We start from the raw sequence: 72089 nt of genomic DNA, 5'->3' as shown, positions 1-72089 counted from the left end.
CTCTTTAAATCCAGCAGGGAAAGAAGTCACCAAAGAATTGCATCCAATCATATTTCACTCACAATGTTGAGAGTGGTACCATTCCTCATCTAAAAGAAACATAAATGTTGGAGAACATTTTTTACGCCAAGTAGTGGATTTCACGTAAATGCATAGACACTTGCTGGCAGACACTGCAGAAAAATGATCTTATGCATCCATGCAGAATTTCTGAGTGCATACAATATATCCCTCCCCACCACCCTGACTATATATTTGGTTCAGCTAAGTTAAACAAGTTAAGACTATTACGCCAAACCGCAGTTCAGAATCTCTGGTGCAGTTGTGCTCTTTTGCAGAAGTTGATTTGCATGTGTCCCTCCGGCCATGGCTTTGCTAATGCTGCTGTGCATAAGGTTTAAAGCTAAAATGTGTGGTGTGGTGTGGTGTGGTGTGGTGTGTGTGTGTGTGTGTGTGTGTGTGTAGATAAAGATAGATAGATGATAGATGATAGATAGATAGATAGATAGATGATAGATAGATATAGATAGATGATAGATAGACGATAGATACAATTCTATTACACAGACTTTCTCATTCCTTTAATTGAAGTGTGCAGTTCTACTTCCACAAACAAATTTCATCTCTTCCGGATAGGGTAGCTCTCTAGAACTTGGAGACTCTAGGCAAACCAGGGCCAGCGTCAGGCTTTGGTGGGCCTTTGGCAGGGAGCTGCCAATGTTCTCCCAATGGTGACCTGGTCTCTGGTCCCCACCAGGGCTCCACTGCTTCTACCACTATCAAGGCTCCTGCTGCTATCCACTGCTATTGCCACTTGGATCCCTGAAAGCAGTGAAGGTGCCAGTCTCTCATCCTCTCCCTGAGACATGCTCAACCAGCAGTCGTGGTACTTTTGGAAGGGATATGAGTGGCCATTTGGCTCCATTCAGTGCCAGCATCTTGGTTGGCAGCCATCTGTCTCGGGAGACAATGGGAGAGTGCACCTTTGAAGGTGAAGTCAAACAAATGGAGAGTTACAGTGCCTGCTGTGGCTGTAGAGACATGTTTTGTTGCAACTGGGGCAGATGAAGGCCTCCAATTGTGCTGCTGCAGATGCACCGTGACATTTCTTCTCTCTGCAGTCCTTCCTGCAGTCATTCCTCCTCTGACCAGCATCTTATATTTCCACCAGCCAATGCTGGCCAGACCAACTGTGTCGCTAGTTGCAATAGTGGATCCAGGTTTCCAGATCTTATTCAACAAACATGCACATCTTTTTTTTTTTTAAGAAGTCTGTAGAAAAATAGAAGAAATTTGTAATTGGTAACAACAACAAATACAAAAATGGGTAGCAATGCTCACTATCTGCCTGGAAAACGAATCTATGGATTTTTCAGCCACTCTACTTTTTTGACTATCTTGGGGTACTGAAGTTTGCCAAGAGAATTATAAGCAGTACCTGTCAAAGAGGACTGCTTCCCTATTGTTCATACAAACATTTATTCACACTTGGATGAAACAGAGGTGGCTCAAAAACCCCTAATTTACTAGAGGTGATCAGGTGCCATTTCAGCTCACTTCAGCTTCTCATCTCATCTCAGAATATGTGAGTACATCAATGGTTGAGCTGACTTAACCAGTTCAGCCACTTTACATTGTGGAGAAAATTCTAGAAAGTCTGGAGAACATGCATAGCCACCATGGCTGACTTAAAGGTTCCCTGTATTCTCTCTCTCTCCCCTTCTGTTAAAGCTCTGGAGAGAGCCAAAGAAATGATCAATAGGAAAGTTATTAGCCATGAGATCCTAGTACGCTACCCATAACTTTCCTTTTAGTGTTGTGTTCAGAGCAGCATTGCAAGAGGGTCTTCAGTATATGCTGAAATCATTAAACTTGAATCCCTATGGAGCATATTTGAAATTGTTGTACTCAGATAATGGCTTTATTAATGTGGTCTCAGTAGACTTGAAAAGCAATTGTTTGACCGTGGCCTTCTTAGTCTAGCAGTAAAATAATTTACTGCTATAATATGGCTTCCATTAACTTGAACTAACATCATTTCCCCATGGTAACAGGGTCCCTGTGGAATTTAACTACAACTGTTTTGCCCTCTGCATGGCATGATGGGTAAATTTCTTTCAAACGACTCAGAGTATACTTGTTGTGCTTCTCTTCATATGCAACATTTGACGTATAATATTTGGAAACACAGGCTATGCAACTAGTTTGTCCAGGTTAAACTCCCCCACCCCAACCTGAAATGAAGACTGAAATCATTCTTTTAAAATAAATATTATCCAGTGTTTCAGCACAGCAGTTCCAACAGCACGTGCATGAATAATACTTGGAGATTTGAGTGTACTGGTGTTTTTCTGAAATTGGATTTTTAAGAGGTCACACTAATTCAGTAACCATATCCACCAAGCCATACAGCACCCATTATGCACCTGTGGTAATCCCTAAGGACAGATGGAGTGAATTGTGCAGTCAGAGCTAATAGCACACACTGTACAATATAGCAACTCCCTTCACCTCATCCTGTTTTTCTACGTTTCTGCTTGAGCTTTAAGGAAGCACATCAGAGGTACAGGAAGTTCTCAGGAGACCATTGCCCAAGCTATACCCTGTCTGACACTACAGTGGTACCTTGGGTTAAGAACTTAATTCATTCTGGAGGTCTGTTCTTAACCTGAAACTGTTCTTAACCTGAGGTACCACTTTAGCTAATGGGGCCTCCCACTGCCACTGCGCCACCAGAGCACAATTTCTGTTCTCATCCTGAAGCAAAGTTCTTAACCCAAGGTACTATTTCTGGGTTAGCAGAGTCTGTAACCTGAAGCGTATGTAACCTGAAGTGTCTGTAGGCCGAGGTACCACTGTATACTGAAATGTAGATACAAGTGTGTGTGTGATGGAATTCTGGTCAACAATTCTAATTCCATCATTTCCCAACTCTGAACTGAAAATTCCGGCAGCTGTTTTGAAGATCTGCTGTGTTTTCCATCAGTACAGCTATGAATGGGCTGAATGACCGTTTTCTGCCAATCACCTATGTTGTAATGGCATTTAAACTTTTTTTTTTTGGCATAAGGGGGTATACTAAATCACCTTCATTCTCAGGAACACAGATGAAATGATGTCTGCTATTCCACTTAAAAATGATAAATTCCATGATGCAACAACAAGCTAAACATGCAACAGTGAAAACATTCCCACAGTACCAGCTGATTTTATCTCTACATCCCCCTTTTTTTCCTATGAAGAAGGAATGATGTAGCTTTTCAACAGTTCAAAACATTTGTGGGAAACCTGAACCAACGAAGCATCATATTCTTGTGTAACTTGAACAATCTGATTCATCTATTTCTTTTCACTTGCATAAATCTCACACAGAAGAATGAGGAGGAAGGCTGTGGTTAGAAGCTGATGGCCTAAGGGGTGAAATCTTCTTTACTGCTAAGAAGATTTATGTAAATCTCCACGAAGGGAGTGAATTTCAGATCTCTGGAGAAACTTTCATGATTATAATGTGACGGGTACTTGTTTTCCACTTCATTTGAAGTGTTTCCTTGTTCAAAAAAGAGCAGAAAAATGTGTCCTCTTAGAACAGAATGTAAGAGCATTTAGCAGTTGACTGCTGTGGAATTTCAGACAGGTTGTATGTGACATTACATTAATGAGTATTTATTTTACCATGGAGGTTTTTCTCACCAACCTTAGTTGCTTGGAGATGCCTGCTAAAGCACCACTCATGCTTTTAATTTACAGGCTAAGCCTCTCTTCCTCTGCATTTCTGCAAGTATACTGCACATTTTTAAATATAAGATACGTGTCACCCTCAATGAAGTTTTCCATAGTTATTTGCTGGAGCTCCTCTCTGAACTTGGCAGTGGTTGTAAGTTTGTGGACTTGCAGTGCTAAATTCAGATGAGCCTCCTTCAGCTTTTTCCTCATTCACGGTGACTGAGGAAGGATTCAGGGAAAGGGCACAGCAGAGGCAGCTTGATGAAGTGCTGAGGATAACTGAGGGCAGGGAGATTAAAGCAGAGGGATGATTTGTCCAGGTTTTAAGGGCAGAGCACATTAACTTGCTTAATGTGGCCATCTAAGGACACAGAGCATGCCCACCATGTGGCGTTGGCTTTTTAAGGGATCAGAACACGCTTTTGTACACAGCTCCTTATGCCACATAATCTCTAAAGAGGCCATTTTATGCCATCTGGCTTCTCTTGTTATTCTCAGTCAGCATTTCACTCTTGAAATATGTTTCCCTTTCATTTGGGATAGATCTTCTCAATACTTATTACCCACACTGAATATATCAAATCAGAACCGGAAATGGAGGTATTCTTTTACAGTCACTTTACCTATGACTGACGGCAGGCCCCATCTCAAAATGCTTTATTCCCTTCACCATAGCTGTCCAGCTACTTACACCTTAATCTCGGCTGAATCCCCTCCCTGGCTTTTGCCAGGCTAGTGGGCAGGTTGAGGGTGCAAAGATGCTATGACCATAATAGGACAAATCACATGCTATTTTTCTAGAAACAGAGGTGTCAGAGCTCACCACGAATGTCTCCCTTGTTCTCTTATAAAGCCAACGGTGCCCATCTGAGAGGTTCCACAACTCAGTTATGACAAGTTCCAGCTTTGAAAAAAATCCCTAGGACCAATATTTTCAAAACAAGGGGTTGTATTCAATGTAAAATGAACTTCTGCATCCTGCCCCTAAGGAATTGAGTTGTGACTCACTGAGGTTTTCCCATTCACTTTTATTGAGATTTTCTCACACCAATGGCAACAGAATGCACTGCCACTAATATATTCATTTTTCATACACACTTTCCCCTAATGTATGCATTATTTGACTGGAGAACTTGATTTCAAAATTCAGAGAAGTCTGCATTTTGTAGGGTAGGTGTATTTCAGTTCCAGTATTTTCCCCCAGCAGATGCAGATCATGTAATTTCACACTAAAATGCAAACGGAACCTAATTTCTCCCCCATTCCTAACCTTGAGAGCCTAACTAACCGAGGACCAGTGTGGTGCAGTGGTTAGAATGTCAGACTAGGACCTGGGAGACCAGGGTTCAAATTTGGTTCAAATTTCCACTCAGCCATTAGCGAAGCTCCCTGGGTGACCTTGGGTCAGTGACTGCCTCTCAGGCTAACCTACCATACAGGGATGTTGTGGGAATTAAGTGAGGAGGAGGAGAACCATGTTTGCCACCTTGAGCTCCTTGAGCCAGCATGGTGTAGTGGTTAAGAGCGGTGGACTCGTAATCTGGTGAACCGGGTTTGCGTCCCCGCTCCTCCACATGCAGCTGCTGAGTGACCTTGGGCCAGTCACACTTCTCTGAAGACTCTCAGCCTCACTCACCTCACAGAGTGTTTGTTGTGAGGGAGGAAGGGAAAGGAGATTGTTAGCTGCTTTGAGGCTCCTGAAGGGGAGTGAAAGGCGGGATATCAAGTCCAAAGCCGCCTTCTTCTTCTTGAAGAAAAAGGTGGGATGCAAATGAAATAAAGAAAAGAAAAGGGGGGGGAAACACCCCTACATGTTACATTGATGAACGGATTGGCAATCATACTCCATTTTAAAAAATAATCAATCAATAAATAAATAAATACTCAGCATTGCAAATCACACACACACAACTCTCACACATGCAGCAAATCACATTATTAATGAAACTGTAGTCTTTAGTCTGACTCAGCAAGACTCTTCCTATGTTTTTATCCCTCCTTCCAAATCCAGGGAAAAGCTGGCTTGTGTATGTATTTGCATGGGTGAGAATCAAATCTAAAAATCCTTTGCTTTCAGGAGGCAAAGGATCCCATTAGGACTGACTCAAAAGTGGCAGGCTTTGGTAATCTAATGCAAATTTCCGTGACATAGCAAAATTTACCTAGTAACTTGAGAGCCTGGCTTCTGACATGGACTTCCAGAGTCTCCTTCTAATCTGTGTTGCCTCTTGAAGTGAAAAGGTCAGTCTGAATCTCTTTACTTGACCATAGGGGCAAAAGCCTGCTGAGAAGCTCTACCTGCCTTTGGTGAAGAGACGACTAAAATACAAGTCAGATGATCAGCCTAAGGTCAAAGCTTCTCTCTAAAGATCTTCTGTTTGTTCCAATACTATGCCGGCCACATTGATATCCCTAACTAAGAGGTGATACTGTACACTATCATGGATCAAGTGCACTAAGAATTAAATCATTAAATGATTTTAGAAGAGATGCAATGAGATCTGTCTAAATCAATTTGGATTTCTAAGTGCCATTAACCTTTGGAATGTAGGTCGAAGCCTTTGTACGTGTCTATATGCCTGACCCAGGTTATGCTGGCTCTTTCTATATTGTGTCAGGGAAGGAAGGAGAAAAATATTTCCCACACTTCCCACTTCACCTCTCCAAAGGGAATTGAACAATACTGTAACGAGACTTTTGCCATGTAAAAAAAGTCAAACCCCAGGCCACATTTTCAGAGAGAGATCTGGCACATGTGGGGGGGGGGGAGAACAGAAACCGGACCTTTTCTTTCTTGTTTGTCTCCCCGCAAATGTTTCTCCCCCCCCCCCCAATATGTCTGATTTCCAACCCGGAGATCAATCCACCCCCTGCTTTTCCTCGTTCTACTTTTGTGCTGGTATTGTCTGAATCCCAGAGTGAACAGCAATACATCATCCTGCTTCAACATCTGCTAGAGCCCTCTCTCCTCCTAATCTGCCCAGATCCCAAAAGCCTTCCCCACCTGCTATAGCACCAAATGCTCATTATAGCACACAGCGACGCCCTTCGCTGTCCTTTCTCCCAGACTTTCAAGGTTAACGTTGGAACAATGGCTATTATTAAACTGGGGTGGGGGTGGCCTTTGAGAAAGGAAAGGCAGCCTGGGTTTGAGGGAAGGGGGTGGGGAGCGCTGTGATGCCAGCAGTGCTTGTAGCTCAGATCTGCTGGAGGGCTGTGGCCGGCTTGCCAGTTGAAACGTGAGTCACCGAGCAAAGAATAGCTTCCCTGTTCTGTGGCTGATGCAGGGAGGAACCACGCCCAGCTGTGGTCTCTGTGTCAGGGCACTGTGGGCACCGAACGCAGCAGTGTGGTGGAAACCAGGGAATCAAACTGGCCATTTTAAAGGAACTGGCTGCCCCCGGGGAAGGGGAATCATTACTTAGCGCTCTGCAGTTTTTAAGTAATTGTAAGCATCCCCCCCCCACTTGTACACTTTTAAGCATATTGGTAACTTCTGTGCTACAGATTAGCTCATGCTGTGGACCTCATCAAGCTGCTGTCAATGGAAAATGAAAGGCAGATCAAGCTGGGCTGCAGGAGAAATCAGGAATGAGCCAGAAAAAGAAAGAAGGAGACAGTTTAGGGCACTGGTCATTGCAGTCTAAGCAACTTTTCATCTCAAAAAAACCATCTACTTGAATGTGATCAAGGAGTTGATCAGCTGCGTCATAACCTGACCTAAGCCCATTTTCAGGTGTTACAGGTTAAATAAACTCATCAGGGACGTCGCCATAGCCGCTCCTGTCACCCATAAATTATCCTCATAGTCAAACGAAAAGGCATGGCAGATACTGATCTGCTCCTTTTACCAAATGACGCCTACATGTTAAATGTAGATTTATCCACGGATTTGATTGAGAAATTGGAGGTTCGGATATTTCTTATGTGTATATCATATTTGTGCATTATAACATTTTCTGTCGTGTCATTTTTCTAGCAGTTAAAATTGGTGAACCCAACAAATCCAGCCCTTCTAATTTGATGAATACCTGAAGCCCTTTCACATCTTAAGTTGGGGAGCAAGGATCGGGTTCTCTTCCTATTTGGGGGCTATTTAAGAGCTAACTGGTCCAATACAAGCTGCATCAAGATTGACATATGGGAAGGATCCTGATGTTCTTTTGTTACATTACTATTTTTACAGTATTGTAAAAATATGTAATCGAATATTACTTATAAGCCAGGTTGAGTAGGATTTATATTGTGGGGTTTAAATAATTGCAATAAATAAATTAAATGAATAAAAAAGAGAGATTAATTATCCACCATTTTTATTTAGGTGAATAAATTCAGGTGTAGTTCTGAGGATACAAACAGAATTCTTAACAAGACTAAAAAACTCTCCAGCTTAACACTCATCTGGCCATCATTTTGTGCCACATTTTTAGCTCTTTTTCTGACTTGCCAAATGGCTGTTTTTTTCAGTAAAGCCAGTGCTTTTCTTCTGGGGGGGGGAGCATATGGGTACGCATACACCTAAACATTATGTGAATTTATTCTAGCACAGTGAATCGGCAATTCTATTGCTACCCCTGATGGCGGCCTCATTTCCTGTCATGAAGTTTCCTGAGTCTCAGACGGAAGCGAGCGTTTAATGTGTGAAGCAGTGTGGAATGTGGATGTGTGATATTTGCATGTTCAGACCCAGAAACCTCTCCCCTAAATAAATTCACACATGACTCAAATTTTGGTTTGGTTTTTGGCAAAATTTAGGCCACAACTTTATTGATTACAGAAAGTGACTGGTTGCATAGGCTCTGGTTCAACTAGCTCCCTGCCATGCAGGTGGCACTGACCCAGGGTTCCAGCATAGGTCAGCCAAGGGTGAACACCTGGATAAGCAGAAAGCCGGGAATGGGCTAACTCTGCCACCCAAACGTCCCCCTGGACTCAGGCACGGGCACAACCCCCTCTCAGGGGTTGACCAAACCATCAAGTCCCTGGATTCCTTTAATGGAATACCCTTCACATAGGGATGGCGAGAGCGTTCTCCCATCCCTATCACCTGAACCAGAGCCTATCCGCAACCTTACAAGTTGTGACAATTTGTTACGTGGCAGGTGAAACCCAAATGGCACCAGCCAATCAGCCAAGTGGGGGAAATTCCTGCCGTGCCCCTGTCCCAACGACAGATGACACACAGCAGCATAGCAAGTGCAAGACCGAAAAGTAGGGAGAGGTGGGCGGGTGTTCTGATGCACGTACGGAAAGAAGAAGTTCTGCAGAAGTATTTCTTGGGAAATGCCATGTAGTTCAAGAAGAATGCTTTATACTTCCACTTTTGCTCAAAACTGGCTCTTGCTATCTTGCTTGAATGCTGATTAAGCATTATTATTATTACCCCACCTTTTAATGCATGCATTCAGCATAGCATCTGTATGGGGCTAATGGCTTTTAGTTGGTTCAGATGCTCAGCTGTTAGTACTTATCAAATGGAAAGTAATCCAGAGAATCAAAATCAACTGATGTGCCTCCATGTTTGAACTGGCACTTATGTAGGGAAATACTTTGATGATGACCGGTACTTTGTAAATCTGAACTATTAAATGTTAACATCAAATATAGCAAGGCGGGCCACTCATGATTCATTCTCTTGAGCATGTGGTACCTGCAGGAAAGAATTTGTAGAAGACAAAGCAGGCTATCATGAGACCGCAGTCAGTTGCTACCAAGGAAAATAGGAAAACTACAGCTTTGGTACTTTAATTTTGCCCAGCAGTTGACCATTGCTTACAGTTCCAAATGAACTGCTCTGCTAAGTCACCATTTCCAGGGCAAAGAACCACACAGCACGCCCCACCCAGGGAGCCTCGCCCTGTAACCAGCCCATCAAAGGGTCTCAAAATAACTTCTGAAATAAATTCAGTGCTGCATAAACTGTGTATCTGCTCTTGAAGCATTCCATTAAAACAAGAGGAAATTATTATGTAAAACATACTCTGCACGCAGTACTTTAAAAACTCTCATCCTTTTTTTTTAAAAAAAGTGTTTTGATGATAAATAGCTGTTATTCTAGCAGGACTATGATAGCAGCTGCTCTAGCTAATGTCACCCAAATGCAAGGTGCTTTTAAGAGCCTTACCTGGTGAATTATGGCTCTTTTTACATTCATAAGGTTGGGAGAAGGGAGGAGGTAGGGAAACTTCAGAAAATGCTTGGAAAATGAGTCTAACTTTTGCTCGTGTTGGACGTCTGTATAGCACAGCAGAACAGCTGCAGCAATCTACCCGTGTCTTGTCAAAGCTGGCATGGATGCCATTGACTGCATTTTATGTCTTTCTTACCTGTAAATCATTGTTATGTCATATGAGACAGCCTCAGATTGTGGCGTGCCTTATTCTGAAGCAAGAAAAGATGGTCTGAATTAAATTTTTAGAAATAGTTTCTTTCATTTATTATTGGTGTGTGTGGTTAGGGACCACACTTCTGTCAACTGGACTCTCTAGCATTTCATAGTATGCACTTCTGGCCACGTTCCACAGGCAATTTCAAGATGAAAAGGCTTTGCATATGAAGGAATGGCCGCATCTTTCTAGGAGCCCATTCGTAGGGTTCACAAGCGTCTTGGCTGTGTTCCCAAACCCATAAAGACCCACACAGACTTGAAACCTAGGTGTAAGCCCCAGGAAAATGCAAAGAAATGATCTAAGCAGATGAAGATTTTATCCCTACAACTTCAGTATCACACAAATACTTAAACTGAATGTCAGAATCTTTCATGGTTGCCTAACTTCCCCAGCCTGTGTAGAGAGTTTGAATATCAAATTGCATCAGGATTGGAAATGTTCCTAGTTAAAGCATGCTAGGAATCCTAGGAAAAGATGGACTGGTCTTGTAAATATTACAAAATGCAGATCCTGTTTCAGTTCCTGGCATCCCAAAACAACAGTCACAAGAGGGCTAGCTATCTCCCTATGTCTGCAAACTACACAATTCACCTCCCGTTTGTACAGAGCGATCTTTTTGTGCAATTTCAGTTCCCAGTGCTATAGCTTTGTAAAGGCATTTGGTACAGATGAGCCCCCAAAAAGCACGTTCCTTATTGATTACAGTACTCATCTTAGTCATGAAAACATATCTGTGCAGAGAGAGAGAGAGAGCTTACCCACCCAGTCTCTTCACTGTCCCCATGAAACCCTTTTGTGGTAGGACTGGAGGAAATCCCCCCTCTAGGTTCACCCAAAAGTTCCTCCCCTGATCAAATGGGGGCCAATCTTCTGTTGCTTTCTTTGAAGCTGGCAGTTGAGGACTGCAGTTTGCGGAGATGAGTCAGGGTGCCTTGCACTGCTCTGACCAGCACAGGGATTTTTAAAGTTACAGATAGGTAGCCGTGTTGGTCTGCCATAGTCAAAATAAAAAAATTCCTTCCAGTAGCACCTTAAAGAACGAAAGCTCATACCAAGAACTAACTTAGTTGGTCTTTAAGGTGCTACTGGAAGGAATTTTTTTATAGGGATTTTTTAAAAAAGTTATAAAGCAAGCAGCTGGAGGGAACCTCTTGGTCACCTCATAAAGTTAAGTAGAGTAAGCAGCAACCCTCTCCCCATTTATTTATTTTTTGAGAAACACCCCTACCTGGTTTTTCAAGAGACTTTCACTTTGCCCAAGCCCACCCAATGAATTACTTGAAATTTCCGACATGTATCTACTATGTGGTAATACTAGTATAAGCATAGAAACAATGGAAAGGGCTGAGTGAACAAGGAATGAAATCCTGTGTGATGTAGCAATAAGACTGTGGAACTTGGGCCTGGGAGACCAGGGTTCAAAGCCCTACCTGGCCATGAAGCTCACTGTGAGATCTTGCACCAGTTACTGCCTCTCAGCCTAGCCTACCTCTCATGGTTGCTTTGAAGATAAAATATGGAAGAGGATAACTATATACGCCTTCTGGAGCTCCTGGAAGGAAAGGTGGGATAGAAATGCAAGAAAATGAGTAACAAATAAGTTGCCAATCAAATGGGCTAGTTTGCTTGACTCCTAATAAATTTATTGATCTATGTGCATGGCAGCAACTGAGGTAGTTTAATCAACCTGCTGTGTTCCTTCTCCTGCAGACACATTTGTTTTGTCTCCTTTTTAAACAATGTATGGGGAACAATTGTTTATTTAGCATTTCTGAAGAATTATTAAATGGGATGTTAAGAATTTAAGTACTGAAGTTTGGCTTATGGGAGGGGAAAGTCTTGTGTGGCTGTCCTTCAGGAATTCCTCTTCTCCAACTTTCTCAAACATCCTGGATGAAGCAGCTCAACCAGTGGCTTTCTGGGAGCTGGCTACTTCCATTCTGCTGACATTTTAAAGGTAATTTAAGAATGGAGTGCAACTGAAATAATTCATACTCCATGTACCATTAAAACTGAGAGAAAGAAAGAGAGAGAGAGAGAGAGAGAGAGAGAGAGAGCTTCATTCATTTCAGCTGGCATCCTTTTTATCAGGTACACTATATAAGCAAACATGGTGTTGAGCTGTTGAGTCTGAGGTCATGGCTGTCCTGGAGCTGGAGCAGTGGTATATTTTAGTATGCGTTCATTACAAGGTACAGTGTACAGTTAAGAATCATGCCTGTGGCGCCAGCGTGTGATTATGGTAAGACAGACTGACCACTGGGAAATTGCTGAGCTAACAGGGAGGGAGCCGGGCAAAACTCTCCTGGAGCCAAGTTTACAGATGGTTACCACACCAGCACACCTTCTAATGACATATGTGAAGCGCTCTGTCCTCGGGATATTTGCTGCACTGAGATCTTGGGTGGGTTCCCTCCTCCTCTTTTTTTCTAAAGGTGGCATGCCATTTATGAAATTCTCCTTCTAATTTGTAAAAAATTCACTAGTGTGTTTACATTGTCTCTTAAATTGTCAGCAGGGGGTCATGTTCCATATCCTCCAGATACACTGCTGTTTTCCAGAAGACCTTCTTCATAAGCCTTCAGCTTAGGAGGAGGTAAATTTCTTTCCAGCTTTTGTGGAAGTATGATCCTTTAATAGAGCTGCAATCACTGTTTCACACAACCACCGCTATAATAGGATAATTGTACTTTTCAAATGACAAACACAATCACGTGAATTGCTTCGAATTGTTCTGAGGCAGGTAGAATGTGAAAAGATTGGATAATTAAACGATACCCATTGAACATTTGTCATATCAAGCATATCTATCTCTTTATTAGTGGTCCAAAATATTGCACCAGACTTTTTTTTTGTCTGTTCCAGAAATGGGGGGCAAGTAGGCAAAAATGGCACTCAAAGATGGGTGAATTTTGTTACTCAGGGCAGTGAAGGTAGATTGACATTAAAAAGAAGCAGGCAGGGGCTTCTCTTTCCTTTCACACAGAGACAAAAAGCTTTGCTGCCTCTTCAAAGGGCAGTAGGGCTACCTGAGTAGTCTGCCTTAATTTCGTGCAGAGTAGCCCAATTAGAAAGATTCTTCATCATGATGTAGCATCATCCCCATTGGAGCATTCAGTTTGCAACAAGGGTGGAACGCTGCTTATATTAACTATGTGGTATGTAAGAAGTATTTCTGTTTGTCTGCCCTGAGCCTCGCAACATTCAGTATTACAGTATTATTATTGTTGCAATTTATAACCCACCCTTCAACCTACAACAATTAAAACACAGCACTAATGCTAAAACACAATATTAAAAACAGTTCAAAGCAATGTAAAATTCCTTTTTAGGGAAGGGGTGAAGTTTGTGGAAGTTGGTAAAATGTACTCCTGGCCAGTAGCGTAACTTGGCTTCCCCAAAGTAGCCCCGGATGTGGGATGGCACTTTGGCTGTGCCTGTGAAAATACAAAAGGAAATGAGCACCCCTCATCCCTCAAGGTAGAGAGGCCACAGACTCAACGCCAAGAATGCGGATTTGCATCACCAGCCAAGGAGACACACATTTCCATGCAGTGACTTTATGTACAGATGCAAATTTAGGAATAATTAGAATAATTTAAATAGAAATGCAGGAAACTCCAGCTCTCAGAATGAGGTGCAGATTGCCCCAAGTTAGGCTAAATCCATAGAAAAGAAAGGGAGGAAATCCCACAGTTGCACACAGTATACATTTGGTATTTTAGAGGAAGGTCTTAAATGTTGATGCAACCTGAGCACAATCTTGAAACAGCAGCAACTGGGACAAAATAAGACTCCTGCCTGGTCAGTGCATTTTGTCTATTGGTTTATCCATTCTATCAGGCTATAGGAGAGGGAAATAGGAAACTTCAGGGACTCTCCGTTAGCTCTGCTGAAACACCAGCAACTTTTGACTCCTCCTCTATAAATGCTTCCATCCCAGCTGGTCACTACAAGAACTCAGTAACCAAGAAGCAGTGCCAAAATTTGCCCTTTCTCAGTCCCTTTTCCTCTTCTGTAATGCTTGTGAGCCCAAGTACAGAGACTGCCATGTCAATTATATTTGTAAATCTTCTTGGGATTTTGTTTTGTTTTTGCCAAGAAAGAGCAAGATAAAAATGCTTTTAATCATCATCTTAATTGTCATTGGCTTACCCCTAAACAACAAGTACTAGTTAGGAACTGAGGTAGTTGCCTCTCAATCTGTTTTGGAGGGGGGAAAATAATAGATGTGAAAACCATCAGAATTCCATACTCCAAAAATCACAAACAGGGAAATGTTGCATCATACATTAGACAGACAAAGTGGGACACGGAGTGGGGTGGGAAGTGAGAAGAAACCATGAATAGAAGTGAAACGGACATTAAGGACATTGTACGTAGCATGTTATATCTAATTTTTGTCCATCTGAAACATCTGTCAGGGCTTTTGCAATGTTTCATGTAGTGCCAAACATCTCCATTATTATTTCCTTAAGCTGAAACCAATCTTATTAATCCGGGTGCAGAAAGAAAGCTTTAGAATGTAAAGTCAGATATAATAGTACCTAATAAAGAGGCCAGAACCTGGAAGCACGTTTGCCTCATCAGGACTAAATAACACACTGGCAACTGAAACCAAAGAGTGCTCTAATGTCAGTTCCTGGGTTACTCGTCGGTTGTCTAGCGTATGATACATCTAATGAGCTGTGGGGGCTTGCACTTTAGTTTTTGCCTTTGTAATGGAGCCAGATGATACTGATCTACTGTAAACCAATGCTATTGATCCAAAGGCACTGTGATACCCATGAGCAGCCATGGAACTGACAGTAAGAGATTAAGCCACACTTCCCATGCAGAAGCATTAATGGTTTGGTATGTTTTAGAGGCGCATACTTCCTGGAAAATCAACAAAGTGTTTTGTAACACCTGGAAGCCTAACACATGTCATTATGGCATCAGCTTTTGTGGACTGGAATCAACTTCAGCAGATGCATGAAGAAGACTAATTCTCACTTGCAGGTGGTAAGTGGAGGTGGCAATGAGGTCAGAGGGAAAGGAGGGCACAGTGATCCTTTACAACAGCAGTGATTGGTGTGAAAACCATCAACCTGACAAGGCACCTGCCATTCAACCCCCCTATTTAGTGAGCTACTTAGTTATGAAAATGTTTAAATCTCTTCATGGTGGTGGTGATGTTTTCCTGTCCACCTCATCAGATAGAGAAGCACTGGTGTAAACATGCAGTGGGGGGTGGGGATAAACTTGCTAACTGTTCTTCTGTCAATATTCCAATTACCCTCTGCATTTTGGAGGGTCTCCTTTACTAATGGAAGCTGCCAGCTTTCTAAAGCACACAGAGTGCCTCCAGAGGTGCAGGAGGCCCCCATTTCAGAAGATCACCCTCCATGAGTCCCAAAATGACAGGCATGGAGACAGGAGCTAGGCTAGCATGCTAATCTTTGTAGCCATTTCCCTCCCGTATTTACTTTACATATTGTCAGGTGGCTGCAAGCATGGAACACAGCCTCTTGGATAATGACGTCGTCCCGAGTGACTCTCTATCCCGCCTTTCTCCCACTTCCTCATTCAACATTGTCATCACCTCCTCTACGTGTGCCGCTTAGGGCCCTCTGTCTCTGAGCTCTTTGCTCTCCTATTTTCAAGGCTTGCCGGGTTCTGGAAGAGGGGTGGGGATCTGGAATGCTTTCTAAAGACACTGTGTCCATCAGCTGTCACCCCCTGGCGATTCCTCTTCCTCCTCCTCCTTTCCCATTATTTCCCAGCTTTACCCCTCATCTGCCTCTGAGCTGTGACCTCCCTCAAACTCCTGTTCTAATTCTGAACTGTCTTCCTCTTCTCTGGAAGGGTCAGGCTGGGGAGGCGGTCTCCACCATTCCTCCTCTGCCCAGTCCCTGAAACATATACACTTGATCTGAATGCCAGAAGAAGGCAACAAATGCACACAGATATATATTTCAAAATGACCTCTGGATTACAGTCAGTTATCAACTTTCACTAGAAACTGATCTAACTGTGGTAGTTTACATAACCTGTCAATGAGCCATGTTGAATGCATTCAGATGTAACAAGAAACAATGGCTTATCATGATGTGAATGACTGTGGTTCATCAGCTGCCCCTCTCTCTTCTACCTCCAATAAAACTGCAACGAGTCTGGAAGCCTTTGCTTCCATTTTTAACAAACCATGGTTTAGCATTATTATCTAAACCCAGGAAGACTGCAGCAAGCCTTAATTGTACTGTACTAAAAGAAGCCAACTTCAAACCTTGGTCTATGCAGCTGACTTATTTCAATAAACCATAGCTGAACAAAAGAACACAGGAAGCTGCCTTATACTGAGACACACTATTGGTCCAGCTAGCTCTGCACTGATAGGAAGTGACTCCGCAGGGTGCAAGGCAGGAATCCTCCCAGCGCTAACTGGAGGTGCCAGGTATTGCACCTGGAGCTTTTTGCTTTACTACTGAGCTACAGCCCTTCTGCTAACCTACTGAGGTTAGTTTAAGATGGAAGGAAAATCCATTTTTCATCTCCAAGTGGCCACATGAGAGGAGGGGAAGGGACTGTATTACATTCATTCAATATTTATCCAAATACAGTCATTGTGTCCCAATACAGTGGTACCTCGGGTTACATATGCTTCTGGTTACAGACTCCGCTAACCCAGAAATAGTGCTTCAGGTTAAGAACTTTGCTTCAGGGTGAGAACAGAAATCGTGCTCCGGCAGCACGGCGGCAGCGGGAGGCCCCATTAGCTAAAGTGGTGCTTCAGGTTAAGAACAGTTTCAGGTTAAGAACGGACTTCCGGAACGAATTAAGTTCTTAACCCGAGGTACCACTGTACTTCCTTTTCATATTCTTAAAAATAACTATGTCGAATCCGGTCATAGTTAAATTCCAGTTCTTTGAATTGTTTCCTTGTATCTATAACCTATCTTCATCCTCTGCTACTCTACCTTTTATTTGATACATTTAAATATATATTTTCCGATGCAAAGATTCTCTCCATTTTAGGAGTCAGGTAACACGTGATGTAGTTTTACATTAAAAAGGTTTCCTTGAGCAAAAAAAAAAAGCACTTTATAGTTCATGATATGGATCCAGGGTGCAAGGAGTAAAGGAGGAGGGGATTCAAAACCCTGAATCTATTTTGCAATTTGATTTGTTGGAATTCAGATCCAAATTTTGTTCTGGTCTAATTTTGGTCTTACCTGCAGCTTCACATGCAACCTTATCCTCCAGATAAATTAATTTTGCCAGCTGTATCTAGCTGAGCTTGTCACTCCTATCCCTGCCTGCTGTCAATTTTATTGCTTTTCCCATGACTGATATTCTGTTTTCTTTCAATAACAAGCTTTTTTAAAAAGAGAGAGAGAGAGAGAAAGAGAGGGAGGGAGGGAGAAACTTAGTAATTTAAATTGGAAGTTATAATCTTTTTGTTTTTCACAACAGATGCTCTGTGAATTTTTTGAACGTATGCACGTCAAAGCTTCTCAGAAGTATTCAGATGCACTGCTGCAACCTGTAAAGTTTAGCAGGATAAAAGAGAAAATTATTCCTGACATCTATTTGCACTAAACTATATGCATCCGAGAAATGCTAAGCGCCGTCTTTGCACTTGCTAGAAAAGATCTAGGGTTTCAGTGGCATGGCACACACAAAACATAAGTGCTATATAAAGCATGTGACCTAAAGGGCTGGATCTTAACAACTGATCCTATAAAAAAAAGACAAAGTGAGAGAAAGAGAGAGAGAGAGAATGGGGGAAGGAAACCCACCATATGTGATTCAATAATTTCAGTGCATTTTTTGGGGAGAAGTTTGCTTTAATCTTTGCTATTTTTTAAACTCACAGTCTGGAAAAGGATAGTCACTGATCACTTGAGGTATTGGGTCAAACGTTGTTTTCTCGTGGAGCTATTGGGGCGTGGGGAGTTGCCATTTAATTTTCAGCCCATCTAGTCCATCACCCTGCTGTCACAGTGGCCACCCAGTTGCCTGTGGAAAACTCACAAGTAGGATTTGAGCACAAGAGCATTCTCTCTTCCTGCGGTTTCCAGCCAGGGGTACTCAGAAATATTACTCCCTCCAGCTGTGGAAGCAGAACAACAACCATAATGGCTAGTAGCCATTGATAGCCCTCTCCTCCATGAATAGCAAGAAATTATTAGAAACTAGGCCTGTACTTAACTAGTGAACAAAATACGCAGCAGACAGCTTTGTGACTTGTTTTTTTCCTGAACTCATTATAGGGGTGACATGTAGTGGGGCTTGGTGTATTAGGACAAATGGGGCACTGCCTCTTGCCTGAGTAGTCCCAATGGACACCATCCATTGGGTGGTGCCCATAAATCGAAATGAAATGATGATGATACCAATGCAACTTAAAAGTGTGTAAAACCACCCTCCTGAATTTTTCATTCAAATTCAGGATATGCAACATGAGATATGGCAGAGATTACTTACATAGACTGCCTCCATTTTCCTCTGCTATGAAACCAGTGGCTTGTTTGGGACAGCACAAGGACTTTATAAATAATGGTGCTTCCAAAACTGGTGTCCATATGCATTGCAGTGACTTACATTTGTTATCACGGCTCATTCTATCATTCTCTTTTAGATAAAGGTAAAAGATCCCTGGATGGTTAAGTCCAGACAAAGGCGACTGTGGGATGTGGCGCTCATCTTGCTTTCAGGCCAAGGGAGCTGGCGTTTGTCCATAGACAGCTTTCTGGGTCATGTGGCCAGCATGACTAAACTGCTTCTGGTGCAACGGAACACCATGATGAGTGCCAGAGTGCACAGAAATGCTGTTTACCTTCCCGTCGCAGTAGTACCTATATATCTACCTGCATTGGTGTGCTTTCAAACTGCTAGGTTGGCAGAGGCTGGGACAGAGCAATGAGAGCTCACCCCGTTGCGCAGATTTGAACTACCAACCTTCCAATTGGCAAGCCCAAGAGACTCAGTGGTTTAGACCACAGCACTACCCATATCTCTTCTATTCTCTTTTACACAAGCACTACACAACATTAGTTTCTCCTTTCAAAGTTGTTTTTGAGTTTCTTCATCAACTTTTTATACACAGATGCAGATGGTAGAACACATTACTCAAAAGAAAGGTTTTCACTTCTTGTGTTCTCCCAGCATTCCTTGCAGTGACTGCCTTTACTTTAACAGAAAGTGCCACAGAGAATTCTTAGTACGAAAGAAATAATCTTCTCAGTGATAAAGTGGAGAAAGAGGCATTCTCAGAAGCAGCTGAGACAGCCCTGCTCCTGTCACATTCTGAGGAACTTCCTCTTTCTCCCTACTTTCAATAATAATGCATTGAGCAAAGCAGAAGAGAAATGTAGGGTGCCTCAAGACCACCAGTATTTTGCAGAAAGCCTTTAAGGGCATACCAGAACCCCAGGTTTGTGCATCTGAAGTGGAATAACACACTCTTACCCTAGCACAGCAAATCCACACACACACACACACACACACACACACACATATATATATATATATATATATATGCAGGTTTTGGTGTCTTCGGGTGTCTTCCCGTGTAAGAGTCGGGGTGTCTGGGCGACGTTTCGACGAGGTCTCACTCGTCATCTTCAGGCTGGTGCTTTCGGCTTCTTGTTACTGGAACAGCTCTGTTCCAGTAACAAGAAGCCGAAAGCACCAGCCTGAAGATGACGAGTGAGACCTCGTCGAAACGTCGCCCAGACACCCCGACTCTTACACGGGAAGACACCCGAAGACACCAAAACCTGCATTCCTGTACCCGTGAAAATCTACGAAAGCATATATATATATATATATATATATTTAAAAAAGAAGAAGAGCAGACTTCATGTGGTTTGGAAAATGCTGAGGAAATGAATGAAAAATGTGGAGTGAACAGGAAGACGTGCAAACACCTTGCAAGTGGATCTGGATGAATGCTTGTTGCAGTGCAACCACCCCACAAACAAATCAGAATGCATGTTCAAGAAAGACTGAACCAGACATTGTCTAACCACCGCATCGTCTAACCATAAGCTTTGTGCAAGCAAATCAGAATGAACGTGGAATAAACAGTTCATCTGGGGGATCCTTTATATAAGCGTTTAAAGTCTGGTTCTTAAAAATACAGTTTAGCTTGTGAATGCAGTAAGCAAGATGAGCGAACTATGTCTTGATGTTATCTGCAGTAAGTTAGACAACAAGAAAGGACACAGCTGCCGCCGCCACCACGGACACAGCTGTTATGGTGACAAATACCACAGCTACCGAGGCTCCTGTTACCTTAAACCTTAGAAGGGGACCATCTGAACAAATGCTCGAGTTTGACTGTCAGATTCTTAGATGTGTCACATTTTTTTCTGTAGAGCTTTGGGCTGTTGTAACAGCTGTTTGTAAACACCGCAAATCCAACATTAGCTCAGGAAAGGAGGAAGGTATCTGTGTCCCTCACCCCTTATTCTTCTCAACGTCTTTCTTCCTGCTCTGTGATTTTAAAATATTGCAGATATGCTGACACTTCTGCTGTTGATTTAAATAGCAACTAGTCTAATCTTCCCACTGAGCGACCAATTGGCAGGCTCTATCCTTGACTCCTTCTGTGTCAGGTGACTCATCAGCATGTCTGAGAATGTCTATTAGACTGCCAACCCCGGTCAGACAAACACAACAGTCAATTAGAAAAGTATTTGGGAGATGTCGGAATTCTGGCTCTGTCCATTCTGGTGATGAACAAATATATTCATAAAGGTGTTAGCATGTGCTGAGTGCCAATGAGGTGTACAGGGTGATAGTGCTGAATGCCCCTGGCATTACTTTTCCATAACACTAGGCTGAAACAGTGAGGAGAAGGAAAGCATTTCAAAATAGACACACTCATACCTCCATCTTTGTAATGAGCTGACAGTCAGATGCAAGTCTGAGACAGGAATTTGACAATGAGCACTCACACTTTACATTGTGGGTGCCCTTTGCGGGATCGCGCACGGTGCTACAGTTCCCAGGGAGCTTAATGGCAAACAGGGGCTGGCCTGCCTCTCAGTGTTATTATTTGGAGGTTCATGCCCAGCCTCAGTAGTCAAGTTTCATTGCTGGGAGGTGGGGCCAGCCCCATTATATATAGGGGGTGGAGTTGACAGTAGCCAGGCAGTCGGCTCTGGAGATTCACGCACCCTCCCCTCCCTTAGCTTAATGTTTTCTTGTTTGCAGGTTAACTTTTTCTTCCTGTTTAGCGGGCTCTGCTATGGTCTTTGACTGGTTGCTGTTGAAGGACTGGGAAGAAATTTTTCTGTATTGGCAGGTTTTGCCTTGGGTGGAATCCTTTAGTCTTTTCTTCCCTATAATGGGGGGTGGGGCATGAAGTGGTGACTCACTCCCCTGTGGTGGTGATTCCAGGGTCCCCTCTTAAAAGTGGTTATTTAATGGGTGTCAATGGCCATGCACTGAAAGTTGTCAGTGAACTACCCTGTGGGGGGTATGGGCTGGGCTGCCTGCGTACACATACATCTCGCAGTGTACCCCATATCCCATTTACCGTGATGTGCCCCAGTTCCCCTGGCTGGGGGGCTGGGAGGGATACATGCCCAAGTCTTAAGCCAAGGTCTTCCTACATTCGGAAGTTTAATAAAGTTGTGGCCTAATTTTAATTCCATAACATGTTTTCAGAGTCTTTATTCCTTTCTTATGATCCCTGGGGGCTGGGGCTGTCACGGCCTGGTCACGCAAAGCACCCTGAGTCGTTGGCTACATGCACACTAACCCATTTGTAGTACAAAAATGTGTGTTTTTTCCTCATTCAAGAATCGTTCATGCTCATCCTCAACATGCTGATTTCAATGTAGATTGATTCTAGATCCTGCCATCCCTAAGGATGCATTTGGTTACTTAAGACACATTTGAAAACTTTCCTCTTTATTAGGTTATCCATGCCTTTTGCTTCCTGTAAATGCCCACGTGAATGACAAAGGAAATGTAGATTGTGATGTTAATATACATCCATACACAGTGTCAATTGTCAGGTGTGTTGTTCACGTCTTTAACTTCATAACAGAGAATCTGTATCTGGGCAGCTGTGGATACACACACACCCTCATTGCCAAGGCTGTCTACATCTGTTTTCATCTGTTTTCAAATAGACACACTGTGGCACATTCTAGAATTATTCCACAATGAGCTTTTATTTTCAGAATAATATCAGTTTTTCAAGAAGCTCTTTTCAGGGGCATAAAAATATACAACAAATAAAGATTGTGTGCGGACGACATAGAAAAAAGTACTCAGTTTCCATTGATTTGAGAATAACATGTTGTCTGTCCATTGCCTTAAAATGGCACTTGAACTTTAGGAATACTAGGTATAGTAGGGCAGAACTGTTCATTTCAATATATTCTAAATCTCCTAGCATTTTAGAAAAATTGGAAAATTCTCGATCTTGGCAGCTCTCTTCAGGCACTGCAGCAAACACCTGAGAGGTTAAACTGAGGAGGTGCATTCAGAGGTGAGAAAAGGGCTTTATAGTCATCTATTTTCTCAGGTGCCCATTGTCAGTTCCTCAGACCTTGAAGCGGAGGGAACAGGAGGTATGGGAAACTTGGAGGTGGAGGAATGTTGTTCTTAATTTATTTAAATATTAATCATTTGCTTTCTTGTTTCTGTATTTACATTTATTCCCTTACATTTATATCCTGTCTTGCAACATGGAACCCAAGGTGGTGTGCATGAGGTTCTTAGGCACATGTCTAGGCATTGACAAGACCGAGACTTGCTTAGTTAGCAAAGTGGTCGCTTCATGTGCCTTCATGCTATTCCCTCATGTTAAGCCCAGAGTGTGATAGGCAGTTGCTATTCCAGAAAAGACTCATTGAATTGTAGAGTTGAAAGGGACCCCTTGCAATGCAGAAATCTCAGCTAAAGCATCTATGACAGATGGCCATCCAACCTCTGCTTAGAAACCTCCAATGAAATGAATAGCACATATGGGGGCCACCAGGGGGCGCATTGGAAGATGGCCGACAATAACATCTCTCTGACCCACACGAGGTAATTAAGAGGCTGATATGGGAGTAAGCTGCCTCCCTTGCCCCCCCCCCCCAGGAATGGGGGGGACTGCCTTGCCAGCTGTGTCCATAATTCACCCCTGGCTTCGAAAGAAGGGGGTGTGGACACTTGGCATGAAGCCCTCGAATGAGGTCGGCTCTCCCTGACGCTGTCTCTAATCGTGCACTGGTTGCATTAGCTCGAAATATATAATTGGAAACATATAATTGGAAAGAAGCTAATGCACATACATCAAGTGAAGATTGGGAGTAAAGACTGCTGAATAATGGGATCTCTGTGAGCGGAGCGACGGGCTGGACAATAAATCAAGTGAAGAATCATTATTAAAAGATCAGTATGTTGGACTGAACCGGAAAGGGGGGGGGAGGAAAAAACTTTTCTTTTTTGCCTTATGTGAGTATTTAATAACCCTCCCCTCCAGAGAGAAGAATCTTTGCAAATTACTAATCACAAGCAGGAGAATAAGAACTGTGTGGAAATGAATTTTTGATTAAAGAGAGGAGTGGTGGAAACATTGGGGAATGGAAAGAAATTTTTATGACGCAGTTACTAATGGAGCTTCGTTAAGACAGGCTTGCTCACAGGAGGACGAGGGGGAAGAGGACCAGGGTCATCGGAATGTGAATGTATGGTGATCAGAATGTGATCTTGACCTGGCAGAGCCCCCTGAGATATAGTTTGGCAAGCCTGTGGAAATTAACGGACAGACTGTGGGAATATTCTTTACGGAGGTGTGGAAATGGCGTCTGTCCTTTATGTGATAGGACTCTTGAAGAGTGTAAAACCCACTCAGGACATGTTTGTTTTCAACCCGCTTGTGGAGATTATCAGAGATCACAAAGAAAGGAACATATGATAACAACAACAAGATGAGGAAAATAACAAAGAGACTATCTGGACAGAACTGGATAGAAGTGTTTAATTAAAGCAGCAGCAAGAGTGCTGTTTGGATCCCTTTCGGAGCTTGAAATATGGGTACCCCCAACAAAATTTTTAAAATTTGGCTGTATAATTTGGAACTAATGTGATTTGGAATTGATGTGATTTGATTGGCCTGTTGATAAAAATTATATTTTGAAATGAATAGCACATATAAAAAAGTGTGTGCTATTGAAAATAATATGCACCAATGCATTGTTATTTGGGGGGGGGATTGCTTGGGGGAAATGCATACACAAGGCAAAATGACAAACAAAAAACATACAGAAATTTTCATGTGGATTTTTTTAAAAAAGAAGTGTATGCAGAAATGAGATGAACCAAAATTAGTCAAACAGACAGAAACTGAAACAGACAAATTCATCCATTCCTAATTACAAAGTGAATTACAAATTCAGTTGTTTCACTGACTGAATCAGATATTAAATGGAAGCATAGCACCAGAACACAAAGGCAGGCAGAGACACACACAGAGTTTTTCACAGCTGGAGCTAAAGTGAGGAAGAAGCTAGGTGAGGGATAGGATTTTGAGATGGCAGTTTTGGAACCGGAGGTCGGAGACTACACCCAAATTAATCCCAATCATAAACTAATCAAGAGATGTTGCCCCATCTTTAAAAAACAAAACAAAATGAAAACAGCTTTACATATGAGTATAGTCGTTCACTGACAGCCTGATCAACATAGTTTCCTGTGCTTAATTCCCATGCTTAATGAATTCAGATGCCACCAGCTGGTCTTAAAAAATCCCATTGTTTAAATAAATAAGAGCAAAAGAGAGAGCTATGAGCTGGTAAGAAATAATAAATACAAATCATATTGGGTCAGCAAACACAATTATCAGTCAATGGTTCAATTCAGATATCATGCCAAATCATGGTTTGTGAAGACAAACCATTGTTTCATCTTTCAGCAAGCAAATCATGAATTGCAGCTGCTTGTCCGCTTCCATTTTCCCTCTGCTTAGCACTCAAGTGTTTAGGTACTGTGGCCTCAAGAGGCGGAGCAACAACCATAATGATTCATCATGTCAGAGATCAAAGGAAATGAAAGAACTACATTTCCAAAGCATGTTTTCGACTCTGATCTACCAGCCTTTTGCTGACCAAAGATTTTTTACTTCATGCATCATTCGAACCCAGATGTTGTTATGTTCCAACTCCCATCGGCCCTGTCAACATGACCAGTGGTTAGCAGTGAGGTCTTGTCCATCTTTGGAGGGTCACAGGTTTCCTAACCCACCTGCAAATGATAGCTAAGCTTTCTTATCCAGAAAATGGAGTGAGGTTTGAATTGAGCTAAATCCTCCTTTGATTACACATATGTAAATTGATTACTTTGATTACTCCAGTATTTGCTGTACTTGTAGTGACTGATTCCTTGCGCCCTTTTCTAAAGCAATTGCAGGAGCATCTGATAACGTTTATTACATACCGAACGATAGGCAGTATAATGACTCATGCACCACACACCATCTTAGTCCCAATGATTCTTTCTGTGTATTATCTGAGGGTTTTTTTGTTTTTGTTTTTTTTACTACATTCCCCTTTTCAACATGAATCACAAGTATTATTCTTTTAAACATACAATCTGTCCTCTTTAACTCCTTGCAACCCCCACAGGGAAAGTGTTTGGAAAACCACACAAATCTCAAAATAACAATATAAAATTAGAACTCAAAATGCTGTGACCCTCTACATTTTCCTTCAACATATTGGAGCCCACCTACAGTAGCTATTTTGGTTCAGCAGAAACTGAACTGCAGCCATGCTGCCAAGACTACAGTGAGTAGGATAATTACGAAAAGTGTAGGGGTTGTTGATTTTTATTGTGTCTGAACAGCATTCGAAACCAAATGGCTCAGCACAATCATTATCTTGGTGGGTGACAGCCCACTCCACAATCCATTTAAACCAAAGGTCTTGGATTTAGAAGCTGAATAAGAATCACTGGAGTCAATGGGACTTCAGCTAATCTAATGAAGGCCACGAGACTTCAATGGAACTGAACACAGAAGTCAGCTGAATCATTTCCCTCCAACATCAGCCATGATTTCTCATGCTGCTGCTGAACCCGCAGTCGGAAGGCATGCTATTTGTGTTCATAATTCAGAAAGCTAGTTTGTCAGGTGTATGAGATAATCCTTGATAAAATGAAACCACACGGGTGGGTGGGGAAGATCAACACCCATGGGGGGGGGGTTCTTTTAGCAGGAAAAAATAAGATTAATAAAATGGAAATGGTCCTAATTTTTTAACATTTAACAATTGCTGGTGTTTTGAGAGCTGCTGCTTTACTGTGAGTTCACATTCGGTGCATATCATGAATGCCTCTATTTATTCCAAGATTAAATCTTTCACCAATTAACCATTCAATTTAAAGCTTGCAAGCCTAATAAAACTAGGGACGTGGGTGGCGCTGTGGGTAAAACCACAGCGCCTAGGACTTGCCGATTGTATGGTCAGCAGTTCGAATCCCCGCAGCGGGGTGAGCTCCCGTCTTTCGGTCCCAGCTCCTGCCCACCTAACAGTTCGAAAGCACCCTTAAAGTGCAAGTAGATAAATAGGTACCGCTTTATAGTGGGAAGGTAAACGGCGTTCCGTGTGCTGCGCTGGTGCAGGCTCACCAGAGCAGCGATGTCACACTGGCCACGTGACCCGGAAGTGTCTTCGGACAGCGCCGGCTCCCGGCCTCTAGAGTGAGATGAGCGCACAACCCTAGAGTCTGACAAGACTGGCCCGTATGGGCAGGGGTACCTTTACCTTTACCTTACATTTACTTACCAAGTTGACCTCAGAAGACCAGATTATGGGGCATAAAGATCTATAAACTAGGCATAAGGGAGAGGGTGATAGCTCAGTGGTAGAGCATCTGTTTTGCATGCAAAAAAATTCAGGTTCAATCCCAGACATTTCCAGGTACGGCTGGGAAGCCTGTCTGAAACCCCAGAGAGCCACCGTTAGTCAGTGTTGATAATAGTGAGCTTGATAGACTTTTGGTCTGACATGTGCTGTATACACACAACACATTTAAAGCACATGACTTCCCCTAAGGAATCCTGGGAACCATGGGTATTGGCAAAAATAAAATTAAAAAGTGGGGGCAAGGTCTATGCCTTTTAACTACAGGCTGCTGACGTAACTACTTGCAGTCTTTACACAGTAATGGTCCAGCATTGTGTTAGTTGGTAAAATTTTAACACATCTGAGAGAAGATTTGCTTATGGTATATATTTCCCTATATCCAGCGCTTCCTGTCATTCAGGTTGTACAGCCCTGATAGCTGCCTCCATCATCTCAGTTGGGACATTCTCATCCCCTCCCGCTGGGTCATATTATATATGTGCTCAGTGCTCCGTAGCTGTCTTCTGCTTTTTGAAGTAATTGCATATATCCTTAGCTAAACAAATGGAAATGGATCTGCATCTTTGTCTTGTTTCTTTAGCAAGCTTGTGCCTTCTTTTCGACCTTCAACCAAACAACTAGCACTAAGTTTCTGCTTGCCAAGAAAATGATTTCTGCAACTCATTTCCTGAGAGCCTTGTCAGCAATTTTGGTTTCTGTTCCACCGGGTTACTTTTGGTTTCTATTCTTGGCCTCTGCCCCTCAAAAAGCAGGGTTGTATCCAGCAGCAAGTACCTCACTATTCACAAAAATCTACCACCACACCTTGGCTTATATTATCATTGTATTTCTAGGGTTTCCCAAACTTGTAACATTTTCAGAAGCAGCACCCTTAGATCGGTACAGGCAGCATTTACCTGAGCCGCCTTCTGACCCAGGAAGATTTTCCTCCAGAAAAGTCCAGGTTTGGTAGCCCCTCAGTAGAAGAAGTCTCAGAAATCACTCTAAAGGTCTTGTTGACTAGCTGACACCTAGGCTGGGAATTGCAGATTATCCCTCACCAGAGATGCAATTCCTAGCACCCTTAGCAAACTACAGTTCCCAGGATTCTTTGCGGCAAGTCATGTGCTTTTAATGTGCTTCAGAAGGTATGGTGTGTACACAGCCTCAGTATATGGCAGCTTCCTACGAGCTACATTTTTGGACAACCCATGGAACCATGCCCTCTAGCAAAGTCTGATATGGAAGCTTCCATATTCTTTTAGGAGCACGGAAGAGCTTCTCACAGCTGCAACTCCAAATAAGTATTATTGTTCTTTCACCAATTTAAATCCAGTAAAGGCACTTATATACACACACAGAGAGAGACAAGCCCAAATGAATCCATACAGGCATGGATATGAACACAGTGGGTGGGCAATTCTCTTGCAGACGACATGGCAAATGTCAATTAGGAAGACTATGAGCCAATAATAGCCATATACCCTTCCAACAGCAGGCCTCTCTGTCAGTTAAACTTCGTAATCTCCCAGAATACACCACAACACCCCCACACACTTTCCTTTCTGAAATTCTCCAGATAGTTGTCCATCTGCCAAGAAAGCCTGGTCCAAATAAATAAAGGCCACGCTGGATATCTGCAGAATGCAGATGCAGTTCTTTAACTTCAGTCAAATCTAGAGACATCCTGGTGAACTTGAAAGAATGAATATGCAAGAACCCATTATCAGTGATAAATGTGACAGCAGTCCCCCCCCCCACTACAAACACACATAAACATTGTAGCTATTCTGACCATTCTGTTTTTGTTTTGTTTTTCACCGGAAGATGATGGATGAAATATTAAAAGGTGCACTTAAGGTACATTCTTCAGATGTAGGTTGAACTGTCAGATAAGCAAACCAAGAAATCAAACACTGACTCAAGCTGGTGTTTTCACCCCAAAGCAATTGAGCCTTCAAAAGAAATGCTTAAGGGACCCAACTGCCTTTTCTGCCTGCTGCCCTTTTCCAAGGGGGGGGGAAAACATATTGGGGAGTGTGATCTCCCTCAATGATGGAAGAGGTTTGCTTGGCACTCCTCTTTTCAAGATCACAGGAATTGGTAAAACATGGTCAGTGTAGAGATAATGACGGGGCTTTTTGGTTGCTGGCAGCAAAGATGGTGACTAATGCCTGCCTCACAGGAAGATGAACAAGAATGATTGCACAGTCAAACCCTCGGCTTCAGATTATCTCCTCATCTCATCCCTCTCAATTGTCCTGCCCTTCCCATTCTCAAGCCCTAGCAGCACTTTGATAATTTCCCCCAGTCAAAGAAAGTGAGGGTGGGGCAGTGAAGGAGGAAGGTGTGAATGAGCCTGGAAGGGGCATCCCCAGGAGTGAGAGAGCACACTTTTATATTTTGATGTGTCATACCTCTTGAGTCCAGTTCAAATATGACTCACATTACATGGAGATATTTGAAAAAAATGCTTCTGTGTGGAAGCTCTCCACTTGGTGAGGCATCATATTTGTCCTGGGCTTACCACACAAGTCATCTCAGCCACATGAAACGGCTACTTCATTGCTGCATTCCCTGCTGGCAGCTGCAGTAGAGACATTTCACCAAATTCTTTGACTTGCACATCAAGTACATTGCAAAAAGTTTTATTTGCTGGAGCACCATAACACAACAACACTAATTAGATTCTTCACTGTGGACTGAGTAATATTTGAATTGGCCCAGCGACTTCATGGATCTGGTTTTATCTTTTTGTAAATTGCTTTGAGATTCCCCCCCCCCAAAAAAAAATCAAGCAGTGTATAATTTTTTTTGAAAGAAATATTGAGTTGTTTTTTTTTTCAAATAAAGGGTGGCAAACTCTGAAATTATACCAAATTGTTGCCCATACTCTTCTATTCAAGTATCTGAAGGGCTGTCACATGGAAGATAGAACAAGCTTGTTTTGTGGGGGCCCAGAAAGTAGGCCCCGAACCAATGGAATCAAATTGCAAGGAGATTCCAACTAAACATCTGGAAGAACTTTCTGACAGTAAGAGCTGTTTGACAATGTAATAGACTACCTTGGACTCTTCTTCATTGGAGGCTTTTAAACAGAACATCTGAGCATTGTACAATGTGTTCCACAAATCAATCTCAAAAAAACTGTTGCCCCAGTGTCAATTTTCTGCTTTTATTCTGTTTACACTCACACAGAACGCATTGGTTCTGACTTTCATTACAGAGGACTCCCCATTTTCTTGCCACCGGGGGGTGGGGGTAGCTTCACAGGGTAGAATAAGATTCTATCCTTCTATAAGAGCAGTTCAACAATGTATTGAACCAATTGCTGGGGTGGAGGACACACTCTAGGTCCGCATTTCCTGCATCAAACCACTGTGTGTGTGTACTAAATGGACTACAAGTTTGCCCTCCATTCTATTATTCTAAGAGGCCCAAGCACAGCCCAAGTCACCTTTGGCAGCAATAGCCCCCCCCCTTACCTTTCTGAGCCCTTTAAGTGTTGAGCGGGCTGCAATGTCCTCACTCTGCTGCTATTGCAACCTGAGGGAGTTTTGCCCACTTATGGTAGGCTGTCTCTTAGCTTCCATAAGTGCACCAAGCTACTGGCCCTGTCACTACTTCCTCACATCACAATGGAGCATAAAGTAAAGGATGCCTCAGGTAACATGGTGCCTATCTCTCAAGAAATTCCAAAAGAAGCCTAAATCCTGCCAAAAAGCATAAAGATTCAAGTTCTGGGCCCACACTTGATATACTTTCATCAAAGCTTTGGTTTCAACCCAGATTTAAATCTGTTCCATCTTCTAGCTTGGCAGTGTGAGTATGTGTTGGTATTTATTGTTTGCATGGGCCTTTACCTCCTTTCCTCCTCTCCCCTCTGTACAGCTATTTGTACTAGTCAGAAATATACATATCATAACAAGAATAGGCTGGATTTCCTACCCTGCTTGAAGATTACGCATCCATGAAGTGCCAAGGAAATGCCTTCACTTACGAACAAGCTTGACCTTTGCTCCATCATAATTTCCTCTCTTTTTTGGATCATTTTACTGAGAACGTACTGCCTGAATGTATTTCATAAACTGATATGAATTTGATCTTCCTCACCCCACCGCTTGCTATAAAGCTGGTGATGGTTTAGCTTTGATAGCAGCAGGTGGTAATCCAATGTGACTTGGATTTCCTAAAGCAATAACTTTTGGCAGCTTCACTCCTCATTGTGAGGATGCATTTCTATTTTTGGCCATACCTTGTGGCAGAGCCATAAATATAGAAAGCCTAATGGACAAAGGATATTTTTTTTAAGTTGCATGGCATGAACCCCATTTTCTTCATTAGAGAACAAAAGAAGGAATCCAAATGCACTTTTTTAACGCACCACGTGTATTTCAAATGTAGCACACTGTTGTTTAAATAGAAAAAATATATATGAGGATCCTGCAGAAACAAAGTATTTTGCAGTGCAGACTGCTCCCTGTTCAGCTGGCCAGTTTTGCCCTGTCCCAAGATCCTCAATTCCATTTTCTCCTCCCAGTCTTTTCTCTCCCCATTCCCTCCACAGTCAGACTGTGTACACACCATGGATTTAAAATACACAACTTTCCCCCAAGAACCTTGGGAACTGCGGTTTGTCCCTCACAGGGCAACAATTACAAGCACCCTTAGTAAAAGCCAGTTCCCATGATTCTTTGGTAGAAGCCATGTGCTTTAAATTGATGGTGGGCAAACATCCTCAGTCAGCAAGTCCAGTTCTCATTAGACTGTTTTTGGGGCTCCTCACCCTTGGGGTTCCCCCCTAAATATGTTTTGTACTTCTGCAAATCTTGGAGTTCCTCAAGCATGCTGAATCTCCCTCCCTCCCTCCCTCTCTCTCTCTCTCTCTCTCTCTCTCTCTCTCTCTGTGTGTGTGTGTGTGTATACGTTGCCACTTCCTCCCTGCAGAATGGAAAAGATAATGCAATCTGCTGCAGAAGTTACTGTGAAATGAATTTATACTTTTACTACCCTTTGATGAAGACTGCAATCTGAAACATCTGGATCGAAGGAGGATCAGTGCAATGGAAGGTCATGGGCCTCCCTATAAATTGGCTATTACTATATATATATATATATATATATGCTTTCGTAGATTTTCACGGGTACAGGAATGCAGGTTTTGGTGTCTTCGGGTGTCTTCCCGTGTAAGAGTCGGGGTGTCTGGGCGACGTTTCGACGAGGTCTCACTCGTCATCTTCAGGCTGGTGCTTTCGGCTTCTTGTTACTGGAACAGAGCAGAGTCTGGTGAAGATGACGAGTGAGACCTCGTCGAAACGTCGCCCAGACACCCCGACTCTTACACGGGAAGACACCCGAAGACACCAAAACCTGCATATATATATATATATATATATATATATATATATATATATATATTTGCTTTCGTAGATTTTCACGGGTACAGGTCTCACTCGTCATCTTCAGGCTGGTGCTTTCGGCTTCTTGTTACTGGAACAGAGCAGAGTCTGGTGTTTGAGTTCCTATAAATACTGTTGAGGGGTGTGGTGTATAGCCTCCAACGTTCTGGGCAGAGAGGAAGTTCCTAGATTAGTGTGCCTTTTCTTCTTTTGTTCCTTAATTACTTGAGGGATATCTTGGGTGATTTCATGAGTGATATTCTGAATATCACTGGGTGGGTCATTAAGTGTAGATTAGTTGCTAAAGCTTTCGTGTCTTGACCTCTTGAGCTTGTGAAGAGTTTTTCTGAGAAGATGGCTGTGCTGCATTTAGTTGTGCTCTGGCTTGGCTTCGTGTATAGGGGCGAGCTATGGTTTTGTGCCTTCAAAAAAGAAGAAAAAACTTCCTCTCTTTTCCAACACATGAAAGAAACAGGACACGAAATTAATTTTGCAGATTCCAAATTGCTCTTTAACATGGAACATCACCACAAGAGAATAATCATGGAAGCCATCGAGATAGAGAAACACCCTCACAACATGAACAAGCGTGACGACACGTCCCGCCTGCCAGACATCTGGAAATTAGCCCTCCCCACAAAAACCGACACCAGAACCAGAGGCACACAGAACGCCGTCACCAATCAACCACACCAGACCCAAACCCAGACCCTCTCCACAGACATATTACAGACTCCACCCAGTAGCCAAACTATAGTGGCACCTCCGGATGGTGCACCCCCCTGCAATCCCTACACAGATCTGGCTGGCACAAGGCACAAAACCATAGCTCGCCCCTATACACGAAGCCAAGCCAGAGCACAACTAAATGCAGCACAGCCATCTTCTCAGAAAAACTCTTCACAAGCTCAAGAGGTCAAGACACGAAAGCTTTAGCAACTAATCTACACTTAATGACCCACCCAGTGATATTCAGAATATCACTCATGAAATCACCCAAGATATCCCTCAAGTAATTAAGGAACAAAAGAAGAAAAGGCACACTAATCTAGGAACTTCCTCTCTGCCCAGAACGTTGGAGGCTATACACCACACCCCTCAACAGTATTTATAGGAACTCAAACACCAGACTCTGCTCTGTTCCAGTAACAAGAAGCCGAAAGCACCAGCCTGAAGATGAGTGAGACCTCGTCGAAACGTCGCACAGACACCCCGACTCTTACACGGGAAGACACCCAAAGACACCAAAACCTGCATATATATATATATATATATATATATATATATATATATGATACTTCATAACTCTTTATAATAATGACCGCTCCATGCTTAAAATGGGGGGCGCCCTTTGCGTGGACGTGCACAGCCCTTAGATCTGGAGCGGCTCCAACAGCATAGGCTTGGTTTGCCTTCCCTCAGGTGGGATACCTGGAGGTCTCTGCCTACCTCAGTCAGTTGTCCAATCCCACCTGGGGGAAGCGTTGCCAAGGAGACCAGGCCAGGTAGGGGAGGGATTACCTTCCCACACAATAGAGGGAGGATCTTACATGGGAATCCTCACTTGGCTCCAGAGCTTCTCCCACCCTACCCACCCTCAGTTAATGTCTTATTTGCAGGTTAACTTTTCTTCACAGGTATGCGGGCGCTGCTACGTTAAGGTCGCTGTTAAAGGGCCGGAAAGGAATTTCCCTGCATTGGCAGGTTTCGCCTTTCCCGTAGCAAAACGTCACAACTTTGGCGGTATCAGGCCTTGGGTGGAATCCTTTAGTCCATCTTCCTCTTTGCGGCGGCGATACCAGGGTTCCCCATTAAAGGGGTTTCTGAAGGGAGGCTTTGACCGTACGCCGAAAGGTCGTCATTGCTCTCCCCTGCGGCGGCGGCGTAACGGGGGCGGCTATCTCTGCTTGAACATATGTTCTCCAGAGCCGGCCCATCCCCCCCCCACACACTGGATAACCCTGATGCTCCCTAGGTCCCCGGCTGGGGACTGGGGAAGGAGAACGCCCAATGCCTGAGCCAAGGTCTACCCACATTTGAAATTTAATAAAGTTGTGGCCAATTTAATCCCATAGCACGTTGTCATGAGTCGTTATTTCACATGACGGGGGGACCGCGCGGGATCTGGGGACTCCGCCTGTCCACGCAAAGAGGTTTGTTAGCTCTTGGGTATTGCAATGAAGAATGCCTTTGGAATGTCTTTCTGCATGACTACTGTTGCATGCGACCCCAATCTCTCAGTGGTGCAAGATTCCAGGATACCTGGTACTTACCTAGGGTTTGTGTTTTCTTTTGGGAATGAGGCAAAGTAGTGACTGTGGTTTCTTTATGACATATGGTTTATTCACACACATAAACAAGTTGAGCCTACGATGGAGGGGTTCACAGTATGAACATCTCAATGGGGTCGTGTTTCTCCCACAGTCACAGGCTAGTACTCTCAAATATTGTTCTTGCTCTTGCTCAGCCTCCAGCTTGTTGCTTTACTTCTAGATCACATCCCTGCTTCCCCAATATTTTGAACTCGCCTACCCATTTGCCATCTTGTACCCTTTTGCCCCTTAACTCCCCCTTAATGACTCATCACCCAGGTTATCACCTCACCAGGAGGCTAGCCTGGCTATTCCAAGAATTAGAAGCCTTGATTAAATTACAACACTTGCTGGATCCAGGGATTACAGGGGTCTGGCACTCATCTTAATATAACACTGTGCTCACACAGAACAAGACATCTGTCCCCAAATCTACAAACAGCCAAAATACAGCTTTCTTGTTAGCAAAGGCATTATAACACATGTCATCCAAAAATGATAATAAAATACAATTTCACTTTTAACCCAGCACCAGCACAGTAACAGCTTATTCCTTTCTAACAAGTTCCAGTAAATCAGAATCTCTTCAGGCCTCCCTCTTTCTCTTTGGTACACAATCCCAGTCTGTTTTGTATCCTAAAGCAGTTTACTCAGTCTCCCACATTTGGCAGCCCCAAAATGTTGGATTTCGACCTGTTTAACCCGGGATGCAAGCCTCTGTACCAGAGCTGTGTTACTCAAAGACTTTGTTTATTCTTTCCTTTGTGCTAATGCAGCACAAAGCAACTTACAAACAAACACATAGTTACCTGAACCATTCCTAAAAACAGTTCCCATCATCACAAACAAGCAAGAAGTACAAGTCAACAGCATTTCAAAAACCATTGCCAAAACTTGCAGGAAATGTCCCTGCAGCAAATAAGCAAACAGTCCCAAAAAGCACAACCCTTTTCTAAAAACTGCAATACATTTTGTATAGCCACTACAATTTTCAGTCAAGGATTTGGACTTCTACGGTGATAATATTCTGCTCGCATTCCACTTTTTGCAAACAAACAAATAAACAAAAAAAAATTCCCCTTCTGGTAGCACCTTAGAGACCAACTAAGTTTGTTATTTGTATGAGCTTTTGTGTGCATGCACACTTCTTCTGAAGAAAACTGAGATATTAGTGGTTCATTTACAGCACATTCCTTCACGTGTCTTCTCTGAAGTGTTTAAGAGTGCACCCTAATGTATTTAACAGTGATAAATAAAGATATAGTGCAAATGAACCTCAAATACTTTCCGAGCAATATCCTGTAAGAGTATGATTCCTAAAAAGCAGTTCCCTATTGAGTGGAAAAAGTAGTATGAGGGATCTGTGTTATTCTAAATAATAGCACAGGAAGGGGTGAGTGGAACAGAAACCAAGAAAATATAGCACTTTTTTAAAAAAACACAAAATCTTTAGGCTTTATTTGGGTTGATGAGAACTCATAGAACTCAGACACTGTACATGTACAAGTCCTTTTATTAATATTGTGAGATATTATGCCATTCTAGCTGGGAATTGTTTAAATACTCCTGTTTGCATAGAAACTGGGTTTCCCTAAAGTGAACTTTCACATAAGCAGTGAATTTTAATTTTCACATCATGAAAGAACCTGTATGTCATGAATGGCCAACTCAGATCATAGTTCCGTACACACTGCTAAAAAAAAAAGTGGCACTTCCATTTCTGCAATGGGGAGCCTCAGGTTACATCATTCCCTACTCTTAACCACAACTCATTGTTGTTCAAGTCAGTCCCCCAAACCCTTGAGAATGGCTTTTCCAAGGATGAAAGGTCCTGCAGTGTGAAGGAAAAAAGATGAGAAAATTCCATTGCATGGATCTCTCTACATCCAAGCTAGTCTTCCCCTTTGTAGATGTGTTAATCTAGAACACACTGACTTTAGTCAGAGAACCAGTGAGGAATACCCTTTATCCTTGTTTATTTAGTTATTTATTTGCAGGAATTTTACCTAACTCTTCAGCTGAAAAAGGCCCCAGAGCAGCTTTCAAATATCTGCAACAGGGCAGTCCTTGCTCTACAGTCTAAAAGGCATGACACGGAAGGAAGTGAGACTGGGAAGGAGGAGGGGGAAAGCAAACTCAAACACGACTTCTTAGCTACAGAGTTTTTATGACGACCTGCTGGAATGGAAATAATTGAAGGGAAAGAAGAACCTAAAGTATCTGGTCTCTTAGCAGAGCTCATGGAGAGGGCCTTCATTCCTGTTTCTCCCTCCATTATAGTCTGATGGAATGGCTCCAACTGGAGGAAACCTATCCTCAACTTTATATGGACTGTTATCAAACTTTCACCAGATTCACATGTGCCCCAGGTTGTGACCCTCACCAAAAAGAGGTTGCTTATTGTGAAGATTAACAAAAGTGAACCATGACAGATCAAAAGGATAAATGACAGGATTAAAAGCCTTATCTGAGAATAACATCCTGTCCATTGCTAAGATGAATATTTCTAGCCTCTTACACCATGGGCTAGAACTCAATTGCCAAGTTCAACATGTGGAGCAGTGAGGTGGTTTTATCTAAAAGTGTAGAGATTCAAAGCACGAACCCTGAGCAATAGATCAAAGGCAACAGCTTTCACTGCACCAATATATTAATTAGAAGTGTGAGCATTTTCTGGAGCACAGGTGTAATATCTGTATCCAAGATGGACCACTAACTAAGCAGTGTCTTGTGCAGCCTTTCAGGCAATAAATATAACAACTCAACTCGGGAAGGCTAACGGATGACAAATGCCTGCAAACACTGAGAGAACATCCGTATTTTCATTGAGTGCATTCTCCTTTTCTGAATTATTTGCTGATCTCACAAATTCTGCTTTTGAACATGCAAGGAACTCAGTCATGTTAATAAAAATAAGAGCCCTTTAATTGCTGAACCATATTTGAGGGAGGCATGGTATCATACTACATTCCTGGCTAGGACTCTATACCCCTCACCAGGAACAGAAAAGACAGATATTTCAGCTCACAAAGTTTCATTCAGATTTAGGTATCCATCATCAATATATCTATGACTTGCAGCCAAGAGAATCACAATAGACGGTCTGCCCTGATGTCTGTCTGTCTGTCTCTATCTATCTTTCTTCCTTCACACAGGGACTGATTCCACTTATTGTTCACTAAAACATAAACAGAGAGGCAATAAAATAACTCTGCAGATTTGCTGTTTTGGAGTTAGAGCACAATCTGGAGAAACAAAGGTCCAGAATAATGCTACAAACCTTGATTTTTTAGCATAGTGCATCGCTAACCCTCTAATATTTGATTTTGATTATTTATTTATTCCCTTTATATCTCACCCTTCCTCCCAAAGGAGCCCAGGGGCAGCAGACAACAAGTGATAAAACAAAAAATAGTAATATTAATAATAAAAACAATTCCAGTCCAGATACAGACTAGGAAAGAGAACAACTTTAAAGTCTTGTTAAAGGAGGAAGGTCTTCAGTAGTCACTGAAAAGACAATAGTGACAGCAGCTGTCTTATATTCCAGAGGGGAGAATTCCAAGTGGTAGGTGCCACAATGCCAAAGACCCAATTCCTACATTGTGCAGGACAGATCTCCTGATGGCATCTGCAGGAGGCTTTCAGCTGCAGCACATGATCAATTAGGTTGATAAAGACCATTTTCGGGTATCCTGGTCCCAAGCTGTATAGAGCTTCATTCACAAAAATCCAGCACCTTGAACATAGCCCAGTAGCTAACAGCAGGGTAATGAATTGGCAATATCCTGCCCTAGAAGATGCTTGGGAAATTGATCTTTCCAAATCCTTCTGCAAAATGACCTGCTAACTCCTGGCTAATGCCTTGACTACAGATTGAAGTTACGGAGGAAAGAGTCTAATCATGACCTTGGGGTCGGATAGCATGCTGAGCCAAACTTTGGCCTAGATACTGCACCATATTGCACTAAAGGGACTGGGGAGAAGCACAGAGGGTGTGAGCTGCTCTCTAGGATCCAACTCATTCATGCAATCCATCCAAGTAAACCATGATGTTCAGATCAGGCCATAATCTGATTCCCCATCTGTAGTACCAATTTCCTTGGTCTTGGGAGACAAAAGCATGTGCATCAATTTATAATGCAAATCGGGTGGCTTTTAACACACCACTAAAGGTTCCTTTTTTCTTTTTTTCAGCCATGTGTAGTGGCTTTGAGAAAAGAGTCTGACTCACATGGTAAGCTGCTGCCATCGAACAGTTCCCCATGCAGCCACACAACCACCGTGTGGAGCTATACAGCATGATAAAAATCACTGATTAGCCTAACACTGCTGAAATATAAGAACTGATAACATGATGCAATAACCTCAATGAAACGAAACCAGTCTGGGTCTGGTCACTGCCTATAAGAGAGACCATCTTGAAACTTTTCATAATCCATGGAGGCTAGGTGAGTTAGAAATGGAATTAATGAGAATATACAAGGCGCTTGCTCTCAGTCCATGTCAAAACAAGGGCTAAATTTTAAAGGTGACCTCACTTTTCTAGAGTCGTCTTTGGACCAATAGTCAGCAAAACTCTAACACTGGAAAAGTAAATGTTGGTTGCTAACCAGATGAAAGTTGTCTTTATTCTTGGGTTGATTATTCCTTCTCTCTCAGCAGGTCTATGAACGATGAGCTGGAGGTGAGCTTCAAATGATCTGTCAGCAGCTACCAAGCTTTTCCAAGCTTCCCCCTGCACCTCACATTTGAAATAACAGTTTTTCCTGCATCGTGATTTTTGCATAGTGTGTGCACACACACCTACACATCATGATTCGTGATATATTGCCAGGTCAAAAATGATGAAACCAATATCATGCTATGGACTTAAAACTGGATTTGGACAATATATCGATATATCACCCAGCCCTATACATGTAGCAGAATCTGTGCAGTTTGTGTGCATTTCGCTGCACTGCACACAAACAAGCCTGTTGTGTGAATACACTTTGTCATCAGTTGTGAGAATGGCTAGATGTCAATCTCTGTAGAACACCACCAAGAGGAAGGGCTGTAGCTTTGTCTTCAAAGGGTCCCAGATTCAATATGTGGCATCAGCAGGGGATTGTCTGAAACCCTGGGAAGCAACTGCCAGTCAGTGTGGACAATATTGAGGTTGATGGCTCAATGGTCTGATGCAGAATAAGGCAGCTTCCTCTGTCGGAAATGTTCAGCAGTGGGTGTACACATCAGAGAAAGCTATGATCCAATAGCGAATCCCATCCTATTGAATATACGAAAGAGCTTTTTTTGTGTGTTCAAAAATGCCGCTTGGCCCTATACGTTGTGGAATATTCCCACAAATCCTTTTGGAAGTTCAGCCTGTTTCAGCCAGCAGAGAACACAGCAAGAAGGGACAGGTCAGCTCTCACCCTAGAGAACAACCAATGCGTCAACTCAGGAGCTATTTTTATAGCAAGTTGTTCTATAAATAAGCTTACAAAGAATTGCCAAAGGAAACGAAAGCCCCCACAGCACTTCTCGAGAGAATGTCTCTGGGGGAAGGGCTGGGCAGGAGGAGAAGGGTAGAGACAGACAGGTTCCGTTGTTTACTGTAGAGTGTTATTGCAATGTGCCTTGGCAGAATCAGATCAAAAGTGTGAAGTACAATGGGCAAAAAAAAGGGGTCAAGTATAAGCTCTGGTATTCCGACATCCCTGCAGATAAGAAGAGAAAGCTTATCCAGATATTCACTTCCTAGCAATCTCTCCATCTTTGAAATCATGTCCAGCAAGAGCACTATATTTGTTAGAAAGTCATGACCTTTCTTGTTTATATCAAAAGAAAGACTCGTTCAATAAATTGTTCCAATTCTTTTCCCCAAAAGTTACTGTCGGTGTCCTCAGCTGTTATTGTGGAGAGTTATTTGCCAGTTTCCCTGCACTGAATCTCTGAAAGTAAAAGTATTCAACCTCTAAGAACTATCACTGCAACTGCACTATGGGGCCTACTTTTATTTTATTTTTAAGTATGCATGATTCTTTGAACTGGGATAAAAACTGAGTTTTGTGCATGCAACATCTTGAAACCTTAATATTCACATTGTAGCTAGTCTAACACAATCCAATGTGTAGTTCACATAACATTGCCACCTTATTTTCTTTAAATATTTTTTTTAAAAGAATTGCTTTGTTCCTTTTTTCCTCCAAATCTGCATTATGTAGGACTATTGATAATAATAAATAATTGGAAGTAGTGATCAGCCCAAAGCATAGAGGTCAAAGCACAAACATTTCTCCACCGGCCTCGGGGCATTGTGCAAAAGTGGGAGAGCTATACATCCCCCGTATCATTGGTGGTAGCAGTTGTTCTGGGTGCCATAATTTAAGAAGAATATTGACAAGCTGGAACGTGTGCAGAGGAGGGCAACCAAGATGATCAAGGGTCTGGAAACTAAGCCTTACGAAGAGCACTTGAAGGAGCTGGGAAAAGAGGAGACTGAAAGGAGATATGGTAGCCATGTTTAAATATCTAAAGGGATGTCAGAGGGAAGATGGAGCAAGTTTGTTTTCTCCTGCTCTGGAGGGTAGGACTCAAACCAATGGCTTCAAGTTACAAGAAAGGAGATTCTGACTAAACATCAGGAAGAACTTTCTGACAGTAAGGGCTGTTCAACATTGGAACAGTGTCCCGCGGGAGGTTGGGAACTCTTCTTCACTGGAAGTTTTTTTTAGCATAGGTTGGATGGCCATCTGCCATGAATGCTTTAGCTGAAATTCCTGCATAACGGAGGGTTGTACTAAATGACCCTTTGGGTCCCTTCCAACTCTACAATTCTATGGTAGCTGCTGGGGATGAATATGTTTCAAGCTCCGTCTGCAATAACTCTTGTGGTGGGAGCCTTTTTTTAGGACATACATCCTTTTTAAAGTGAAGCTCTTGTCATTAAAATACACTAAATTCTATGAGTTTATGACTCCTGCTCAGTTCCTATCTGCCCTGCCTTCACCTACATCAAGAAGGGCTAGTTGACATTTCATTGGATGCCACAATTTGACACCCACCACCCTTTCATTCTAAGCAGATGAGGGAGGCAAAATGTCTGCTGCCCCTTCTCAACAACGGATGCAAGGAACATTTGTCCCTCCAGATGTTGCTGAACTACAACTCCCAAAAATCCCAGAAGGTATTATCAATGACCTGGGATCATGGAGTTATAATTCAGGAACATCTGGGGGCACAAAAGTTTTCCACAGCTGCCCTGGAACCTGCCTGGGGAATTCGCCCACATGGAACTTTTGTCACTACAGTATTGTGACCTGCCAACCACTATTTCTACAAATTATCTATCATTGTTATAATTATTAATGTGAATACTCTGTCCTTAAACAGGTTCCAGAGTTAGCTTATAAAAAGTTGCAAAACATATTAAAACAAAGCTATTAAATGGCTACAATATAAAAGAGCACTAGGAAATCAGTCAGTAAATATAACCCTTTTTTGACAGACTGTAATGAAGAAATACCGCATAAAACGGAATTTGCAACTTTTGTTTTACCTGATTGATCAAATTACATTAAACAACAGGGCTAGTAATGTGCTGCAGGGCACTTCATTGATGAACAGGAATCGGATGGAACACTGTGAGGGCAAAATAAACAAGATTAGTTCATAGGACTTCAAGACATAATGACTCACACATTCAGGAAGGGTCTGCTGACAATATATTTTGGAACAATTGGGTAGTAGGAAGGAAGCATGAGTGGGTGGAAGAGAAGTGGCTGATACTCATATGACTCTCTCTCTCTCTCTCTCTCACACACACACACACACACATGCACAAAGTCACTGATGTAGAACATAAAGGTGTTAAACAACTTTTCTAGCAATGTTTCCAAATGCTTTAAAAAAAGAAAAATGCAACCATTGCCAAGTTTCTTTGCTAATGTTTCAGTAGCATGGAAATTTTCGCAGCATTAATTTTGCTGTTTTCTGCTACTGGAAAAAATGTGATTACCCTGATCTCCAAGAAAGTGCAAGTGTTCCATTTGTCTGTGCCCTGTGGCTAAGTGGGTACACTAGCATCACACCAGTGGCACTTATTGGACAGTTCCTGTGATGTCACTTCTCATGTGCTACAACTCCCCCTTCATTCCCATGCTATTTTTAAAACTCCTGTCAGGGAACTGACATCAGAGGGAAAGGAGGTGGTAGGGCTCCCAGAGACTGGGAGAGACTCAACAGCCAAAGCAGGGACCAGCAGGGGGAGCACGGGGTCTCTGGAGGGGAATCTCAGTAATACTGAGAGAGACGCAGCAACGCAGGCAGGAAGCAGGGGAGAGAAAGGGGTGAGAGACACTTCCAGCGAAAATAGTGGGGAGGTGTCAGAAGCAACTGCAGGGAGACCCATGCTTCGTCGGAAGCTGTCACGTCGTGAGTCCAGGAGACGTGTTTCCGTTAAGGAACTTCTTTGTTGGAGGCGTTTCCGCAAACAGCCACTGTCGGACACCACCAGTGACTAGAGCAGACATGTCTGATGAGCTCTGTCACACACAGAGGCTTGTGGAGCCGCACAAACTCTGAAGGGGCACACTTTTAAGCACAAGCAGCTAATCAACCCCCTGACAGCAGTCCGACAGTCTTTGTACGCTGCCTGTGCAGGAGAAAGCATCATGAGCGACCCAGCAGGAGCCGGAGCCGGAGGAGCTGATCCAAGCTTGGAGGAAAGATACCGAGCATTGGAAGTCCAACTTGCGCTGCAGACGGCGAGGCTGGAGGAGAGGAGGGCGCAGGATGCTGACAAGAAGGGGAGAACCACTCAGTTCCCCAGAAAGGTACCAGGATTGGTGCAGAAGTTTGGGGGGGACCCCAAGGACTATCATGCCTTTAGGACAGAGATGCAATATGCCCTGAATGTGCAGTTTGATGAGTTCCCTGATGAGGAATCGCGAGTTGCTTTCGTAATTGGGCATCTTGAGAAGGGCGCGCGTGATTGGGTTCGGCCCCTGATGGCAACGCACAACGATATCCTAAAGGACACTATGAAATTCTTTCGTGCAATGGATATCATGTTTTCCAGCGATATTGAGGAAGGGTTGGTGCGCAGACAGCTGATGGCTTGCAAGCAGGGAAGCAGATCTGTCCGTGAGTACTGGACTGAATTTACCATGCTGATTCACAGATTGGGGTGGGATTTATCGGCAGCACCCATTCAGATGCTGTTTGAAGAAGGTCTTTCTTCAGCTGTGAAAGACGAGCTGTCCAGGAGCCCCAGGGCTGTGTCGATGGATCAGCTGACCAAGTCTGCGCTGACCATTGGAGCGCGCCAGGAGGCAAGAGCCTTGGAGAGGCGGGAAGGGAGAGGGGAACGTTGGAAGGAGTTACGCATTCCAGACATTCCTGAGCCAGCTTTCCCGCCGGCAGAGCCGATGGAAATCGGAACAGCCCGCGCGCGCGCAGTTTCAAAGCCCAGTGAGGGGGCGAAGAAGGAGGGAAAGGGAGCCCGGAAATGCTATCTCTGCCAACAGCCAGGCCACTTTGCCAGAGTCTGCCCCCAGAGGAAGGAATGGCAAGGGATGGTGGGCGCAGTGGAGGGAGGAGAGCAGGGAGAAACGGAGCAAGTAAAAGCCAACGCCTGGTTGCCGTCGGGGCACTGCAACCAGGCTCAAGAGCAGTGAAAGTGCCCGTACCAGAAGCTCCTCGACCTGCCCTAGTGATTGAAGTGTCGCTAGAGCTGCAAAATGGACACCCCCTACAAATAAAGGCGCTGTTGGATTCCGGCAGCTCTTGCAATTTTATGAGCAAGGAGTTTGCTGCTGAACATCAGATACAGACTATCCCTTTGAGCAACCCCCTGCAGGTGACCACAATCGATGGCAGGGAGCTGTTGGGAGGAGGAGTCAGCTTGCAGACCGTCCCAATGATAATGAGGGTGGCAAGGCACACAGAACTGATAGCGTTTAATGTGGCCACCTTGGGAGGCGCTCCCATTATTTTGGGAATGAGCTGGCTAGCCCTACATGATCCGCTGGTGGGCTGGCATCAAAGAGTGGTTTCCTTCGGTTCAGCACATTGCTTAGAACACTGCAGGGGGGAAAGGGGTTCAGCAGGGGCCCAAGCCACCCTGGCAGGGACTGAAGTAATGGAGAAAGGGAAGGTGCCACCACAGTATGCTGATTTCAACGATGTGTTCAGCGAGAAGGAAGCTGATCAACTACCCCCGCATAGGCCCTTTGATTGCCAGATTAATCTACTCCCTGGAGCCCAGCTTCCTGTAGGCAAGCTGTATGCCATGTCAGACAGGGAGATGCAGGAGTTGAGAGCGTTCATTGACAAGAACCTGAAGAGAGGCTTCATCCGGGAGTCTAAGGCAGCGGGGGGTAGCCCAGTGTTTTTTGTGGATAAAAAAAACACGGACAAGCCGAGGCTGGTATGTGACTTTAGACAGTTAAATGCAGTGACTGAGCCTGCGGCTTTTCCCATGCCCAGGATTGATGATATTTTGACCAGGGTGCGAAAAGGAAAGATTTTTACAAAGCTGGACCTGAGGGGGGCGTACAACCTGATACGTATAAGGAAAGGGGATGAATGGAAGACCACCATGTTCACCCCTTTGGGGGCATTTGAATATCTCGTGATGCCTTTTGGATTACAAACAGGCTCCGCGTGTTTTCAAAGTTTTATGAACCACGTGCTGGGGCCTTTGCTCTACAAGAATTGCGTGGCCTTCCTAGATGACGTGTTGGTGTATTCGGAGAACGAGGAGCAACATGTGAGAGACGTCAGGGAAGTGTTGAGCAGGCTGCAAGCCAACAGACTGTGGGTGAAACTGGAGAAGTGTCAGTTTCATACCAAGGAGGTGGAATTCCTGGGGTACCGCTTGTCCGATAAGGGGTTGGCTATGGACCCCAGCAAGGTTCAAGCGGAGCTGGAATGGAAAACACCCAAGACCAAGAAGGATGTGCAGAGGTTCCTAGGGTTTGGAAACTTTTATCGTAAGTTCATCCGGAACTTCGCCCACCTGACGGCGCCCATCACGGACTGTCTCAGCGGCAAAAAGAAGTTTGTTTGGACGGGGGAGGCGGAGAGAGCGTTTGATGAACTGAAAAAGGCCTTCGCCTCTGACGAACAACTTCTACATGTGGATTTACAAAAAAAGCTGAGGGTCGAAACAGACGCGTCGGACAGAGCCATAGGGGCGGTGCTTCTTCTGCAGCCGGGGAAGGAGGGGTCAGAGTGGCGACCGTGTGCCTTCTTTTCGCGAAAGCTGAACAAATCTGAGAGGAACTACACGGTGTACGACCGGGAACTTCTTGCCATTTATGAGGCCTTCCGGAGATGGAGGCATCTACTAATTGGTGCACAACAGAAGGTGCAAGTGTGCACGGACCATAAGAATCTAGAGTATTGGAGAACTGCGCGAGTGCTCAACCAACGGCAGTTGAGATGGGCCCAGGAGTTCTCCAAATTTAACTTTGAGATTTGTTACGTACCAGGCCCGGAGAACGTTAGGGCTGACGCTCTCTCACGCAAACCTGAATATTTGGAGGGAGAGGGTGCACCCGAGGAGACCCATGTCATTCCCGAGGACCGCTGGGTGTGTGGGGCGGCATTGGTGGGGCAAAGGGAGCTGGTAGAGGGAACGGTGCAGGATGAATACGCCCAGGACAAACTCAGGAGTCTCAGGAGGGAGGGAGACAAACCCGGGGGTTTTGAGGAGAGAAATGGGGCATTGTACTACAAGGGAGCGTTATACATACCTGAAGGGGAATTGAGGGAAAAGGTACTCAAGCAACTGCACGATAACCCCACAGCCGGGCATTTTGGGCAACACAAAACCATGTGGCTGGTCACCAGGGAATTCTGGTGGCCCAAGGTCAGGGAGGATGTGCGGGAATATGTGAGAGGGTGTGACAGATGCCAACGAGCCAAAGGGGAGAGGCGGGCACCGGCAGGTTTATTAGAACCACTACCCACGCCGGAGAGGCCATGGGAGGCAGTGGCAATAGATTTCATGACTGATCTGCCCAGGTCCAAAGGGAAAACAGCCATCATGGTGGTGGTAGACCTGTTAACCAAGATGGCCCACTTTATAGCCTGCTCACATGCGGTCACAGCAGAAGAAACCGCCAAATTGTTTGTGGAAAATGTGTTTAGGTTGCATGGCGCCCCCTTGAGGGTGGTTTCGGACCGAGGGAAACAATTTACTTCCAGGTTCTGGAGGAGGCTCATGAGCTTATTGCATGTAGAGGTCAATTTCTCTACTGCCCGTCATCCCGAAACCAATGGGCAGGCGGAAAGAGCCAATGGTGTCCTCCAGCAATATTTGAGGTGTTATGTTAATGACAGAGAGAATGATTGGGTGGAGAAGCTGGCGTTGGCAGAATTTGCCTACAACAATGCAGAGAACGTGTCCACGGGGATGAGCCCCTTTTTGGCCAATCACGGGTGTCATCCCCGAGCCTTCCCAGGGGGGGAGGGGGAGAACTGGAGCGTTCCAGCCGCAGAACAGTTCGTTGAAGAAATGGAAGCTATCCACCGCCAACTTCAACTTAATTTAAATCGGGCGAAGGAGGAATATAAGAGGCAGGCAGACAAAACCAGAAGGGAAGGGGAAAGCATTAGGGTGGGGGACCAGGTGTGGCTGTCCACCCAAGGGTTACCGTTTAAAGGAGGTTGTAAGAAGTTAAGACCCAGAAGACTGGGTCCATTTGAAGTCACGCAACAGGTCAACCCAGTGGCTTTCAGACTCCGGTTACCGAACCACATGAAGTTGCACCCAGTGTTCCACAGATCGTTGCTGTCACCGTATATAGGGGACAGAGAGGGGAGGGTCAATAGGGGACCAGCGATGGAGGAAAAAGAACAAAGCTACCATGTAGCGGAGATTCTCGATTCCAGGTGGAAGGGAGAGCAAGTAGAGTACTTGGTAAGGTGGGAAGGGGAACCGGAGTCGGAAAACACCTGGGTCAGGGCAGAGGATGTAGATGACGAGGTTCTGATTGAAGCCTTTCATCAGAGATTCCCTCGTAAACCCCAGCCAGTGGCGAGGTTCCGGAGGGAATACTTCGCCACCACCGACGAAGAAGAAGAGTTGGAGGGGTTCGCTGATTCCGAGGTGGAGGAGGATTCAGCGAGTCGGAACGAAGACCGATGGAGGGAAATGTTCGAGACGTCTGAAGATGAAGAGGATTCGTTTCGGGGTTTCAGCTCCTCACCGCCCAGAGGAGAGGGAGGGGGCGGGGGGGAAGGGGGCCCTGGAGGGGAGGTGGATGTCAGGGAACTGACATCAGAGGGAAAGGAGGTGGTAGGGCTCCCAGAGACTGGGAGAGACTCAACAGCCAAAGCAGGGACCAGCAGGGGGAGCACGGGGTCTCTGGAGGGGAATCTCAGTAATACTGAGAGAGACGCAGCAACGCAGGCAGGAAGCAGGGGAGAGAAAGGGGTGAGAGACACTTCCAGCGAAAATAGTGGGGAGGTGTCAGAAGCAACTGCAGGGAGACCCATGCTTCGTCGGAAGCTGTCACGTCGTGAGTCCAGGAGACGTGTTTCCGTTAAGGAACTTCTTTGTTGGAGGCGTTTCCGCAAACAGCCACTGTCGGACACCACCAGTGACTAGAGCAGACATGTCTGATGAGCTCTGTCACACACAGAGGCTTGTGGAGCCGCACAAACTCTGAAGGGGCACACTTTTAAGCACAAGCAGCTAATCAACCCCCTGACAACTCCGTTTCTTCCCTTATTAGTTTTTGGGTGTGTTTGTGTGTGGTGGGGTGTTTGTATACATGTCCATATATAGGAATAGCTTATCTGATGACACCGTTCCACTGCTTAGCTGTTCTGATTATTTTATCATTTGTGCGTTTGCCACCCTTTGGCTCCTTTGGGAGTAAGGACAGAGTACAAAAGAAACAAATAACTATTATGAGATAAAACATGTATAAAAATTTGTGCATGTGTGTTCTTTTCAAATATGTAAATATGCATGTGGATTTTTAGGGTGACATGCAGTGGGCTTCTGCTCATGCAGAGTAACTTGTCCTTTCTCTCTTCCCTTTCACGGCTCCTTGCATGGATACCAAATCAGCTTGGGAGGTTGGGGGCTCTCTGGGGCAGATTTGGGAGGCACAGAGGCTGTGGGGGGAAAGATGGGGAAAAGGGCAACTCCCATCACCCATATTTTGAGATTTAAAAAATAATAATAATTGAAAGTGTTGGAATTATATGGGTAAAAGCCAGCAAAAGTGATACAGACTTGAAAGAGATGGCTTCATCCATCCCTAATAACTCCCCACTAGAACTACTCAGGAGACTCGTTTAAGGTAAGATGTGGGCAGTCTTCAAAGGACCATGAGGATGGCAGCGTGCAGGTAATTGACAGGGTTAAAAGCACTTAGATCACCGTAAATGAAGATGAAATAAAGCAAGCACCAGACTTTTCTTTACAGCAAAATGGTCAAGAGAATCTTGCACTGCTTGATGCTTGGGGGGAGGGACCTAGGAATTCTATAACAGTGCAAATTTAGTTTTTAAAGTAGAAAACATGCTAAAAGTCTTGAAAGGTCTGTCCATCATTGTTCTTTTCAGAGGCTTTTAAACAAATGGAGGAGGGGGTGGATTGCTGTTACAAAACATATAGTAAGTGAACTAATGACCTGCTTCTGCAGGGAATGCACAGTATTCACAGGCACTTAGGTGTATCTAGATTAACAAATGATAAGGGGGGGAAGAACCCAGGAACCATTTACAAAGCCATACTGGTTCTTTGTTTCCAGTTGCAATCATAACCTCATAATTGTGAAGTAGGAAGGGAATAGTGTGAAGCCACAGGGAACCTAAAAGCTTCGTGCCATGTAACTCACCAGCTTGTCTGCAGCCTTTCAGTTCCACTATCTAAGTGCTACGTACTCTAGTTAAAACCTTGTGTTTATCTCCACTGGTCTCCTGTTTTGGGGCCTGGCGTTCATTACTTTTCTTCCCCCCAGAGGGAACCATATGTTAGAATCTAAATGAATAACTAAAGTAAATGATAACAGTTATGCACATTCCAGATCTAGTTAAGTGTAAATGTCTTTTGCGAGTGCTCTCTCCCTCCCCCTCCCCCAGCAAAATAATTCCTTCAGCCTTGCCAGGTTTGGTTTTTAGGGTTCACAGCAACGATTGATGGAACGAAGAAGGGAAGGTGGATGACAATATGGCAGGCAGCTTAAGAAGTGACAATATGCCTCCTGAGTTATGAGAAGACACAACACTCAGCGACATGCTATTGCAGCATCTCTGATGCACTCATTCCATCTTCCTAGAAAGCAGGCCTTCATGACACTTTCAGCAATCACTGATAACAAATTGTGTTCTCACCTTGTCATGCCCTTTCTCATGTTTTCTTTACAGGCTGGTAGTTCTCTATTTTAGTTTTATTTATATGCATATGAAGGAACCATACAGTTGCTATAGTTTGCCCTGTTTCATCCTGGGCAACCCACATCAGTGGGAATCACTGGGAACAGGCATGCAAACTTGACTCCTCATGCTCCAACAACCTTGTCCAAAGGTATCCTGCTCTCTCAGACATCTGCTTTCTCTTGTGATTATCGTTATACCTGAAAATGCCTCCCTGAATGCCATTTCGCTTCTTTCCTTCCATCGCTTCTCAGAAGCTATCTTTCCCATGAAACCTCATGACATCGCCCATACTGCATGTTATGTGAGTGGAATTCCCTGATCTGGACTTTGAGCAGTATTCTGCTCAATATGAATCACTATGGATCCCTAAGCTCTTCATGCCAAGAAAGATTTCCAAAGTTTTACTGCAAATTATCCTTAAACTTGTTACAAAGAAACCTGTTGTAAATACAAAGCAACACATTGCTCTTGAAACAACCAGTAATGCAATTCAGTTTTCCTTAAGTTTTTACTTGTCAGTATAGTCCAGGAACTCTCTGGTCCCAGAGAGAGATTCAGATAAACAAGTTGCTTCCTCCGTATGCTGGCAACTTTTGAGCGAGACCCAGACTCCCAGGAATGAGTCAATTAACATTGAAACAAACATTCCACCCTCTTTTTGCAGCTTAACATCTTTTGCACATGCTGCAGTTCAAATGAAAACCTCCATTAAGTTTCATACACAATGCATACAAACATAGCAATTTATGCACATTACATGGCAGGTGTGCTGAACCTTTCCCCTCCAAGCCCTGGGGCTGTGTTCACCCTTGCTCAACTCTCTAGAGACCACATTACAGTGGGGACAGGAGTTCAGTACCAAAATGTGACCATAGCCACTAGGTATAGGTAAAGGGACCCCTTACCATTAGGTCCAGTCGTGACCGACTCTGGGGTTGTGGCGCTCATCTCGCTTTATTGGCCGAGGGAGCGAGCCGGCGTACAGCTTCTGGGTCATGTGGCCAGCATGACTAAGCCGCTTCTGGCGAACCAGAGCAGCACACGGAAACACCATTTACCTTCCCACCAGAGCGGTACCTATTCATCTACTTGCACTTTGATGTGCTTTCGAACTGCTAGGTTGGCAGGAGCAGCGACCAAGCAATGGGAGCTCACCCCATCACGGGGATTCGAACCGCCGACCTTCGGATCGGCAAGCCCTAGGCTCTGTGGTTTAGCCCACAATGCCACCTGCGTCCCAGACCATAGCCACTAGGAGCCACTAGGAGCTATCAATTTCAGTTCTCAGTTTCTCATTTCTACAATCTTAAATTCTGTTGTCCACATTTTAGCACCAACTTGCAAATTTTTAATATCAAAATATCCTCATGAAAATCCATCAGATTTTAGTATAAAATTCTACTTATAAACACATTATTGTAAGCAGTTTCACCTAATATACACATTTTTGAAAACAATGGTCATGATGATTATGAATCACAGAATCTTTGTTATTATTCTCCTTCCTCCTGATTCGTGGAAGGAGAGATCTCCAAATATTTCAAAAGGACACCAGTAAAGAACTGAAGCTGTGCATTTCCTTTTTTAAAAAAGGTAATACAAGATATGTGAACTAACGTGGCCGCAAGTATTTCTTCACTGACATACAAAAGGGAGCTGGTTAAATTGCTTCCCAGATTGATATAAGGAGCAACTTGAGCCTTCAGCAATGCAGTGAAGAATGCAACACAGTTGTTTCTTCCCACATGTGTAAAGAACTCTTTGGACCATGGCCTCAGTTATTTCTAACAGATGCCTAAGGATGGCCCTTTGCACACTAAAGGCTTCTAGGGATTTTTTAAAACTTCTTCACAAGAACATAATGAGAGCTCTGCTGGATCAGAGCAAAGGCTGATCTAGCCCACCATTCTCTTCTCTACATTGCCAATCAGAGTATTCTAGAACTCCCCGCAAGCTTCACACAAGCACAACATCACTCTCCCCATCTTGGTTGCAAGAAAGGAGCAAGCTGCGTGACAGAGAGATTTTAGTTACCTCTCTGTTTGGATGTGGATAACACAGCTGTGAGCTGAAGACAAGAGACTGCTCAGCATGCGGTTCAACAAATGTAGGTGAAACACCGTCATTACACCATCGCAGTCAGACTGAGGGTTGTGTTTGCTGTGGAATGGTGCTGTAAATAGGTGGAGTGGAATAATCTCTAAATGAAGAAATCCGAGAAAATTAGAATTCTGCCTGGGGCGATACCTGACAGCCAGGAGGAAAGTTAAGTCAATCATGTCACTTGCTTCAACACAGTGGGAGCTCAGGGTGAAAACATTATGAATGGGTGAAACCTCATTTTGATAGTAAAATCTACACACATGAAGTTTGCTGTGTTGAATGCATCATATCGGATTTGGTTAGCAAACTGCGTTACAGATCATGAGTCGAATAGGAAAGATGGGGCTGGAATGCCATTGTTTTTTGACCAGAGTGGTGGTGGTTTGCTGAAAGGTGAAGAAGAATATGTTCAGACATCTACCTAGCCTGGCTGATCCTTTCATGTAGCAGTAAAATGGATAGGACACACACTCTACTTTCTGCCTAAGTTTGCCATATTCCAGCTCTGCAAATCTAGACAGGTTAATTTCCATATTACACATTTTTTTGCCAATTATGCAAATCAAGTTGTGGGTTGGGAAATGGCTGAGACCCTTCTGCTGATTTTCCACAATAGCAAACCATTGTGCTTTTCTTACATGTTGCGTGGCAAAGTATTATTTAAGCCTCAGAGGTGAAATAAAAACAAATGCTACTTTAAATTGTAACAAACCTAAGGATGAGTAAGCAGGGTTTACTTTTGTATATAAGATTGCACTGTTATTCTAATAAAGGAACCCTCAACTCATGTGCATATGCACCAGCATATACAACTCAGATCAAAACTTCATTAGCTTACCACGCAATTGTTTGATAAAGACTCTCCTCCCTGAAAGAGAGGGGAGGGGTTGTGGTCGGGAGCCCGAGCTCTGCCTAGCAGGGGGCGTAGCCCCCTGCCTTCAGCTCACCTGGCTGGCGCTCACGCCCCCTCGGTGGCCACCCAACCAGGTGCCGCTGAGGGGGCGTGTTCAGCAGCTTTTTGCTGCAGCGACAGCCTTTGCCCGGCCTCATTCTCCTCGTCGCCTCTTCGGGAAATTGTTTGGCCATTGAAAGAACCAGGAAACTCGTAAATCGGGCGGTAGCCCGTTGGGTGCGCTTTATGTCTGGCCGTGTCACCCGGCATGATCGTATTCGTATCAGCGAACAAGCGCTATACCGGAATGATGGTGTCCACTTATCGGACTTGGGGAGCGACATTTGGCTAGCTAGTGTCAGCAAAAGCATCTGGGATTGGTTGCAGCAGTGAGGGTATTGGCGGCGAGCCTTTGGCTCGGGTGGCGGTTAGGCATTGGAATAATGCGTTGTGGTGTGTCGAAGTGCTAGGTGTGGCCATCGCCTATGCCTTCAATTTTTTAGGGGTATTCCGTTAAAGGAATCTGGGGGTCGTGTATCCGTCCGATGCCTGCTTGGCGGGAGGCCTTGGCACGACCCTCGGTGACAACAGGGGTGAGCCTAGAGTCGGATCAGCATCGACAGGCTCCACCTACTGGTTGAATAACCCATCGTCCAATGCCTAAGCCAATACCTTTTTCATTGCTGTAACCAATAAAGTTGTGGCCTTTTCTTGCCCATTAACCATATATCACGTGTCCTTGTGTCTTTATTTCACCACACGGGGGTCGGGTCCTCGAACCACAAAGACTCTCCTCCCTGAAAGAGAGGGGAGGGGTTGTGGTCGGGAGCCCGAGCTCCGCCTAGCAGGGGGCGTAGCCCCCTGCCTTCAGCTCACCTGGCTGGCGCTCACGCCCCCTCGGTGGCCACCCAACCAGGTGCCGCTGAGGGGGCGTGTTCAGCAGCTTTTTGCTGCAGCGACAGCCTTTGCCCGGCCTCATTCTCCTCGTCGCCTCTTCGGGAAATCACCCACCCTCCACTCCCTTTTAGTCAGGGCTTAGGTTTTTTGGCCTTGCTATGGACCTTAGGTTGGTCGCCCCGGTTGCCTGGGGGGCCTGGTAGGAGTTTTTCCACTTGGCACTAGGCTATTTGGTTTTTTCGCCTACCTCGTAGCAATCGTCACAACTTTTGCGGTATTGGTGGGTAGGTTAGGCATTGGAATAATGCGTTGTGGTGTGTCGAAGTGCTAGGTGTGGCCATCGCCTATGCCTTCAATTTTTTAGGGGTATTCCGTTAAAGGAATCTGGGGGTCGTGTATCCGTCCGATGCCTGCTTGGCGGGAGGCCTTGGCACGACCCTCGGTGACAACAGGGGTGAGCCTAGAGTCGGATCAGCATCGACAGGCTCCACCTACTGGTTGAATAACCCATCGTCCAATGCCTAAGCCAATACCTTTTCCATTGCTGTAACCAATAAAGTTGTGGCCTTTTCTTGCCCATTAACCATATATCACGTGTCCTTGTGTCTTTATTTCACCACACGGGGGTCGGGTCCTCGAACCACAACACTGTTTTGCCCTCCTTCCTTCCTCTTCCCACAGCCCACTTGTTTTATATGTGAAAACATATGTGGAGCATGACTGAATATGGTCATGTGCCAGAGGAAGGGGTCTCTTGAAAAGCATGCTTGAATGTGGAACAGAAAATGGTGATGTAAGGGTTATGCAATGCTAAATAACAAGCCTTTGCATATTTCTTTGAAACTGGTTCTGTCCCTTCTCAGATTTGTACACTATTGGAAATTCTAAGCTGTCAGTCACCTTGCAAATCCATGTTACCTTCTCATTTTCTCTCCCCGTTGGTCAAGTTTTGGTGTTGAAACTTGCTTCATGTGTGGGAACAAGCTGACTTGGAACATAGTCTACCCCCTAGTAAGCAATAGTAATGCAAGCAACCAGAGGTCAGGTGAGTGGCAGTGTTGCATGACACTGTCCGCTACTGATTAGAATCCCAAAAAAGTGTCCAGAAATAGGGTAGAACAGATGGTGATGATTCCACTCATGAAATAGCCACATGGTTTATGGAGTAAAACATAAGAACAGCGTCATCCAATAAAATGAAACAAATCATATCAATAAAAGCTGCAATCCCATTAAAATAGCAGTAAAATCAGCACAGTGAAATAAAAGCAGTCTTAAATGAATAAATAAAACCTCAGAAAAAGGAGGATCTCCAATTCTGTTGGAGCAAAGAGGAAGCTAAAACAAACTCTCTCAGGTTTCAGTTCACTGGGGCTGCCACAGCAAAAGCCCTGCTCCTTGTGGAGGCTAATCTACTTTCAATATACAGTGGTACCTCTGGTTAAGAACTTAATTCGTTCTTAACCTGAAACTGTTCTTAACCTGAAGCACCACTTTAGCTAATGGGGCCTCTCGCTGCCACCACGCCGCTGGATCATGATTTCTGTTCTCATCCCGAAGCAAAGTTCTTAACCTGAGGTACTATTTCTGGGCTAGCGGAGTCTGTAACCTGAAGCGATTGTAACCTGAAGAGTCTGTAACCCGAGGTACCACTGTATGATGGAATCTGGGGCAATGCCACCTCAAAAGATTGTAAATGCTGAGGTATGGGTGGGCATGCCTGGGAATGATCAGAGATAAGACAAATCCATCACTTTGAATTAGGCCAGAATCTAGTGTAGGACCTGATAGGGCACTACACTAAATCCCAACTCTCTATATAGCAATGTGTTTTGGTTTCTTATGTAAAAGATAGATGGTGTAACCAAGCAGCCATCAATACTGCAAAGACACCGCTTGCTAATTTCGCTCTGGCATCAGTGGCAGTCTGGAATGAACACTTACTATATAAACTGGAGCACACAGTAAACTATTAATGGGACAGTGGTGAGGAAATGAAAGAAGAATGCTAAAGCATGAAACCACTGAGATGATGACGTTTGCAGTTCACAACTGTGCCCCAAACAAGCCTCTTGGAAATATTTGCAAGCAGCCTGTGCACTCCACTGCTTTCCCAATGTATCACTGCAGGCAGGAATAAATATTGATTGATTGATTGCATGATCGGTGTGCATGGTGCTTTATACAAGAGGACAATCACGGACCATTTGCCAGCCCACCGGAGCTACACTTCATTCAAGCACCAAGATATCTATGGCTGACAAATGGAACTGAAAAGGTGCTGAATGGCTAAAAGAAGCATTTTAAGACAGCAACCGTTCATCTCCATCCTTCTCTCCTCTGCCTGCCTATAGTTATATATACTATAATATAAGCAGTGCTTTTTTCCCTGGGGGTATGCAGAGGTACGCATACCCCTAAACATTTTGTGAATCTAAGTTTGGCCTCATTGGGGGCAGTATTTCAATATGAGTAGAAAACGAAAGTACCCCTAAACATTTTTTTAATATATAAAAAAGCACTGAATATAAATGGGTTTGAGCAGACATGAGGAACAGGGTCCAGAAGCCACTTTGCCGTGTGTTATATAACTTTGGGTAACTTTCCCTGCAAATGTTTCAGGGTCCTTTAGCCCTTCTCCATCTACTACCAATTCACGAAGCGTAAGTAAAAGTAGCCCTATATAAACAACACAGATGGAAGTGATGCTAACGGTACAATGTCAGCAGTATCCACAGATTGACAGCATGAGTTATGTTGCCAGATGCACAGAATGTTGCACTACTTGTTCTTTATAAACGAGACTTGATGGAGTATGTCAATGTCAAACTCCTTGCTGATTTACACACGAACATACAGAGACAGGCACACTGACAGTCACTTACGTTCCTGTGATCTATATCAGCTATACCATCTGCTTTCTGCTTTGCATGTGGTAGCGAACTAACTATCCTACTGTGCATGGTTATCACAGATTACATGCTGTGGAAGTAAGCGACAACAGTGTTCTCTCCCCCCCCTTATTCTACTCTCTCTTTCCCTATTTTAGTGTTAGAAAACAAGCTGTTTATCATCTATCATCCATGATGTACATATATTTGACATGTATTTCTGAAACTAGATTTTTGGTTTTTTCCCTTTTTTTTTTTTTTTTTTTTGCTGTTGCCTTTGCCAGTGCAGCTTATTCACACTGATCAGACAAGGAATTTCAATCTGTGCTTAACAGAAATTCCCTGGCTTCTAGCACAGTTCTTCTATCAATTTCTGCGCACCCTGATGAAGCCCTTTTTTTAAAAAAAAAGAAACCACATACAGCTCCTCTATCCTCCACAAAGAGACAATTTGCACAACTGCATTTTCATTTTTGGGAATAATAATAATAATAATAATAATAATAATAATAATAATAATAATTGCAGTCACCTCATCAGGGCTGGCTCCAGCTTCCTACTAGATGTGAGGAGTCAGCAGGGTTTGCTGGAAGAGGAAAACAATAGAAGTAGTAGTAGCAGTGGCAGTAGCTATGATCTTTTGTTGAGTACCAGGTGGCCACCATTGCAATTAGAGGGGAGGGGTTGTGAGCAGGCGTTCCTGCTCCCTGCTTCTGTTACCTGACTGCCGCGCCGCACCCCCTGCAGCCAGCCAATCGGTCTGACCTGGGGGTGGGGTTTAGCCGCACTCTAGCGGCCGTGGTGGCACTGCCCACTCATTTGGTCCCAGGAGGTTAGGCATTGGAATATGCGTGGTATGTTTGAGGGCAGGTTGTGGCCAGCACCTACCCCTCCCCTTTTGGGTATTCCTTTAAAGGGATCTGGCGGTCGTGGATCCTGTCCGATGCCCTGCTGGTGGCAAGGCCATGGAATGACCCCCACTGGCAACAGGGGAAGCTTCCAGTTGTATTTGCATCAACAAGCTCCTCCCACTGGTTGTTAACCCATTAATGACTCCTGCAGAGCGGGGTCGAGTCATGTAGAGATCGTTTCATCCAATGCCTAAGCCAATACACATGCTGTAACCAATAAAGTTGTGGCCTTATTTAGCCCATTAACCTAAAATACATGTGTCTTTGTGTCTTATTTATCCCCAAGCGGGTAGTGGTTCCGCGACTCACAACCCACAATGCACTGGAGCTGTATAGCATTAATCTGGGGCATTCCAGGCAACTGCAATGACAGCAGGTTGACACTGAAAAGGGAGCCCAGGGAAGCAACAGCAGCCGCAGCTGTGGTGGGTTCTTTGCACCTGCCTGAAGTTGCCACCTTCTGCCAGCAGCCTGCACCTCACAATAAGGCTCACGTGAAGATCAGTCTTCCTCCCAATGCACAGCACACCCATCATGCCTTGACTCTCCGTACCAATAGACTTGGATCCAGTCAGACCATACTACAAACTGCTTTGATCTATGAGTCTTCACATGTATCAAACGCAACTCAAAGTTCTGCTGGAATATTTCACATAATGCTTAATTTGAAACAGGTCTCCCATTTAAACAGATTTCTATGGCAAGACTGAGTCTTACACATAAGACTCATAAGAAGGAACATAAGAACATAAGAAGGACCTGCCAATAGCCCCTTTAGTCCAGCATCCTGTTTTCACAGTGGCCAACCAGATGCCTGCAAGCTGCAGATTAGCACAACAGCACTCTGCCCACCTGCCATCCCCAGCAATTCATATTCAGAAGCATCTGAACATTTGTAAAATAATGCCCTGTTCCCAATTGCCATAATGCCCTGGTTCCAAGGTATGATCTGAAGGCATCACCTTGGTGATGCTAACTGGGTCTGGTCAGTTCCTGGATGGAAGATCTCCTGCCCACCACATGTATGGGTGGGAGAGAAATGTAAGGAAATAAAAATAGTAACAATGAGATTCCCCACAGATCAGCCATTTGGAAGCAAAAGTTCAAGTGCAGAAGGTATGAATTTCCTGCAGCCCTAAGCCCCATCATGTTTCATGTTAGATATTAAAGCCTTACTTCAAAGGAATGGAACGGGAAAACATTTACTTTTTGCCTCTGTTGCTGTCAAAGGCTTCCCAGAACCTTCTTCCCCCTTTTTCACATGAAAGTCCAAGTTGAATAAAACGCATAGAGACAGGTGGGGCGGGTTTGGTGGGATTGTGTCCCCTGGTCCTAACCCCACTCATGTGTAGACAAAGCAGTGGTCAAAGCCTACCAATGCACAAACTGGGTGCGTATCGACTTTGACCACATGGAAAGGGTCTGGGCTGGAAGTTTGAAAAGTTGAAATCTTCAGTTGATATTCTAAGCGGGGAGGTGGCTGAACCCCCTCCCCTCTTTAATATTGGTGGGGGGCAGGGAGAATTTTGGGTGTGGAGGAGAGACAAGCCTCAGTAGCATTCCTTCAGCTCCTTGAACTGCTCGAGACGTTTTATCCCAATATGCCTCTTAGAAAAAATGCTGCACCACTGCCTTTTTTACATATTATACCTGCGAAGGAATATCACATGATTAAGGGGGAAGCAGGGCAGTGCTTCTGCCCCAATTCCTGGAACTGCACATTTCCCCAGACCTTCTCCCACATCCATGCTTTGTATATGGACCTCTGAAAAGGAAAAGCAAGCCCTGGGCATCTACTTGCATGCCAGTTTCTCCTTTCACATATCTGTGATCTCAGCCTACAGGTGTCAGGTGGGAGAGCAAATAATGTGGCCTGACTATACAGTAATATCTAAGTCAAAGGCAACAAGGCTTTTGAATACTAGTTGCAGGAAACTGCAGGAAGGGAGCATGTGCTTGCGCTGAACCCCACTTGAGGGTTTCTCACAGGCAACTGGGTGAGAACAGGATAATGAATTAGATGGGCCATTGGCCAAAACCAGTAGATTCTTCTTAATATGTTCTCACTATTTCCAGCATTGCTTGGGATTTCTTCTTTACCATGAAACAACACAGAGGCAAAGTCTTACGTGATACCTGTGTCAGGTGACTCCCAGCCGTTAGGCAGGGTGTGGTGTCCTATTAATCCAAATCCACCCAAATTGCCTGACCAAATATGAAAACAATCATATTTGAAAGAAGGGCTTCCAGTGTTTTGGCAACTATATTTTACTATTTTTAATCACTAATGTGCAACAAGAAGCTTTTTATCACGTACAGGGAACTCATTCTTTTTCATTTGGTGACAACAGAAGATGGCGCATGTAAACGAGCTCTTCAGTTTCAAGTAGAGTTCAGCTCCTGTAACAAACGCATTTTAAAAATTATTTTTGATGGACAGACCCTGTGCATGTGTCTTTTGAAATGTCTTTGTCTAACATCACCATCGGCTGTGGGGGAAGAATATCACAAGACAGGAACAGCGCTGGAAGGGACAGAAAGCTGACCTAGCGACAGCCAGCGCCTAAGGTCTCTTTCTGACCTATTTCCTTGTCTGGCACCTGTCCTTATGAAATCTCTCTCGCAAGATCTAAGGAAATTACACTTATCCTCTGGTAACTAGGTAACATAATCTCCCAAAGGCTAGCTAATTGCAGCCCATGATAACTTCACATACTCTGCAACTGTTAAATTTTTCATTTCTTTCAAATTATTGTGGATCAGTGGAGAGGGTATTGATTTGATTCATTAACCGATTCCCAGTCTGTTCCAAGGTTAATGATTGCATGTATCTCAATTACATCTTTAACAGGTTATACTCTATGATTTGTTTCAGCTGCATTTGTACATGGCGTATGGTCCACACCTGAAAGCCTTCTTAGCACTTGATGATTTAACAAGGCATTTTCTTTTCCCCCATTATGCTGTGCATGCCTAGAAAGAGAAGAAAACTCTTTGGGAAACACTGTAGAAAGGAAGCTTTTGTCCAAATCTTGAATGAACATGCAGGGCACACAGTTAGAATAACACCCTTTATAAGGGCAGATGGATACAAGCAGAACATTTGCAGATGGTCAGTATTGCAAATGAATTCCGATTAAGCTGAATGGGGTAGCTTTTTTCTTTCTGCTTATAGTTGCAATTCAAGCTTTGATGCCTGAGGAGCCGCATGCCCATAATTAAGGAATACGTTTGGTGTGCAGATGATGTCTTAAGCCTTTGATCTCAACAGTGTACTGTGGTGGTCTATTCCTTATGTATGGGCAGGGTCTAAGCAAAATGAAAAGTTGATATACCCTCTCTTTTGAGTAGACTTTCATTCATTTTAAAACCACCTGGAACTTTATATTCCAAATAAATAAATAAATAAATCCCAGTGAGTCCAATGGAATTTACTCCAAGGATTGTATGCAAACCTATCCATGTTGTCTACTCAGAAGTAAATACCATTTCAACCCAAATTTCATATTCTAAAGCAAAGTCCAAGTTAAGAAACACATCTTAATGCCCATTTCATTGCTCTTGCTTGTAGGTGATACTGCCTAGAGGTAGTTATGCTATTAACAGGAAAAGAGTACTTCCAGCTCTCTCTCCTTCCCACCTCCCTTTCCTTTTCTTTAGAAGCCCAAGATACTGTAGTTTAGTTTAGTAACTAGGAAGCCAAATGAGTATAGTCAAGAGGAAAGACTTCAGTTATACAATCCATTAAGTAAAACAATAGAGCCTGCAGCTGAGCTATTAAAAAGAGTAGAGCAATTTTTATTTCAATGCCTACATTTTATTTCCTCTTCTGAGTGACTGTTAACAAAGGGCTGCTGAAAGGACTGGATAAAAAGTAGACGTCAGATGCAGGATCCATGAGTTAAACAACATTATTAGATACAATTTCATAAAATCTAGTTGCTTTTCTGCTACCAGAAATCATGTCCTTTTGTCAACTTGTGGTCACATCAGCACTTCTGTTGATATAATTTGCTCCAGCTGCAGAGTGTAGCTGGCCTGCAAATCAAGGACTAGAATAGGGACAGTCAGGAATAACTCAATAGCTTGGATAATGTGCAAATCACTACACATCTTGCTATTAGTATAGTTTATTTTCACTCTGAATATTTGGAGCATGAAAAATGTATCTTTAGCAAAACAGCCGATCTGACACTTTCACAGAGCAGAACAGGGATGCGTAGAATATTAGAGCCCCTCCCCCCCTGACCCCATATCCACACAGCACTTTGTAATCATTTAAGTGGGATTATCATATCAAAACCCTTCATTAAGTTTCATTTAATTGAAACCAAACACCTCATTTTGTATATTGTTTGAGGTCTCTCTGTATCACCGCTTGAATCCCTTTGCACTAACTCATCAAATGCAAAAGGGGGGCATTTTCTATTCCATACTTCTTCTCTTCTGTTTACCCCTTCATGCCCTTTGACCAGAAGTTACACAGTGGGGGTAGGACACACACCATATTACCTTCACAGCAACAATATATTTCAAATGCAAGATGTAAAAGGAGATGGGAAGCTGAATTTTTAAAAAATAAAAATACAGGATTCAGTGGAGCTGAGAAGGAATGTATCAGCATAGTATAGAAATGAAGGTAACTACTTTCAAGAGAAGTTAATACAGCCCTTTCAAATGGGGACCACATGGAGAAAAGTAAAATTACATTTAACTTGTTCGCACAGATTATTTTTTAGGAGGAATATTTAAAATATTGTGAACTTAATATGATATTCACATATTACATTACATATTACATTCAATTTATTTGCATGGATATTTTTTTAGAAGGGCTTTTTCCAAATACTGTATACTTAATATGATATTCACGTCACTCAATCACGCATTGATTCACAGGGTGGAATACATGTTACTGGGGGGGATTTAAGGGATGGGGTGCTGTATTCCTATAGATTTATGTGAGGGATAATCAGAGTTTTGTTAATATAATAGGTTGGGATACATTAATGGAGGATTGGCATCTCAATTGCTATATTTTTGATTGCTAGGAATGGACTCCCTTGCTTCAGATGTGGTTTCTCTCTACTTACAAGGCACTGGGGACAAATAGCAGGGCAACACATGACCCTCCAGATGTGACTTCATCAGCCCTAACCAATGGGCAGGGTTGATGCAAGTTGCACTACATCAACACTTGGAAGGCAATAGTTCCCCACATTTAAAGTAGTAGACAGCTTCACCAATTGTCTCCTGCTTATCAGTCACTGTCAGCCAGGATGGACCTTTGCTCTGAACCAGCACGTCTCAACTTAGGAAGTGGTTCATAGGTGACAGCCATGTGGAAATTGCACTATACATCTCTTAACCCCTTTCCCCCATCCAGATCCGTAGCATTCATATCTCTGCTTGAATTCCCACATACCTCCAGCACAGGGACTAGACTAGAAAGCCATATCTGGCACCTACACAAGTGAACTCACAATCAGAAGTAGTAATTTAAGTTGACCTATGACACTGATGACCTTGTACACTTCAGCACCAGTATAAATGCTGGCAAATCAAGTGAGCAGATATCAAAGAACATGTGGAGAAGCAGTGGCTAGCTGAAGCTCAACCCAGAAGTGAGTTAGAAAGAGTGAGGAGGAAGGTTAGGCTCGTTGTCTAATAATTTGCTCAACAGCCATTAGGGCACTGTTCCATCTTTAGATTGCACTTGTTTTGTGAGGTCTATAAATACTAATCCTCCCTCGGAGAACAATAATAAATACCCAATTCAAAGATATGAATGGGCTTAATTAAGCAATCAGGCTGCATCCAGGCCTAATCAGCTTCAGAGTATAGTTTTGTGGCACACTGTTTATTCAAGGCCTTCCTACAATGGCACAGGAACACATGGTGTGCTTCTCATGGACACATGGCAAAAGGGGACATGTGCATCACACAGGAAGGAAAGCAAGAGAAAGCAAGGAGCAAGTTTTTTATTGGTTATTGCACTTTTTGCTTAGTTAGGAGAGTGCTTTGTGCCAAGTTAGCATAATGGTTGCATTTGTAAGTATCTGATGCTATCTAGTAGGTTAGATATTGATGGTTTTGTAAAAAGCTTCTAGGATCCAATACATCGGCTACACAGGGCTGCAAACACTAATAGTCCACACCGTTTTCTTTTATTAGCAGCAAAAGAGAGGTGGGGATGGTGGAGGAACTTGATTCAGCTCACATTTAAAGGCAAACATGTCGACGTTCATGTCCACGTTGCACTTTCCCAAAAAATATGTAAACCAAAACACAGCCTCCTGTTGAACTTCACAGTTATCCGAATTTTGCAATTCAGTTCTCCAGCCAGGAAATGTATTCAAAAATGCATATGCCATAAAAATGGACATATAACAAGAAATAACATGCACACATCCAGTATATTAGGAGAAAATAATTTGCAAACCTGTAGATTGGGTAGAATTGCATACAAAAATGTGGATAAATTCACACTAAAATGCTGATCAATTTTCAGGTGGACTCCCCCCACCTCAACAAAGCAAACTGAGGTGGAAATGTGGATGAAAAAATGAGAAACTGAGAAAAATGAAATTGTCAGATTTCTTCATCCCTAAATGAAACGGAATCTCAAAGTGAATCGTGATGGAGATTTCTAATCAGCAAGTTTCTTCACCTGTGCAACAATTTGGGGGTGTCTAGATAATGGTTGATGCTTTAAAAGATAAAGCTTTTTAAAGCCTATTCCCAGATTATTCTTTTGACATTCATTTTTGAAAATAAGAATAAGAAATACACATGTTTTCATGGTGGACTTAAAAAACACATGCCTCTACTCTGAATGAAACTTAGTTGAATACCAACCACTGAATCCAGTCAAGATGGAGGTGTTGTGTGTTCCAGGTTCTTGGGTCTGGGAAACAAAATTACTGCCTGTTCTAGATGGAGTTTGTACTCCCTGAAGGAGCAAATGTATAGCAAATGTATAACAATGCATTTATTTCTGAGGTGCATATTGCACTGGCATTGTGCTACTTCTGGTGGCAGATAAAGTCACATGTATTTGTCCATGTTTTTGGAAAAGTGGGGTGAGATTATGTCTCAGTTGATTTAATCTCTTCTGTAGGGGCAGGGAACCTTCTTCCCATAGGCCATGGGAGCAATTTGCTGGAACAATGGGTACTTCCAACCACTCATGGGTGGTAGGCATGTGTCTTGCTCAAGGCGAGGAGGGAGCAGTTCCTATTGCATGGAACCCACTTCTCCTTCCCACTGCTGCTCTTTGAAGCTGCCCCATGCAGCCCCTTTCCACCTTTGACGTAGGAAGTGGAAAGGAGCTTTAAAAGCCCTTTGTTGTCCTCCCTACATATTCCTTCCAACATCAGGGGTAAGAAGGAGAAGCACTTGGGGGGATTGCAAAATGTTCTGTAATTCTCCCCATGTTCTCCTTTGCATCCTTTGCAAAGCAGAAGATCAAGGGGTATCACAAAACCCTTCATCCTGCTCCTCCTTTCAACCAACAGTGTCATAGCTTGGAAACATTGCCATGGGGTGGGCTTTGCAAGCATTCCTGCGCTCCGACTTTCAACCTTCAATGTTGCAGACTAAAAGGGAGGAGCATGGGGAAGGATTGATATTCCCAACCTGTGGGGCTGATACCTGATTTTGTCCACCACCACCACTAGTGCAGAAAGCGAGAGAAGGAAGCCTGCATTTTGGGAACTACCAAAAACATTATTACTCTCACTATCGGTTAAATAATTATTATGCAAATTATGGAAGTCAGGAGGACACACGTATTATATACAGATTTAAACCAACCGCAACAGCAAAACCTGATCATATTCACTAGATCGATTTCATTTCAGGGCATGAGATGATGAAGAAGAAATTTCCGCCCCTGTTTCTGTTTTCATCAGAATTCCCTGACAACCCTACTTACAACATTCCTGTACCAAGAACTGGGCAAAGTGTAATTGGTAAAGTGGCTCCCAAAGAGAGAAGATGCATTTCAACAGTATTTTGTGGCCTTTGATTCTGTTTGCGTGTACAGAAAGTCCGTGGCTGATCATTGTTAAAGTTTGAATACATTCTTGCAAGCCAGCAAAATGTACAAAGCATGGACAAGCGATGATGTAAACACACATGCTTTGCTATCCAAAATTATGTATCCACTCTTGTTTGGTCTGTGTCTAGAAATGGCCTGGCAACCAAACTAGCTACATTTTCCCATGGTTTCCTCTTCTAAAAGGAAAATGTTGCCCCCCCTCCTGCTAAAATTAAAAGAAAAAGACGCTGTATAGGGGAAATAGTTCTCTTTTTGATTCACAATAGCACATCTTTCGTTTTCTCCACGAAAGGCCAGTGAGAGGGTATTGATCTAGAAAGTCGCTGACTGTTATGGTTTTCTATGAAGCAAAACTTGAGATTTGGTCAGCTGACACACACACATAAAGAATCTCTATGAACAGTGAATGGGCAACTGCTGGGATCTGGTTTCGTAAGGTGTAGGACCTGCAGTGCAGAGAGAAATTAATGCTTTTCGATCACCTCAAATTCAAAAGACTCATAGTATGAAAGATGGGAATGAGATTATTGCTAGTTTGCAAGCTGGTCTGCTAGTTTAGGAAATGCTTTTGCTGGCAGTAGGTCTTTCTTGTAAAAGATAATGCTTTGTGCAAAAGGGGGGAAAAAGCTTTTCATACCTTTTAATTTTATTGCCTTTCCTTCCTGCTTCCTGTAAGCTCATAATAATACAGCAGAGATGTCAGCTGGCCACAAGAATATGCTGGGGAAGAGAGTCACTCTGGTGGGACATTTTTGCAGAAAAAAAGAAAAGGGAAAGCCAGCTCCCAAGTGCCGCAGAACTCTTGGGGCTGAACATAATCACAGAGCTGATGATGAAGGGATCCAGGACAGAAAAGAATTTGGAACCCTTTATGTTATTCCATCAGTTGTTTTGTCTGGTTGAAAGAACTTATCGGATTGTTCTCCCTTTTGTTTTATTTTGCATATGGTTCTCTTCACTCAGTTTATTGGAAACAAAGCGCAGTAGCACAGACAAAGCACCAGAAGGGACAGCACTTGTTCAAACTTTGCAAAAAAGAGAGAGGATCATTTATAAAAATTAGCACTGAAACTTTGGCAGCTGGCCTGCAAGTGGTTTCATCATTCTTTTCTCCCTACTTGATGGTAAAGCTTGGTTCAGTTGCTGGAGAGCAGGCATGGGACACCAGGCGTTCCGATCTGTTTGCAGCTACACAGTTGTCAACGTGCCTTAGTTCTGCTAATCTATGAAATGGATATTATAATTGCTTCATTTTTGTATGCAAAAGATTAATGCGTTGAGTTTTGCCTAGCTTCAACAAGGCATTTGTTTTGACAAGACCACCCTAAATTCAAAATGCGAAATCAAATGCAAGTACCTCAGGAAACTGGTGGGTTAGGGGAGAGAGAAGGCTCCTCTGCTATGTTATTTATCTCTATTGCATTTAACTGCTCACATGACAGGGACGTCTGTGGTGCAATGGTTCCGTTTGTTTGGCAGTTAACCAGAAGGTTGGTGGCTTGATTTCACCCAGCGGCGGCTGTGGGCAGGAGTTCTGCGTTGCAGGGAATTGAACTAGATGACCCTCTGGGTCCCTTCCAATTTTACGTTTCTATGATCCTATGAACCATGTATCATATGTTTCCTTCTCTGGAACTATATTTTTCATGTGAGTAGTCCACTGCCAGTACCTTCCCAGTTGTCCCTCTTAGTTCTGCTGGACTCTCAGTGATGTTTGATACTATTAGTCATGGTATCTTTCTGGACCATCTGACTGAGATAGGTCTCAGATGCACTGTTTATGGAGGTTCCAGTGCTTCCTTGACAGTTGACACATGGTGTCATGATATTGCCCTCCATACTGTTAAATATCTACATGAAATGTCTGGGAGATATTATCTGGAGATTTGGAGTGTGTTGTCCTGAGGTTGCAGGTGACACACAGCACTGTTTCTTCTTTTCATCAGATTCCAGGAAAGTGGTTGGTAGATATTATCTTGGTCGAGCTGTGGAATAGGGATCCACTCTGTTTTGAACAATATTGCACTCCCCTTGAAAAAAACAAGTTCCCAGTTTGGGGGTACTCCGGGATCTGCCTCTGCCCATGGACATGTTACATCAACAGAACAACCCTAAACATTGAACTGAGCTCTATGGCACTTGTTTCCTTTCAGCTATGTAAAGGTTGAATTCAGCAGAGTCAGTAGGGAATTGACTTAAATAGAATGTTAAAGGGGTGCAGCCAACCTATGTAATTATTATCACCTTGCTATTTAGAAAATCATCATTTACCTTCTTTAAAATTTCGTTTCACCCCAAACTCATTTCTTATCTGCCTAACCTGCTAGGAGACTTACCCTTTCCTTTTCCAGACATCCTGCTTTGGGTGAGTGGAGAAGCTGGAGAAGAAAACTGGGATTTAGAGGTATGGGTAAATGTAAATGGCGTTAGGATTGCAGATTTAAAAGCCTGGATTTCTGGAAGCTTGGAACTTTAATAAATAAACAGCAATATTAGAAACCTCGCCCACAGCTAGCAATTAGTTGTTTTTAACCCAAATAGGAGTGTCCGATTTTCTTGAAGAGCATTTCTAGAGAACTTGTAGAGTGATATATTTATAGTAGGCATTTAGGGTGTCTCTTACAAAACCATCAGATTAGTGAAATACCCCAAATCACAAAGTCTACTATGTACCTGAAGGAAACATTTATTTTGAAATGTGTACATTTGTATATATTTATACACACTCTTCTTCAAATAGAGTAAACAGTGGGAAGACATGTATAAACGTGTTTCTTAAACATATTATTCTTTGCGTAGGTGCTTCCTCTTATATGTTGTCTTTCCACATATATCTGCAGCATGGCTTGTTGCTACATGAATTCACAAGATTAACGAAGTTTCCATGCAGTGCTAAAATGTTGGGTCTTCCTATAGATATCAATCCCTGCTATAGAGAATGAAAACATGGTAAAGCAGTACTTCACATGTAATCTGGGTACAATTTTTCAAGCAAATATGTGCAAACCAGACATTCAGGGGAGATCAGTCAAAGAACCAATATGTGTCTGGATATCGTTCAGGCTCTCCTGAGATACTTTGCTTTTATTCAGGAATATTAATGCACAGACAAGGATGGACTGATTAGACTATTTCCTGTCCATGGCAATCTCACATGTGGTTCATTCACTAGTCTCTTGTCCCATTTCTGCATTGAATTGGGATTTTTTAAAAAAATCTGCAAAAGCAAAAACTGTATTTAAACCGTGTCACAAAATACATGCTTAATATTTTTATCTGAATGTACATATTTCTCAATGTATATTATTCCAAGGCACACATTTTATGTGCATTTTTTGCACATCACTTGCTTTTTTTTTAGCCAAGCATGGTATCACAAAATTGGGAAAAGTGAGAAATCCAAAAATTAGTTATTTATCAGTCCACATGTTAGTCTGTGAGGGGTAAAACCAGGGCAGTTCGCATCAGAATTTACCAAAATAGAATTTCTCATGCATTCCTGTGCACAGATTGAGGCTTTGTTCATTATAAATTAGTTTGTCCTATCTTCTGAAATTGCCAGCATGCAATTTTCAGTAATCCTGAAAGAAAATCTTAGACTAGGAGAAGATGGGGGGAGTTGAGTAGTGTTGCGTAGGTGGTTTTGATTAGAGTTGGCAGCAATTTAAAACAAGATGCATCTTCCAGAAGAAAAGACAATTTCATTCAGGGAAAATAATGATAAGACCTTTAAAAAGGGATCAACAAATTAATTGAAAAGGAGTGTTTTTAAGAGGAGCAGGGGCAGATTTTTTTTTAAAAAAGACCTGAGTAACAGGCACTTATTCCCACTGAGTTTAATGTGGATTTAAGAGTATAACTGTCTTTTGTGATTGAGAAAATTGCCCCCTGCATTCCAAGCCATTTCAGACTTCACTTGATCTTCCATTTCCTCCATTTCAATGCTACAAGGTTGACTCGTTATGCTTTTACATTCTTGCTCTGTTATTATTGCATTGCTATGCATGATCGCACTTTTATGATTTTTGTTGTTGTTACTGTAAGCCACTAAGAGAACTTCTTCATCGGGCAGATGTCAATACTATTGGATATCAAATTTATTAATTAATATGAAAAACTTTTCTTTCTTTCTTTCTTTCTTTCTTTCTTTCTTTCTTTCTTTCTTTCTTTCTTTCTTTCCCTGTCCCTACAAAAAATCTACACATTCTTCTGATTATGATGTGGAGATAGAATTAGAAACTTTTCCAAAATATTTATTTAATTTCTTATTTGATTCTTTTGTTTGTTTCTTATGATTTAGGGGGTAGAATTAGAAACTTTTCCAAAATATCTATCCATTTAATTACTTATTTGATTCATTTTTCTGTTTCCTTTATAGAGCACATGGTTAAGGTTCACAATAATTCCCACCGACATGGGTGGCACTGTGGTCTAAATCATTGAGCCTCTTAGGCTTGCTGATCAGAAGGTTGACAGTTCGAATCCACGCAATGGGATGAGCTCCCATTGCTCTGCCTCAGTTTCTGCCAACCTAGCAGTTTGAAAGCACACCAGTGCAAGTAGATAAATAGGTACTGCTGTGGCGGGAAGGAGCTCTGGCTTCCGTCATGGTGTTCCGTTCTGCCATAAGTGGTTTAGTCATGCTGGCCACATGACCCAGAAAGCTGTCTGTGGACAAACGCCAGCTCTCTCTGCCTGAAAGTGAGATGAGCGCCACCCCCCATAGTCACCTTTGACTGGACCTAACCATCCAGGGGTCATTTACCTTTTACCTTTACAATAATATTAGAAATATAACTATACATTAAGCCCCTAGGACCACTAAATATTAGATCAAGCCTGACTCCTCATGTGAACACAGCCTACAACCAATAGGGATGCCAGAAGGCATCCATTTCTTTTCTGATCCATATTCACTACATGCAGAACTACTATATATCTCTTCCACTGCAGCTTCCAACAAAAACTGCATTATCTATACTGTTGTCTACTGCAGCATAATTTTATGTAATTCACTATGTTATTGTCAGGGTTGCTTCCAGATCCTAGCTCACAGAGGATCACGCTAGCCAGCTATCATTAAATAAAAGTCTTTATTGAGTTACAGTCTCCATTCTCAAGCTGCTGCGCGCAACTCTACGTCTTATGCTTAGATCGGCGAAGCTCCGTCTGAGTCTCCGCCCCTTGCGCACCAACTTAATATCCTAGCCCTGCTCCACCTTTTCCGCCTGACAGTTCTCCTCTGGGTCCCTCTGCCCCCCGGGGTCTCTTCCTTCCGGGATTCTTCTGACGCTGACCCCCCGGACCCTCCTGTCTCCTTGCGCCGGGCTTTAGGACCTGGCTCCCTTTCCGGGCTGCCTACTGCGCCACCTTCCTGTGCATTTGAACTTGGCGCGCGCGCCCAACCTTCCACCTTCCGTCTAACCGTCTCTTCGCTCCCCGATGGAGGTGTGGCCACTCCTGACTCGTGCCCTCCCTCCTGTTGTGAGCTGCCAGCGCTTGATCCCTGGCGCCCTTCCTCTTCCCTGCTCTCTGGCGGTGACGCTGGTCCCGATTTCCAACTGCTCCCCTCTGAGTCCCCTCTGGCTCTATCTTCCTGGGGTGTCCCCTTAGTCTCCCCCCTTGCCCTGGCCACTGGTGCTCCTTTTTGTGAATCTTCTGATTCACTGGACAGACTCGGAGATCTCGGGTCGTCGTCATCACTCATCCTTTCTTCTGCCTCCTCCCCCTCGCTCTCTGTTTCCTCCCTTTCCCTCGCCTCTGCTCCTGAACCCCTGACAGTTATCATTTTATTATTCCACACCAATTAGTTCAATGAAATGGCCACTGTATGTATGTATGTATGTATGCATGTATGTATGTATGTATGCATGCATGTTTTACAAGTTCATTCACAGAAACATATTCTTGCAAATATTAAAATTTAACACAAGATTCTTTCAAATGCTAGGATTTCCCTCCTCCCCTCCGTGGGTTTTTTGAAAAACTTTTCCAGCTGCATATTAGAGGTCCATCCAGTTTACAGTCCTCCATTATATCCAAAGTCAAAATGGCCACTGATTTTAATGCAAGGGGTTGGTGGCAGCTTGGAAGAGGGCCTTCTCTGTGGCAGCCCTAAAGTTGTTGAATTCCTTCCACACAGGGCTGTGCCTTCAGTATACAACTTTCAGTGAATGCTGGGGTTGCATTCACTTGCCCCCCCCACCCGGGTTGGCCACTACCTCTGAGCCCAAAATAGAACCAGAACAGCCCACACCAAAGCCTGAGCACAAGCATGAACCTGAGCCG

At 43.5% G+C, this 72089-nt stretch overlaps 1 long non-coding RNA gene across 2 annotated transcripts; it reads right to left on the bottom strand.

The window, feature by feature from the left end:
* Positions 1-42179: 42179 nt before the first annotated feature.
* LOC309514560 lies at positions 42180-66608 on the bottom strand. Of its 2 annotated transcripts, none has more exons than XR_014212058.1 (4): positions 66439-66608; positions 52517-52661; positions 52080-52245; positions 42180-42284 (listed from the first exon to the last, which is right to left on the bottom strand). It is a non-coding gene; the product is annotated as an uncharacterized lncRNA (long non-coding RNA). The 2 variants fall into 2 exon arrangements; XR_014212059.1 differs by lacking the exon at positions 66439-66608 and adding an exon at positions 57361-57405.
* Positions 66609-72089: the final 5481 nt, after the last annotated feature.

Source organism: Podarcis vaucheri, assembly GCF_965113315.1.
Source record: "Podarcis vaucheri genome assembly, chromosome: 11".
Classification (NCBI taxonomy): domain Eukaryota; kingdom Metazoa; phylum Chordata; class Lepidosauria; order Squamata; family Lacertidae; genus Podarcis; species Podarcis vaucheri.
Note: the sequence above shows the minus strand (reverse complement) of the source record. Positions and strands in the feature narration are given on the sequence as shown.